The sequence below is a fragment of the Panthera uncia genome, chromosome C2 (genome assembly GCF_023721935.1).
Source record: "Panthera uncia isolate 11264 chromosome C2, Puncia_PCG_1.0, whole genome shotgun sequence".
In the NCBI taxonomy this organism is placed as follows: domain Eukaryota; kingdom Metazoa; phylum Chordata; class Mammalia; order Carnivora; family Felidae; genus Panthera; species Panthera uncia.
Window position 1 is genome coordinate 37,105,415 of NC_064810.1, and position 72,089 is coordinate 37,177,503.

A 72,089-nucleotide genomic window follows, 5' to 3' on the forward strand; every position below is an offset into this window, starting at 1 on the left:
TAGATATTTACAGAAATTTATTTCTTAAGGTACATTTTATAACAATTGAATTAACTTCCTCAAAAGCCGTATTAAAATTTTCACTGCAGTTTCATTACAATATATATTATTTTAGAGTATCATCTCATCCATGACAAAATCTGTCTAAATTTATCATTTTAAATATCATTTATAGATATTTTCTCCTCCCCTTTCTTTTTGCTGTTTTGCATGTGTAATGCTATCTCTGCTATCTCCAGTTATATTCTCTATTGTATTTTCTGGTAGGTCATTAATGGTGTAAAAGAGTAAAGCAAGTTTTTAAAAGTTGATCCTGTAGACATTCATGCTGAAAATTCTTATTTGTTCTCTACAGACTCTGTTGGACTGTACCTGTAGATGTTTTGGGCGTGTTGACCTGCCTCAGATGCTGTTGTCTTTCTAGCCACATTAGGTTTTATTGCTACCCTGTTGTCACCCACTTGAAACCTAGCTGGCAATGGAAGGTCTTTTGTTATGTTGCCTCATGATAATTCTGAGGCTGGATGATGTTATTCCCAGGGCATTATGGGTGAGAAAAAAATGAACAACTCAGACTTGCCCCAGCTAGTCATCCATCTCTAGTGCTAGCTTTCTACTGGCCTCGCTACTGCTTCTCCCCATAAAAGATCAAATACCTCTTTTACCTAAGTTTTTCTTACGTATGTTACTATAACTTATTAGGGTAATTAATCTTCCTCACTTCTGTAGCATCTCTTACATTGTAATTGGGACAGATATTAAGAGGTCCATTCTAGGCATAACTAACTATACAAAGTGAGCAGAATATGGGGTTCCTGGGTGGCTCACTCATTTAAGCGGCCAACTCTTGATTTCTACTCAGGTCATGATCTTGTAGTTCTTGAGATTAAGCCCACAACAGGCTATGCACTGACAACATGGAGTTTGCTTGGGATTCTCTGTCTTCCTGTCTGTTCCCCTCTTGTGCTCATGTGTTCTCTCTCAAAATAAGTAAAATAAACACAAACAAATAACGACAACAAAAAGTGAGCAGAATAATTGAATAAAAGTGTTGGTGAGTTTTCTTTTGTGGTATCAAAATTCTATTAAAATATTTCATTTGCATATTTTTCTAAGATTTAAAGAACATGTAGACTTGCAAAATCAATTCCAAAAGATGAAAATAGATGTTTCTAACATTTAAGTACACTTTTAAACTCCTTTTGAGTTGGAGGATGAGATTGTAGTTTAATTAATTTACAATAAAATCATTTCTATATGATTTATATAATTTGGGGACATGTGAATGGAACCCTTATATACCTAACAAGCTATGCTACAAATGGGTCCTCCCTACCAATCAGCTTTGCCTCTTTCTCTACACACATATTCATGTATTTCAAGGTGTTAGTAAATTCTGTGTAAGAGAATCATTGGTGAGGTTGATGTAAGTATAGAAAGAGACCTCAACTGACAGAGTCTTTAACAGGAAGCACTGTAGAAACAAAAGCAATAGAAGATAATCCCTTCTTTTAGGAGATGAGCTTCTGGCATGAGTGAACAACACAAAATGGGTTCTAGACTCTTAAGCAACTTCAGATATTTATATAGAACATACTATCTTAACTAGGCCCTTAAGCATTATTTGTTAAATGGATAGCTAATATTTATTAAGCAATATTTGATGAAGGCTGTTATGCCTGTTTTGAAGACTAGGCTAGTGGCTTATATTTTACTAAGTAACTGTTCCAGTTCACACAGCTACCACCAAGGCCACACAAATATCAATGATCAGAGATTAGTATTCAAACTCAGGCCAGCCAAACTCCAGAAAATCAAAGCTTTTAACTACTAGATGCCAGAATGAAGGGAATGAAGGATGTTGGAAGGCTGAAATGAACTCTTAGGAATAATTATAAATATCTATTAGGTTTGAATTTGCCTCTATGTATTAGAAATATGTATATAAATACTATATGATTTCAGTGATTTGTGGTTTAAAAGTATTTCTACAAAAAAAATATCCTTATGGAGCATATTCCCAGTTTCACAGGTGAGAATTTGGGATGTTTATCTGTGTTACCTCACAGTCATGGCAACCATATTCTATATATAATGAAAAAACTTGATTTTTCATTATATCAGGCTTGAGAAGTACCTTATAATTAATAACTTAAAAAATGGGCTGATTAAATTAATTCCACTGTATATACATTATAATGTATATACATGGTTTGCATAGAAATAGTACAAACTCTAACCCAGAATAATTACATATCAACTTAATTCTTCATCTCTCTTTTAAATTTGGTTTTTGCAATGTAACTATTTTTCTAAAAATAATATAAATTTTTATTGGAAGTAAAGTCATTTGCTATCATGTTTTGTTAGCTTCTAGAGGAGAGGGAAAAAAAACTCTGTAACTTTCCAGAATTCTCCTGAAGATTTTACCAATTTGCCAAAATTTACATACTAGACAGGAATAGAATCTCATTTTTAGTGAATATATATTAAACTACTAATTTCTGTAAGTTATTTTTCACTGCTTATGTCAAATTTTGTATTTTCAGCCCAAATCATTTCCATCATTTTAATGCTTATTTACAGCAGGAAAAAAGTGGTATAGAAAATATCCTAGAAAAAACAGTGTGGTCTCAGACCACTGAAGGATAGCAACTTCTAGTGGTTCAGTTATGGAGGTTGGAGAATTGAAATTACAGTTTCCCTTGGGATAACTTGTCTTTCCTCTGAGCTCTTTGAGTGTGAGAAAGGCCCAAAGGGAAAAGTCAACTAGCCAGATCAACAGCGTAGATGACAGTGAACAAATGCTTTACTAGAACATTTGTCTTAATGAAGTAATTTAATAAAATATTGTTTAAGGTAGTGTATTTGAAATAATAAGATGCTTTGTTCAAGTAACTAAATTGATTATTTCCTGACAGATTTATTTTTTTCAAGTTCGTTGTCATAGAAAGTAAAGACCTTCTTCAAATCATAACAGAGTAAAATTTTCAAATACAATTTACTTTGCAGAATTGTTGTGTGTGTGTGTGTGTGTGTGTGTGTGTGTGTGTATAAAGTATAAAGCAACAAAGAAAGGGCCTTTTATATCATGATGTTCCTTGAGTATATCATGAAACATTAAGCATTTTTAATACTAACCATTATCTTTCTTTCTTCTCTCTCTTTCTCTCTCTTTCATAGGTGAGTAACTGAAGGTTAAAAATCAGAATTCCTGGATATGAAGTATTATGTGCTTTTTTATTAGTGTCCTGTGGGTAAGTAAAGAAATAGACTTGGCTTAAGCACCAGATTGAATGCTGAATCATGCAAAGATATAAATTTGTGAGCTGTGGCACTCTATCACTGGGAGTCTTGATCAAATATTTAAAAGCTATTTGACGTTAGACACATGAGTATTAAGGGGAGAATATTTTCTTTTTCTTAAGGTTTGTAATTGTGCCATTCAGAACTAGCATGTAAGTTAGAGTGCTTTATACTTGAATGACAGTGACTTGCTTTGACATAGCTATTGTCAGTGGGTATTATCTCACATGGAAAATTGTTTAAAAACATAAATGGAGGCATGATTTTGACTATTTCAGCTACTGACACTGAAGAGTCTATAAAATTGTGGAAAATAAAATTTCATTAAAGTGTAGAAATAAAGACTGTTTTACTGACTTGAGAGAAAATTTTAGAGTTTAGATTTTTAATCTTAGAAACAAGATGGACCTCATTTTTAACCAATGTAATATTAAAATATAGATCAAATGAATTACATTTAATGGTGGCTTGATATTTTAGAACATAATTTAAGAGAAAATGAATGAATCATATTATATTCTTAAAATTCTGCTAGAAAAACTTTAACATTACTTTATTAAAAGAGCTTTTGTAGAATTAGGAAATTGTTTTCTTTTGCCAGTCATTTTTTTAACAAATACTGAGATGGTCTAAGATATTTAAAGTATTTTAGATAAATGACTCCTTAAAAGTCATTTCAAAAAAGAAAATAACTCATAGTAAAATCCAAATGTCACAAAAATCTTATTTATTAAACATTAATTGTATTCATGGAGGTTATTAGTATACATTGAAATTTAGGTGCTGGAAATCTACTTTATAAAATTTAAATATTAGCTCCCTAAGATTTGATTATAGTATTAATAATTCATTTTATTTAAAGAAAATATTCCAAACAAAAATCGTTATAGTATAGATGAATGAGATTTCTGATATAATTGCATAATGTCATTTTTAAGGTAGTTTTTCTTTCCTTTTTCTTCTTCTTCCTCTGGTTTATTAGCATTCATAAAATGTGATTTTGGCTTTGCTATCAACTTTAAGTAAAATGATGATTAATATTTTAGGTAAAACTTTAAATAACTCTTAATGTTGCTTTATTGAATATATTATTGTATGTGGAAGTGAATGGAGGAGAAATAGGTATGTTTTGCTAGTTTTACACTTATAACTTGATGTTTCTTGGCATGATAAATGGTTTTTATCACGAGAAAGGCTACTTCTTGAAATGATCTACTTGTGATAGGACTATGTTTTTACTTTAGTTTGTGAAAATTATTTGTGAAGGTCATAGGAATTACTTTAACAAAATGTGTGTGGTGCTATCATATCTCCACTTCTGATATAATGGTTATTGTCCATAAAATATTTAATTACAGAAACATCAGTAACATACCTAATCTCATCAGACTAGGTTAATGGATCCTATTTTGGAGGCAATTAACAAGACAAAATGAATGGTTTGGGGATACATTCTAATAGGAAACCCATCTCTGAATTTGGTATAGCATTCTCAATGGGGCAAAGTTACTAAGTTATTTCTTCTGACTTAAGCTGCTTGAAAATCTTGTTTATTTTCTCAGTCTGCTAGTACACCTGGTAAAGACAATAAAGGGTTTGTTTTCAGTGGTAGATACATCTGTTATTTTCAAAATTGTCATCATTTTAATCACAATTCTTATTCATAAACAGTTGTGGGTAAAGTATCAAAATTAGATGAAGTAGCATAAATTTGGCGTATATAGAAAAGCAAACTAAGTATTGGGATTCAATAACCCCTTGTATTATTTGAGAATGAGTTTCTGGGCAACCATGTGTTTAATTGTAAATGTACAGATTTAACTTACTCTTGAGATTGGCAAAAAGCAGCAATAAAATTTTATTAAGCACCATAAACCTAAGAGTATGACCTCTGTGTAACATCAACAATAGTCCAGTGCTTGATAATAAGAGAATATTGAAAAGCAGATTAGCCTAGATGATAATAGGACATTAATTATTAAAGAAATACATGAGAAAACTTTGATTTCAGAAAGCATTCTGGCTTTATGAAAAGAAATACTCTGGGGAAAAGAATTACACTAAGCGTGTGATTTTTAAAAGAAAGCTTGAAGTTGAGTGCAATAAACAGGGGAAGTTAAATTCCTAAAATACCTTTCATTCAATGCAAATCCAACTTTTATTCTAAAGGTACTTGGCTTAAGAAATAGATTCCTAGAATAATATCAACTAATTGAATGTTCTTTACTGTTTTAAGAATGAATAAATATCAGGGGCACCTGGGTGGCTCAGTTGGTTAAGGGTCCAACTTTGGCTCAGGTCATGATCTCATGGTTTGTGATTTGGGGCCCCACATGGAGTTCTGTACTGACAGCTCAGAGCCTGATGCCTGCTTCATATTCTGTGTCTCCCTCTCTCTCTGCTCCTCCCCTATTTGTTCTCTGTCTCTCTTGGTCTCTCAAAAATAAATAAATGTAAAAATTTTTTTAAAAAGAATGAATAAATAATCACAGTTTAAATGTTCAGAAGGTAAAAAAAAAAAACCAGTTGATAAAATAATTTGTTAATTTTACCACTAAGTATTATCATTAAATTTAGTAAAGATATTTATTTTTGGTATGTATATATCATTTAAAAACTATATTATTTATGTTATTTTCAAATTTGAAATAAACCAAATAATATCCTCATCTCTTTTAGGTATATATTTTAATTCAAAAAAATTCATATTTCTGTAGAATTTCATTCTCTGAAGAAGCTAGAGAAATGTTGTACAACCAGAACTAATGTACAAGAAACTTCTTTAAAAATATTCACAATCCAATCTCCCTCTCTAGATCTTTCTTTTGCGTATTTTGTGAAAGGTGATTCAGCTGATAATAATAGAACATCTGCATGACCAAGATAACTTCCCTTAGTGAAGCATCTTATTTCTTATACAGTTAAGAAAATAAGTTCAATTTGAATATTTCTTATATAAAATTTGGGAGTCAGAGAGCCTTTATATAAAGTTTTTCTAAGTATTCTCATGAATAGTATAAACATTACGGTATAAAACTTTTCTCCACAGGCTCCTTAAATTTCTAGATTAAAAAGAAAAAATGCCTTACAGAAAATCAAGTTAATATCATTTAAGTCCTCTTTTTTCTATTAAGTTTAATGTGTTTATTTTCATTGTAACTGTTGCTTAGTGTTTTTTGTTTGTTGATTTGTTTCTTGTCTTTAGTAGAGGGGCAACTTTTTTTTTTTTTGGAGGGGTGAAAAGAACAGTATGGCCATATAATCCCCACTTTGTAAATAAGCTTGATTTTATTCTAGAAATAGAAACCTCATTGTTTAAAAGAAATCACTTCTCAGCTTTTCACAAAAAAATACCTTTATTGTTGCAAGTCTAACGACCATGTATTAAGACTATCACATATATTTATACTTTAAAAAAATAATCTAATAAATAATCAAATTATGAAATACTAAACAAATTTTGAGAAGATTTAAACTCACTAGAAATCGTTTGCTGTTGACCTTTTAGTCCTCTGAAGGTTTAATTACTTCTTAATCTCAGATGTCTAACATTCTCTTGTCCTTGTAGATACACTTGTAATTTTTTTTAATCATAATGTCAGAGCCTAAGTGAAATGGTACAAGATCACAGTTCTGACAGTTCAAATATGTTTAGTTCCTTCATAAAAAAAAAAATATTTTTGTTAGTGATACTCAATATTATTCCAACTCCCATATGGTCATTTCATTCTTTCTGTTTAAGTGATGGAATTTCTTATTCATAACTCTTCAAAAGACCTAAAATTGCTGTATGTTAATGACTCTCTTTTATTTAGAACAGAGTCATAATACGTGTTCAAAAACTGTATTTTGAATGATTTAAAATAACTCATATATTGGTACATTGAGACATCAATAAATAAGTGGATTAAAATTAAAAAGGAAATCTACCCATTCAGAAAGAATAGGTTTGAACTGTTCTACCAATTCATAAATATATAATTAGAAAGAGACAATTTGAGTTACAAAAAAGTAATTTTGATTTAACAAAGTTTTTTTTTAAAATATGTATATTATTTCTATTATGTTTCAATAGCATTGCATATATTTATTTTACATAGTTATTACATATTTCTGAGTGATTTGTTTAATGAATGGCATTTTCTAGAGTTCTAAATATTGTTAAGTGAAAAATAGTAGGCAGTATATATACTTACAGCCTGATGTAACTTGTTCTTAAAAGATTTCTTGAATTGTCCTCAGCAAAGTAAGATAATGTAGCTTAAGTTATAGTACTTACCACATAGGTATGTGCCCAACTGATTAGAAGGTCATTTCCAAAGAACTATCATTCATATATTACTGTTAAGTGGTACTTTATTACTGAAAGCACTAATTACTTGTCTGAAAGTAATAATACTTTGCATTTGTAAAGTACTTTATGCTCTTCAAAAATGATTTTGCATGCATTATCTCATTTGGTCTTGAAAGAGAGAGTCTGCTCATTAAATTGTCCAGATGGAGTGAGGAATCAGAGTATTCAGCCATAACTAATGTCCCCTCAAACCAAGGTGAATATATATCTGGTTGAGACCTGTCTATAATAAAGGAAGGGGAAAAAAATCAACATCCGCAGTTGTATTAGAATCAAAACTTGTGGGAATAGACCTACTGCCTTTTTCATGTATTTTTCATCATCCTTTCTTCTCAGGTCAGTTATTGTCAGAACAAAATTCAGATTACTATTTGTTCTGATAGATCAGATACAATCTTTTGTGTTGTTGTTGCTTTCATACTTAATGGGCAAATATTTATATAAAAATCATTATATAATTGATTATTTAAATCCATATATATTGTGTATCCATTCCTCTGATATTATTTAAAAAAGGAATATAGCAATTGAATGTTGTTAGAGATCAGAAGCTAAATGTTAGAGTATTTTCTACAATGGAGATTAATAATCTGAGTCTTTTATGGTACTAGGAAAAACTTTCCTACCCTAAGTATAAATTTTATTTTAAATATGTATAAAAGTCATTTTATGTATGAAAAGGTTGGGAACATGACTAATCATGCTGATGACTTTTTCAGTGTCTAGTTTATTATAACGAATACTGTAGCAAAAATCTCAGCAATATCCAAGGGCTTGTGTACTTGACTGAAGGATAATATCTCTCTTGGGTCCTTTGAATAAAGAGAGGTAAAACCTCAGCCAAAACCCTCGCATAGTAAAATAGTTTAAAATAAGCATCGGTTGAACTTCTCTGGCTCAACTTATTTAAACTAAATATGCAAATATTTTTATTTATGCATCTTTGACAGCTTCAGATTAAGTAATATTAGATAAAATTGTGAAGTTTTATTTCTGCTTTTTTAATAACCTTGCAAAAAAGAAAAGTATCTTAAAAACATAGTTTTTGCAGCAATACTTTGGGTTATGTTTATAACAATTTCACTATTATTTTTCATTAGTCCTTATTTCTCATTTCCTAAGCTGTGATTTAGAGCAAAAGCCCAAGTATACATCTTAAAATATAATTTAGTTCCTTGCCACTGCAGGCTGCCATCCCTATGTAGCTCTCCTGGTATGTCGGAGGTTTCTGAGGTCATTGATTCTATTGTATACACTTATTGAATAAGTCCTTCACTCCCACACTCACCACCATCCTGCTATGAAACTGTAATTTGGTAAAATATGGAAAACTATAGATGAAATATTGGTATGCTTTGGTACTTCTTTAAGAAGTCTAGCCAAGTGTTAGAATTTTGAAGATGGCTAGGGATAATGAATAGTTTGATTTTTCTTTCCTCATAAAGAAAATACATTTGGCTACATTCCTATTATTTTATCTATTTTACAAAAGACCAAAATAATACCAAGAGAGCAGTATTAGTCTCAAACCATTCAATAGCTGTTTCCACATCATTCTTCACAAGCAGGAGTCTTGCCAGAAAATCCGGACAATCCTCTACATAACTAGAGAAATCCAGGCAACCATAATGAAGTTGCCATGTGAACCATCAAAGAAAAATGATCCCAGAGTGCTTTTCATAAGTCTCAATCTGTGCTTTGTGGATTCAAGAACATGCAATAAAACTGTAAAACGATTAGAGAATCAAGTACCAGTTAAATAAGAATTCAGCCTGAGGGTGTCCTCTCCATCCCCCAACTGTCTACACATGTGGTCTCCCCACATCCCTCTAGGTGGTCTCCCTTGGAATATATCATTTGATAAACACTTAATGGTAAAGGACTCTGATATTCTAGTCACTTCTTAAACTTCTACTTTTCTACTTCAGATTTAATGGTAAATAAATCACTTGCATACAAAAGTGACTATTTATATAAATGTATTAGCTATAATATATTAAATGACATGGGCCCAAAAATGTGCTGTTTGCTTTCATTGCATTATATTCAGCTTCCCAAGAACCAAATAAGAGAGATGTTAATAACTTGTCTTCAAATAATAGTAGCTCACAGTGGTTAATTAAAAGCCAGAAATTACCTGGCTAGTAAGTGGCAATGAGGGGGTTATAATACAGATTTGTCTCATTCCAAAGCTTATGCTTTCCTCCTGCACGTGTGTTATACAATCTAGAAGCTTAAAGATTTTGAACAAAATTAGACTTGTAAGGGGTGTGTGTGTGTGTGTGTGTATGTGTGAAGTATTACTTTTCAAATTGTTCTAAAAGTTGTCATTGGTACTGAGGTATACTGAAAATATCACTGAATAATATAAGTTAAAATTAAGGGTCAATTCACACTTATTTGGGGTGAAAAAGAATCTCTGGAAGAATTGAAAAATATAAACTTTTCTGATATGAGGAGAGCTACTTTAATCATTAATCGGTTTGTAAGAAGCTGAGCAAATTTCTAGTAAACATACTTCAAAAATATAGCAGTAGTGACCAAACAGACTATACATCTGATCATTTCGTCAGAACATATTGAGAAAGAAATGATGGAATTCAATTCTTTACTTTCAGTAGGGTAGGAGACTCAGGTAAAATAACTTCTGACAAAGTTACTTCCACTTTAAATTGACTTTAGAGTTCCGAAATTTGCTTACTATTTATATTTTTATCCATGTTTGTATGTATGACTGAAAGAAATTTAATTTTTCTTTGATTTTTATTGATTATTGTGTTTTGTAATGAATTGATTTGTTACAAAATAAATTTAATTTATATTTTAATCCATTCATGATATATTGATGTTTAATAGGATCTGACTTTTTTAATACCTGATATAAAGAAATTGAGTTCAAATGGTTAAGATGTACCAATTAATAATGAGGAGACTATTATTGCAATTGATGTTGCACATAATACTAAATATGATAAAATAAATGGCATGACTAAAAACATGATTAATTTAAATCATATTCTGAAAAGGGTATAGTGAAAAGATAGACAAGTTTTCAATGATATTAAATTCAGTGTACTTCACACACCAAAAAAACCTACAGTAGAACAAGTATGTTGTTATATTAGCTTTTCTTATGTATTGTTAAAGCATAACAAAAATATTCATTCTAAAATTAATGAATGAGGAATTTAATGGGTCAAAATATGAAACCAGATATATGACTGATAATTTTTTCTATTTACACTGAAAGTACCACATGTTTAGTTGGAACAGTTTTAACTACAATAAAAATTGCTCTAAAACTTACAGAGGATTTCAGGAGTCTTAGTATTTGTTTTTATATTGAACAAATATTTAGAATTATAAAATAATACCAAAGAATTTGTCTTTTTTGTTAAAAAACCACTTAAATATACAATCATATTTTGTACTCAATTTAATGATATTTCTATAAATTAATGTAAATAGGGTCAGTAACTAGAACCTTATAATACAATTTCCTAATTATTTAGAAATTGGCTCTTCATTTTGAATAGTGTGCATTATGTTTGTTTTTGTATTTTATTCTCCTTTTGAAAATGTCAGGTTTCTGGAAAGTTTGCTGCTGCTGCTGATTTAGCCACTTTATTTTCTTCCTTTATCATGATGAGTAATTGAAAATGAATGGAAATGTATTCTTAATTAATTTAAATCCAACAAATACTTGCCAAGTATGTTTTATAATATAAAACTATAGTGGGTACAAATGGAGATGCTGGTGCAGTGTTTTATGTAAAACAGATATGATTCTTGATATGCATGAATAATTTAACATTGGTTTTATTCATTAGAGTTATTAAATTCAAGCAAAAATGCATATCTGTGTAACATTATAAAAATCTATCCTCTTATTCCAACATTTGAAAAATACTCAGTTTATCATATTTTACAACTCTTACTTGTTTATGGGTGAGTCTATTTTTCCAGCAAATATCTAACCTATCATAAAATAATGTTTTTAATATTTTAACATTAATTAGACCTTAATGTTTAAACAAAATGAAAATAATCTTTTTCATTACAAACACTACAGTTGCTTTCTAAATTTTTTCTCATATATCCATATCAACTCCCACACCATCTGCATTATATTTATTCACTTAACAAATATTTGTTCATTACTTAAATGTTTATTAATTGCCTCAATGGGTATGCCAGGTTTGTACATTCACTGTCTTCAAATAATGGTGAGAGATAGGCAAACAAAAATTTAAATCAGAAGTGGGTCAAAGATATAATAGAAGTAATACCCAGAGTACAATTACCTACAGATAGTCTATAATTTGCTGGTAGATAAAATGTTTCATAGAAACATAGTCCATTGGCCTAAATGAAAATGTCTGATATTATTTTTTGTTGTGCTCAGTAAATTAATGTTCTCATCATGACTGTGTTCAATCATAGAGAGGGCTCAATTTACTTTAGATGCAAAAGCAATAACAATTATACAATCTGATTTTTGAGCAAGAAATATTGTAGAATTAATAATAAAATATAGGAAAAAGTCTTTAATTTGTAGGGAAGTTATTTAGCTTCAAGAAAAAATATCATACCTACTTGATCTTTGCTACTACACGATATAATTGAATGCTGCTTGCTATATCGTATTGTGAGACAAATAAACTGTTGTTACCAAATTATGTCTCACATTATACTATTGTAATTTAATATTTTCATTTTCAGTTGATTTAATTTAATAGATCAAATATTTGTATGGTAGTGTCTTCTGCTACAAAGCACAGCTATTGCTGTGGTTTATATTTGGAACAGGTTCTAAATTTTTAGCAATTTTTCAAACTTAGCTAATTCTAGCTAGCTATGATATATTTAAGATAAAGTGGATTAATAACAATATAAAAAATTTACTACCTAGCCCCATACAGAATATTCTTAATTTTTCTTTGTTCTTTTCTAAAGTAACTGTCTAGTTGAAATAATGTTTTTGTAATTTCAAACAACTGGAAAAAAACATATTAGAATTTAAAATACATAGGGCATTTAATGGCTTTAGTAGCTAGTTCAGTCATGGTTGAATCAGTATTTATCTTGTCCATATTAATTTAACTCGGCATTGTTTTAAATCAATATTCTTTCACATTGCCAGAATAGCTTCCCTTTGCCCACTGAGAGAAAAAAAAACTATCTGACTCATTTTAAACTAAAATAATATACTATAGGCTTATTTTCACATAGGATAAAATACAGAAAGATCACATCGGTTTTTAATTAATAATACACAATTTAAATTTATTATTTGGTGTAATATTTTCTAATCTCATTTGCTCAGTCCCTCTAGAAGTGTGCAAAGAGATCATTGAAATTTTTTAATGTATTAAATAGACATTCGTGATTAATATATTCAGAGTTATTAGCCTTAATTCTCATTCAGGTTACCTACCGATGAGACAGGAGAGTTAACTTGGAGAAAAAAAGAAAGTCTCCATAAAGAATCCTCATTAAATTTCTAATGAATTCTATAATGATTATATTGACAATCACATAAAACAGCATAAATGAAAGTTTTTTATATGTGAACATTTAAAATATACCAGTATTTGGTTAATGATATGTCTTTATTTTCAGTTTGCAAATCCTAAATATGTATTACATATTATAGTATATTTTATTTCACCATACTTGCCTCTTCTTTTATTCACTAAAACTAAAGAATGTTCTAGCCATCTTAAACAAGGTATTTAGTAAAATCATCCCACTAGCTTGATCTGAGCTGTTAATAGTAAAGTCAAACTACCTCCTGCCCTCAAGAATCAATAGAAATTTGGGGTGCCTGGGTGGCTCAGTCTGTTAAGCATCTGACTTGGGCTCAGGTCATGATCTCGAGAATTGTGAGTTCAAGCCCCACCTGGGGCTCTGTGCAGACAACTCAGAGCCTAGAGCCTGAAGCCTGCTTTGGATTCTGTGCACCACCCCCCACCCCCTGCCCCTCTCTCTCTGCCCCTCCCCCACTCATGCTCTGTCTTGCTCTGTCTCTCAAAAATAAATAAGTGGTAAAAAATAATTAAAAAAGGTTAATATAAAATGGACTTTATAGGGATTAGCAGATAAGAATACATCTTATTCAATGTATAAGTATTACATAAACTGTCATATGCTTAAGGTATACTATTTGGTTTATTTAAAAGAACACTTGATTAGCAGTCAGAAGAAATCCTAATATTTCGCTGAGGAAACTAGAAAATATTGTATTTTTCTCTGTATAAAAGGAAATAAAAGCATTGATATTTTTCAAAATACTTCAAATAAATGTAAGATTTTATTAATTACAATGTTATTATCTAGACAATGATACACAACTACATAATTTGAGAAAAATATGCTAGATGTGTTAGGTAGGGTCACATGACATTTCCAATATTATTTTTGAACTATAAGAACAATATTTTCCTATGGTTCAATATAGTATATTCAGTGAATGAAAATAATGGCCAAAAATAAACTAATTGACAAATATCATATTGAATGTTGTAGTAGATATATATTTGGGAATTTATGAATTGGATAAAAATACTAATTTAAACACACATAATAAAACTTGAATTACATTATTGATCAATGTGTAATATCTCTATTTTTATTGATGGATAATTATTTTGATTGTACAATACTAAATACATATGGAGTCTCTGACAATTCTTATTTATGGATATTTTCAATTTTGGTAAGTGAGAGAGAAGATGTTTATTATATTCAGCCCATCTGAATACAAATAGCATACTAACGGATGAATCCCCTAATGTACTAAAGAGGTGTGCATTTATGTAAGAGAAAAATTACTTATGTTGCCCATTTTATTCCATAGGGTTATTACACAGTTTCAGTGTTAGAGTACATGTAAAAGGTCTTTGTTCTAGTTTATTCTAATAGTTTATGATGAGTTTTTGTCATTTAACTCCTCTTACGAATTTATTTTGGTCCAAAATGTGCAATTAGATTCTGAATTGAGCTTTCTTTCATTTTTTCTATTTAGAAACAGCTATTCTTGAATAATTTTCTATTTATCAATTATTTGTGTCAGCTACATTGTCTTTGCTTGCCTTTCAGCAAATATGATACTTTAATCAATTTCATTTAATAAGTATTCTCAAAAGTTTATATTCTCTAAGCCTCTTTTTCTTTCAAGACATCATCTTTTCACTGGTAGACTCCCAAGTGTATTGTAACATATTCTCCAGATACAATATGAAAACTAAAGAGATAAAAATATATTTACATTAAAAAGCACACACACACACACAAACTTGATTTAAATGGGTCACATAGACAAAAGACCATGTAGACTGAGAGGAGACTTTGATCGACTATTTTACTAATATTGTGAACTTGTTTCTTCTTTCTGATAAGATTATTCTTAAACTCCTAAAATTAACTGTGGAAATATAACCCTAATGAAATTAAAGCAATTAATTAATTCCATAGATAAAACTCTGTGTTTTCATACATGTTATATCATCTCAACTTTCAATAGTCTTCCTTTGGTCAATGTTTATTGCAGAAATATGAAAACAAAACCAGTCGGAGAACAGTATCACTTATGGGCTTTAGATACATATCCTTAAAATTAGCATACTTATCTGCTCAAATGAAGACAGAAATCATATTTTTTTACCACCATGGAAATTTTAATTATCTGACATTTTAAAATAATTCTATTATTTTACAAAGAAGATACTCAAAGTCTAGAAGATATTTTGAGAGACATTAGGAGCCCTTAAAAAAAGGATTCTCTGACTACAGACTTGAAAGGACTATCTGATCAATGTGACTGCCATTCCTTTTTCTCTGTAATGTATGGATTTTTCTCATAACAGTCAAATCTTCCACTCTCACATCAGGAATTTGTCATGTTATCACTTTCAATCCCTTGTCACAAGGCCAGCATTTCCCATCAACTCTCATAAAATTTGGGGAATAGGGTAATCAAGGTTAGACTGTAATGAGAAAGTTGGCAAATATTGCTCCAATCATGGCTCTCAGTATCTCGAATTATTTTGTTGTTGTTTGCTTTTTCCTCTTGATCCATAAAGACTAGCATAGTTCCTATTATTTATCATAAATACTGTAAACCAATTTGAATTGCCTATGTCAACATATGTTTACATCAACAATTATTTGGGGATATATTCAGGGAAAAGTAGAACTTTGTAAGTCATCTTTAAAATCCTCAAGGCTCATAATGGTGGCATGACACTTTGGCCAAGTAACTTTGTAATAATGAAGAAGGAATGGATAAGTGATCATGAGTTAGCTGTGGTATTTTATTAGATGCCACACATTCTAGACTGTGTCATAGTTTGCTTCTAAGTGGATATTTAAACAATAACAGCTAATATCATTAAAAACATGATAGCTAATATATTAATGTCTTCATCATAATACATATTATTTGCATGGTCCTCACTATCTACCAAATCTTATTCTTAGTGCTTTATATGTATACTTTTGTCAGTCCTCATATACACTGAGGTAGGTGCTTTATTATTATTGTCTTTTTTTTTTTTTAATAGGGAAACAGACCCAGAGCATTAAACATTATTCTGTCTTAAGGTTCTGACTCCAGAACCCATACTCTCCATGTCTATCTTTGAAGCTAATTTTATCTCTTTTATAGAGAACTCATCTACTCTCGGCATTATCTGTTCTATTATCTGTCCCTTCTGCTGACTGCGGAGTAATTCTCAAAACCAGACTGCTAACATAGACAAAACATGGCACCTATTTTAATGATCCTGTCATTATGTAAAAATGCTATCAAGCTTAGAAAACGAAACTGTGCAAGTTCTGATATTTTATGCAAACCCATGTGTTAACATAGTTTTTCTTCTTTTCCTAATACAGTCACAAACTTTAACCTCCATTAAACATATATATATGTGTATATATATATATATATATATATATATATATATATATATATAATCTCTGTCTCTCTGTCTCTCTCTCTATACATACATACATACATACATACATACATACATATAATGTTACTCTTGTACTCCCCATTTAAACTTTGCCCACTAACATTCAAACTATTTGGGCTTTAGGCTTTACTTGCACAATATGTAGTTTTCATTTACCACAGAGATACATAGCTACTCTATGGCTATCAATATATATACAATAGATGTATGATTGCAGAGGAAATGTATGCAAATGTGTGCATACATATTACTGTCTTTAAAATCAAAGTTATTGTGTGATTATGATCAGGCTTTGGGAAATCAAGTTAAATTTTCTACTCACTCAGGCTTATGTTCCTGGTAAAATCCTATAGTTTTTGTTCCCTGATGACAACCCCTTTTTTTCACTTTTATTATCTCATCTCCTGGGTACGTTTAGAAGTTCACTTTTCGCCATTCCTGGTTCCCTGCAAGGCAGCAGCAAAGTTATATTTGTAGTTCCCTCAATATTCCTTTATCTTTTACTTTTTCCAGCTTTTGTTAGGATGCTCTTTGTATAAAATGTCTTTTTTGTTTGTTGAATTGATGAACTTTTTCTCATGTCTTCTTAGTTCAGTGCTGCCTAATCTTTGTTGCCTATCCTCCTGTACTTCTTAAACTGAACTGAATTTACTAGCTGTGAGACTTAGAGTTTCATTAGATGTACATTGGGAACAAGGATACTCCCTAAGTCAGAGTTCTGTGAAGAAACAGACTGGATAATTTAATCACATTGCATTTGAGGAGAATCTAATAAAGGGCGTGCTCATGAATGAAGGAAGGAAGTGGTGAGACCAGATAGTACTGGACAATATTAGTAGCACTGGAAAGCTCTGACTATCCCCCAACCTGAGAATCCTGGGGAGAAACTGTCTGTGGAACCCAAAGAAAGAGGGAGTTGTCTGGAAAGGGCTGTTTGGCAGGAGCTCTGACTTTTGCTTATGGGATGTGGCCCAGCTGAGGAAATAAATGCCCTGATATTCTCCTCTCTCCTTCCTATTGCTGACCAGGGCTTCCCATTTGATTTCACCCAGAAGCCAGAGCTAATGCTTGACATGATTGGTCCAGGATGGCCTATGGGACTTAAAGTAGGTCTATGAAGGGTGAAGCCATTTTTCCTAGCCTGCTGGGTTTTTTGTAAGTACTAATCAAATCACATTAAAACTCATGTTCTGGGGCTCCTGGGTGGCTCAGTTAGTTAAGCGTCTGACTTCAGCCTAGGTCATGATCTTGCAGTTCCTGAGTTGGAGGCCCACATGGGCTCTGTGCTGACAGCTCAGAGCCTGGAGCCTGTTTCAGATTCTGTGTCGCCCTCTCTCTCTCTCTGCTCCTCTCCCACTCATGCTCTGTCTCTCTGTCTCTCTCTCAAAAATAAATAAACATTAAAAATTTTAAGGGGCGCCTAGGTGGCTCTGTCGGTTCAGTGTCCGACTTCAGCTCAGGTCATGATCTCGCGGTTTGTGGGTTTGAGCCCCGTGTCAGACTTTATGGTGACAGCTTGAAGCCTGGAGCCTGCTTCGGATTCTGTGTCTCCCTCTCTCTCTGCCCCTCCCCTTCTCTCTCTCTCTCTCTCTCTCTCTCTCTCTCTCTCTCTCTCTCAAGAATAAATAAATATATTTTTTTTTTAATTTTAAAACTCATTCTAAGTATATATTTTAGTCTATGTGAACATAACTTATGTAACAGTGAACAGCAAACCCAACTGTTTAAAAGAGAAACTTGGGAATCATCTTTGATTCTTCACTCTCCTTCATTCTCTATGTATATTTAGTGTTTTACGCTTAAAACAGATCTTGTGTCAGACTGCCTGGGTTCTAACTCTGCAGGGCTATCATTAGCCCAACTGATAACCAATGAGAAGAAGTTCAGTTTGCCTAAGTCACAGATACACTGTGATTCGATTAGTGGAGCATGAACTGGATTTCAGTCCCAGTGAAACCACTGCCAGCTGTGGAATGAATAATGGAAACAGCCATACATGGAGGCCCAGAAATCCTGGCTCCACCATAGCAGGATGACTTAACCCCTCTAAAAATACATCCTCTTAGAAACGAGGATAATAGTAGTACCTAATTTATCGGATTCTTGTGAGAAGTAAATGAAGGAATACATATCAAACTTAGGAAAAAGCTCCAGCATGCATTAAGCCCTATATGGGTCATTACATATTTAAAATATATCTCAATTTTTTGCTAAATCTGCAGTACAGGCTTTGTTCCTTGTGAAACTGTCCAACAAATCCTTAACTAATCCCTTTGTTGACTCTTCCCCTACTTCTAATCCTAATTCCCCACATACAGAAATAGTATACATCCTGTTTCTGTTTCACTATCTATATAATAAACATTTGCTAGAGTTTATTATAATATGTATATTTCTGGGAAAATCTTCTCTTAAATGTAATAGATATTTTTTTTAAAATACTCACCAGCTTTTAAAACAGCCCATTCTGAATTGCACTCACCTGATATGTGAAAGTACCAAGACTGGCCTGAGAATAAATATGCGTATCCTAAGGAAGTGTAAATATGGAGTACAAATCTCTAGCTCCTTCCCTTTCTACTTGCTGCTATTCCATTTCCTGAGTCCTGCTTTCTCAAGCAGCAGTCCTCACTCCTTCTCTGGACCCTTGCTGTGAAGCTCTCTTGCCCTGTAGCTCCCAGTTAGCAGTTCTCACCCTCCCTGTGGACTTCATTTCACAGCTCCTCTTCCAGACCTTTCTTTCCCCAGGATCACTCTCTTCGGTTTTTATACCATTGCTCTGTCATTCATAGTAGCATCTCCCAACAAGGATGTGTCATTTTCATCAGCCTGAAAGATAAAATAAAACTTCCAGACCAGCAGTACCTGTAGGATTGAAAGTCTGCCTTTATGAGCTATATAAAGCTTTTATGAGGCATATAAATCTGCTGGGGGAAATGCACCTGTGGAAACTAAGCAAGTGCTCCTATTCAAAAAGCTGTAACTCTGAGGCCAAAGGCCTAAGCTAAACCAATAGAAAATGAATTTTTGGATATTGACTTTCCACAAATGCTATAAAATATTTCTACCCCCAAAACTAAATTGTTGAGCTCCAGAGATTACTCAATTATTGTTATCATCACTCTTTCAGAAATCTCATTATTTACAAGTCTTTTCAATGCTCACAAAGTCTAATTTTGATTAACACCAAGGTTTGAAGATTATAAAGGCTCATTACAAACATATTAAAAGCTTAACTGCATATTTAGCATGCGCCTTCCATTTTGCAACTGGTTACTCTATTGCTTTTCTGATACTGAACTGATATAAACAGCATTTACTATCTTGTAAAAACAGTTACTTTTACTTTCTGTGGTTTGATTTTCTTCTGCCACTTCTTGGGAAAAAAAATAGATACATTTGTGTCAGGATTTATTAAAAAACTGTCTTCCAAAAATATATTTTATTTTACCGACATTTATGGAGGGTTCACCCATATGCCAGGCAGTATTCTGGCGGGTTTACAGTTATTAACCCTCTTTGTGTTTCTAACATATCTAAGTGGTAGGCACAATTACTTAGTCTTAGTTTACAAATAAGGAAATTGAGGAAAAGGAAGGTTAAGTAACTTTTCAAAGGCCATGAAGACAATAGGTGACAGAGGCAGGTTTTGAACCCAGACACTATTCAGATCCCTGTTCCTAATGACCCTGGTATTTTGTAGTGTTAAGCTATATTTTTATATCTGACCCCAAATCATGTGCAAAGCACTAATGAATGGAATGCTTTTACTGATACAAGGTAAAAACAAAACAAAACAAAACAAAACAAAACAACTCAAAATACCACAGTCTGAATTTCTTATCCATAAGAAAATTTATTCTTTTATATGCATTGATAACTGTTCCTTTATGGTGTATTCCATTCTTTCTTAAAAACTACCTGCTTTGGATGGAACCCCATGTAGGGCCCCTTGCTGAGCACCGAGACTGCTTGGGATTCTTTCTCTCCCTCTCTCACACCCCCTCACCCCTACTCACTCGCTCACACACATTCATGTGCTTACTCTGTCTCTCAAAATAAATAAACATTAAAAAAAAACTACCTGTTTTAATGTTCTTAAGACAGCAAAAGTATACATAATTGAGTCAGTAATATAGCTAAGGAGAGAGAAAAATGGCAAAAATCAAACACAATTCACTCCATCTAGTAGGATCTATCTATCCTTCTGCCTATTTAGTAAGTTTTGAAGGTCATTTTATCTTCAGTGTCTAAAAATATAATTTTGCATTTGTTTTCTTTATTGACAGAGGAAAAAAACCTAATATTTAGAATGTCCCATTGGATGGTTGTGTCCTATCCCCGGATTAGGGTCCAGAAGATCCTGGTCATTGCCTGGTGATATGGTACTCTTAGCTGTTTCTACTTTACCAGTGTTATACAGAAGTTGAAAGTTTAAAAAGCTGTTGCTTTTGCTCATTTTTATAACTCTTCTTCTCAAGAGGTTTTTAAAAATTCTTATAGGCATGTCTATCTTTGTGGTGGCATAAACCAAAATAAAATGAGATGGTGGACAACTGATACTATATAAACATGCAATCAATGAAATATTTCAGATTATAACTCAGAAAGTGTAGGGAAAGAAAAATTCTTATTTCTTGCAGCATGAACTCAACTTCCCCAAAGGTCACTGCTCATGTGTGAGGCAACACAGCCAAACTGAGTGGCCAAGCTCATGTTCAGGGCTGATTATCTGGGATATTTAGAGGCTGAACCTTACTCCTGCAAAGAATGTGCTCTATACACACAAGAAGACTGTCTTTGCAGCATTAAGAAAAGTTCTGGCAGAGAACAAAATGTAAATGGCTGTTTCTGGTAATTAATGCCCAAGCAATTTCCATGGTTTTCCCCATTTTTTGTTCTAAAAAGTTTCTTTCTGACATCTTGTGCTGTTACCTTGGACACTTTTCTTCTTGAAAGCCTACTGACTGGCTGCCAAAGAGGGTCTGGTTCACACCTTGCCTTTTTTCAGTGTGCTCTTCTGCTCCATAGAGATAGACAATGCTCACAAAAGGAGGTAAAAAAAGACTTTGCACAGTCCCAATATGTGCATATTGGGTAACTTTCTAAGCTGCCAGATTGCCAGAACAAAGCCGCAGGAGGAAGCCAAGATGCTATCCAAATCCTTGAAAAGTGAACAAAAGTACCATATCCATTCGAATCAAAAAAGGTACGGAAGATAATGTTGTTGTTTTTTTTTTTTCTCTCCAACAAGGAAAACTGATTTATTTTACCTAATACATTAGATAGTAGGCTCTATTATCTATGCACCTTTATTCTGACACTTTATTTTAAATGATTGTGTTCTAGGCAAAACTGAACAACAATTAAAGATGAAAGGTGGCATTTATAGGTGCACAAACAAGAAGTTTTCTCCAGACTTTATTATTTTTCATTTTTCTTTCATATTAGAAACAGATAAGTGGAATACTGTTCCAAAGTGAAAGCAGTGAAGTGTGGCACTGCCTGCCCCTGTCAAATTGATAGAGTGAAGATGTTGAACGAGATAATGGAAACTTTCTATTCAGTGAGGACTGGGATAAAGAAACCATTTCTAGTCATTCATCAGCATTGATTGCTTTACTGCTTGTGGCACAGATCAGAACTTAGGCTTTACAAAGGGAAACTAAAACAAGTACAATGATCCACTTTGGGAAGTGTAGTTTGCTTCTGCTTATCATTTAGTATGTAGCAATCATAATACATGTCAACAAAAACACCGTGAAGCCATGAACATGGAGCACTGCAAAAATGTAGATACATAATTCTTCATGTATTCCAGTTCTGCAACTTATGAATATTTAATTCTGGTAACTGGGGACACTATATGAATTTTTATATATTTTTAAAATTAGGTTTAATGTAGATGTTTTTATTGTTTTTTTCCTTCATCGTTTGTGATAATCAAATTTTAAGAATTGTTTAATTTTCAGAAATAGTTTAGTGATAAATCGCTATACTAAAATGCAATTTACTGAACATGTGTGAGCCTGAAAACTGTAATTTATTTTCTGTAAAGGAAGTATTGAAAATATGAAATGATATCTTCCATAGTTTTCAGTTTATTTTCCTTTAAACATTTGCAAACTTTATATGCCACAAAATGTGTACATATTTTCACTGCACTGAATGAATATGGTAGCTCATACATTTGCTTTTGGGCAATTTATACTAGCGAGATGAAGTGGAGAACTGAAATAATTATCCAAATCATTCAAACCAAAGGAGCACTCTGGCCTCAATCATTTAGACACAGAATTTCAAATCAAAGTGTTTCTTTAGCTTGAGTGATATGGACAATTGTCTCAGTGCTCCATTATCGCTGACTATAGATTTCCAATCTGATTATGGGTCTAACATAAGATGGAAAAAATAATAACATATAATTGTGTTTTGAGAACTTAGCTCATTCCAGAATCATTGTGTGAGGGTTTCCTAGTGCAGACACAATCTAAAAGGTTAGTCATCTTCTGAAGATGAGTGAACTCTTAAAGCCACTTGAATACTATTTAGAGCAGAGAAGTAGAAACTCCTTCCTCTGTTACTTGCCTCTTCAGAAACCTGTTTTGCTTCAACAAATTTTAAATATTTTCTTTCTGAAATGAATAATGTTGCTTAATTCAATGGAACACAACAATCCATGTAATCACAACAATGAATATGAAAAAAAATGATTTAAATTAGTTTGGCATAAATATGTGTGATTATATTAGATAAGTCATTTTAATTTGATTTATCAATTTGAAAATAATGATAAACAAAAGCCAAAGTAGTCAGTCAATGATTATTATTATATTGATTATTGACACAAATGGAAGAAACGCTTTCCAAACCACATCCTCTTTAATTGCTTTTTTTTACACCATCTTTGTCTTTTGAAAGTTTCAGAAAAGGTCTGGATTCAACTGAAAAAAAAAGTTGAAGTGCTGATGGCTTTCTCTGTGTTTAAGACTTTTTTCCCTTTTGGAAAATAAATGGACAAATCTTCAATATAGCTAAACAAATTTTTGAACTGCTAATGATGGCTGTCTTTGCATTTATAAATCATTGTAGTATCAGTTCTGAAATGCCTCAATCACTTGAGTTCTCATGAGAGGTAATACTGTTTGAAGAGTTACTCCATCTGTTTCCCACACTTGCCAGACATCATACATGTTTGCACCATACTACTGTGGACTGCACCCAGGAAGGAAGATCACAGGTTATGTGCAATTCCTAGTGTACTAGATTCACATTACCTTTTCTTCTCCCAGGAAAACAACCCAGTGAATATAGTGTTACATATAATCTGAAATATATTCTAATAATCAAGAGCATAATTTACAAATTATAGCTTTCAGCTGTTATTAGTAGCAAATTATTTGCTAAACCTGGTGAAACCATGTGGATCACTGTGGATCACAAGTTTCAAGATGAATCCAAAAGGATATCTATAGGGGCGCCTGGGTGGCTTAGTCGGTTAAACATCTGAGTTCAGCTCAGGTCATGATCTCATGGTTCCTGCGTTCCAGCCCCCGTTGGGGTCTGTGCTGACAGCTCAAAGCCTGGAGCCTACTTTGGATTCTGTGTCTCCCTCCCTGTCTCTCTCTCTCTGCCCTTCCCTCACTCACACTCTGTCTGTCTCTCTCAAAAATTAATAAACATTAAAAAAATTAGAAAAAAGATATCTCTGATGGAGTTTGCAACAGGTTCACAGAAATCGGACAGTTGAATGATGGATAGCCCATGGACTCCAGTTTGAATAACACTGGAAACAATAATTTTGACTTTTTTAAAAAATCTCTGATGAAGAAAAATGTCTTACTTCTTTGTTTTCCTTTTCTATAGTCCTTTTCTTTTATCCCTAAAATTTTTGCTTTTCTCTCTCATTTTTGATCAGTATTTTTACAATTTTTTAAATGTGTATTTATTTTTGAGATATGGCGGGGGGGGGGGGGGGGGGGGGGGGGGGGGGGGGGGGGGGGGGGGAGGGGCAGAGAGAGAGAGGGAGACACAGAATCTGAAACAGGCTCCAGGCTCTGAACTGTCAGCACAGAGCCCGACATGGGGCTCGAACCCAACAGCTGTGAGATCATGACCTAAGCCGAAGTCAGACCCTTAACCAACTGAGCCACCCAGGCACCCTGACATTTTTTATCAGTATTAATCATAATTGCACCCATTTTCCTCTCCAAAAAAATCTCCTTTGTGAATCACTCTCCTAATAGTTTTCTATCCTTTTTCCATTCTGCATTAATAACTCATAAATACTTTTCTCTGACTTTCAGTGAATATTACAATTTTTTATAAGATAATTGGTTACACTTGTTTTGTATTGACTAATCATTTCAAAAATCTTCAGATGGCACATCCCCATTTTAAAGATGGAATTTTTAAAAGGTTAAATTATTTAACACACAAAGAAGCATACAGGTATTTTTGGCAATTTGAATATATCTAAATTAAAAACAAAAACCAAAAAACATTTTAATTAAAACGTTGTCAGGGGCGCCTGGGTGGCGCAGTCGGTTAAGCGTCCGACTTCAGCCAGGTCACGATCTCACGGTCCGTGAGTTCGAGCCCCGCGTCGGGCTCTGGGCTGATGGCTCGGAGCCTGGAGCCTGTTTCTGATTCTGTGTCTCCCTCTCTCTCTGCCCCTCCCCCGTTCATGCTCTGTCTCTCTCTGTCCCAAAAATAAATTAAAAAAAACATTGAAAAGAAAAAAAAAAACGTTGTCAAATCTCTATTTCTGCTCATTAGTTCTAACTCTGGTCTTTGACTCTTCAAGACATCATTTGAGATTTTGAATATAGTAATCAAGTTACTCGTGGGATTCTTTTCTTCTGGTCAGACACTTCCAAATCCTTAAAAAATAATATGACAGATTTCATTTACTTTACCTTGTATCTGTTTTCTTTCTTTTTTTTTTTTTTTAACGTTTATTTATTTTTGAGACAGAGACAGAGCATGAACGGGGGAGGGTCAGAGAGAGAGGGAGACACAGAACCCGAAGCAGGCTCTAGGCTCTGAGCCATCAGCCCAGAGCCCGACGCGGGGCTCGAACTCACGGACTGAGAGATCATGACCTGAGCCGAAGTCGGTGGCTCAACCGACTGAGCCACCCAGGCACCCCCCTTGTATCTGTTTTCATCATCATATGCAACCCAATGACTTTCTGAAAGTGGTATGTCTAAAATGTCCATAATTATATCAATAAAGCATGTATTTGCTTTTAGAGCTACAGTGTTAAATCATATTTGATTTGGGTGAAATCAAACTGCATAGATTCAAACTAAACCAAATCTTTCTTGACTGAAATGACACATTAGACCTCTTAACCCAATTTCACAATTCTAAATTTATTCACATTATATATTACCAATACTTGAGATAATTTTGATTAATTCTGTCCTCCATATGTCTAGACTCTTTTTTAAAAAATTTTTTAATGTTTATTTTTTAGAGAGAGAGCGAGCGAGCATGAGCAGGGGAGGGGCAGGTACAGAATCTGAGGCAGGCTGCAGTCTCTGAGCTGTCAGCACAGAGCCCAACGTGGGACTTGAACTCATGAACTATGAGATCACGACCTGAGCTGAAATCAGACGCTTAACTGACTGATCCACCCAGGCGCCCCTTCAACCTGCCCCCCCCCCCCCCCACCCAGGAGTCTAGACTCTTAATAATGATTGTGTCTTTCCTTGCTTTGGTCAAATCTTTGATTAAATTTGCTAAAGAGAAGAGTCAAAGGCTGATAAGACCATATTGATATGGATTGTTTTTTCAATGATATTAAAGTTTGTTTATTACATGAATAGATTTGAATTTCTGACAATTTCTTGGAAAAATTTTTGGAAAAAAATTGTAATAAAACCAAGATTAATTGTATATTTTATTCTAATAGTTCCACAGTATCCAAAGTGCTTTTGCGTAAAGGCTCTAAATTTATCTTCACACAAACCCTATGAATTAGGCCATTTTATTTCCCTTCACTAGTGTGAAAATTGAAACTCAAAGAGCTAAATAATTTATCAAAAATCCTAGTTTACAAATGAACTGGGAATGACACATCCTGATGTCTAGGGAATTCTCCAGTGTACAATTCTGCTTCCTACTTTGTTCCTCAAAGACTTGCCACATCTATTTAAATAGAAAAAATAAAACCTACACAGACATTTTCACAAAGTGAAGGGCAAAATAAAAAACACATATAGGTGTTAAAACCCTTTTTAAAGTATAATATATTATTTAAGATTATTTTATTTAATTCATCTTTAGTTATTTGATACCATGATCTATGCAGATGAGGATATATTTATATAATACACAAATGCATATATATGTGTGTATATATATGTGTGTGTATATATATATGACATATATATATACATATATATGTAGATACATACATATATATATATATATATATATATATATATCCTGAATCAATAATGAAATCTAATCCTTTAACTGTTTAGTATATTTACATACCAGGTGTTTCACATACAATATTTTATTTAATATTCTCATTCATGTTATTTAACTTTCTCATAACCATAATTTTTATATTAGAATTGAAGAAAGTAAGATTTAAAGACGTAATTCTATTTTGAAATCACATAGCTAATAAGTAGCAGTATAGGATTTAAGTATAGATCAATGCTCTTAGATATTAACACATTATTAAAATGAATTCTTGTTTAAAAAAAGTTATATTTAAAAAATCCAGGCAGAACTATTGCAATGACATCAAGATAATCTTTTTCTAATTTATAACAGTATTTTTTTTTCATTTTGAGAATTGAAACTTTAATTCTCCAGTTTTTTTTAAATTTTGCATTCTTCTGGGATTTCAAGGATTTGAAAATAGTGCTTTTTCTTCATATATGCAACTATCATTTAAAAAAATAGTCTGTAATATAACTTTCTGGATGCTTAAATTCATTCAAAACACCTATTTTTTTTTTTTTTTAATTAGCAGCTCCTATCTCTTTTACAATGACCTTGACTTTTTAAGTTTTTCTCTCACTTACAATTTCAAGTTTATTCCAGGGGTAAATATAGAAAGAAAATGAGAGTTAAGGAATTCTATAGGTTCTCTGTGCTCTGTCATTATCAAAGTATCTGCCTATGGGCCTGACTTTTCTTGCACCCTTCTTTTAACCATGGCTGAGAGAACATGATAGTAAGTGCTGTTTTGTTTTGTTTTGTTTTGTTTTGTTTTGTTTTGTTTTGTTTTGTTTTAAAAACCTAACACAGACTTTCATATTCAATCTCTATCTTCCGAGCTCCAGGCCTGTGTTCTGAGTCCTGAACACCAAACCTGAAGCTAACATTTAAGCTACATTCATCATTTTATTTTATATGGGAAAATGACTGTTGATGGAACTTGTCTTCATCTTAACTCCATTTCTTCCATATACTACTGCCTTCTAAATATATTAGGCTACATGATGGATAAACAGTCCTTTTTCTTAGAGTCAAATTCAACTATGTGAGTAAAATCCTTGTTACAACATCAGTTGTAAAGTCCTTTCTTCTCTTTCTTTGTTGGGACATATTTAACTCACCTAGTTTTTGGCAGTGGTTTTGTTTGACTTCAGTCTCCTCCGATTCTTCTTTGGGATTCCTTCCCAGACTGTATTTGCTCTTTTCTTTGTTGTACCAGTCCATCTAGGAACAATTTTTTTCTCTCCGATTAATTTTTAAAAACTTAATGCTTACTAGCATATCTATGTAGCTAACTATCAGTGTATGTACGTGCTAATCTAAACATATCACAATCTCTACAGTGTCTGGACAGACTGTAGCTGGGCAGGCTGTAGTTAGCCCAGATTATGACAAACATTAGATTTCTCTGCATCTAACCTCACAACTTCACAACCACTTTTGTTATGCTGATGCCAAATATGAATATTTGTTTTTTTGTTTAGCAGGCCAACTTAAAATTCTCACCTGTGTTCCTCAATACCATTCATTTTGGGTGGCCCTAGCTATAATTATTTTGAGGCAGAGAACTATAGTTCTCTGTGAAACACCGTCTTTGAGGGGGAAAAAGTGATATTTTAAATACTGGCTCTCTGGAAAAAAAATATATCTGTATATATACATACATAAGACTTATACATTTGAGAAGGATGAGTAGCATACAATTTTCAAATAATAATACAATATATACTATTCATTGCAAATTGCATATAGCCAGTTTGTTCTCACAAGAGTGCTTTTGTTAATATTTGCCCAATTCTTGTGCCCACAACCACACCATAGTGGCACTTCATAAACAATCATGTATCTCATAAGAATATTGGCTGATATTTTCTTTTTTAAACACTTTTTTTTTTTGGAGAGAGAGAAAGAGAGAGGGGGAGAGAGTTGGGGAGAGGCAGAGAGAGGGAGAGAGAGAGAATCCCAGTGCTACTAGCATGGAGCCCTAGGCAGGGCTCATACTCAGGTACCATAAGATATTGACCCGGGCTGAAATCAAGCATGAGACGCTTAACCTACTGAGCCACGCAGGTGCCCCGGCTGATATTTTCATTTACTTAATAGATAAGACATTACTGAAACAAGACATATGTTGGAATTATCGTCATTGGTCAATGACATGAGTGACTTTTTGCTGAGTTGGGTAATGTGTTCTGTGTATTGTAAGAACATAGTCTCAGTGTTTTTGTGTTGTTCACTATGGAACAGCAACAGAGACTTTCAAAATTTGATCTGCATTGTTAAATTTTATCCATCATTTTCTTAGATTTACAATCAATGAAATATAAATACAGCCCTGATCTGTAGTATTTACCAATTTTCTGTGGTGGCAAATACTGCGAAGACTGCAGATTTCAAACTTGTAAGATGCTGCCACTGAATCCTAAGTTGCAAAAAGGATACACATCAACACACCAACATATAGTATTTCTTCCATACATATATGATAGTCATAATAAACCTCGAGTAAAATAATTAGAAAGTGTGAGCCTTGAGTATATATTATCTTAAAACATACAACTTAAATGTTATTCTAATGTAATGTAATTTTTAATAGTACTTGAGTTTGACAAAAAGTTAACCAAATTCCAGAAATTTTAATTATTGACTCTCACAAGCCAATATAAGCTGTTTCCAACATCCCAGTAAAATGGGATGAAACCTGATTTTACTAAGTATTTTTCTGGCATGCTATTTAATATTTCTGAGCCAGAAGTTTCTTTATCAGTAAGAATTAGAAAAAAAATTATAAAAGCCTTAGAACAACATTCAAAACATTTTTAGTACTCACTAGTAGATATTACTCGGCTCATATTTAAAGAATCATCTATACTTAGGTTACAACAAGGAAGAACAGAATGCATATTCACTTAAATATGGCATATTATGATTATGATGACAAAATTTAATGTGTTACATTATTTCAAGATACTACATAAAAGTATTTTTAATACATTTTAACTTATCTGAGTTATTTACACATCTTTAGTTATAAATGTACTATCAAGGAATAATTTTCCTTATGAATAACATTTATGGATTTTTTTTCCTAAAGACACATTTCAAATTATAATGCCTGAGAAGAAGATTCCAAATTACAATGTATTATGTAGAGCACTTTGAAACTTTAAATGGGGAGAATAATTCCTATTCATAGCTTTCAGTTTTGCCAAACTACTTTCTTTGTATCATATAATAAATATATGTTTTGCAAACCTCCTTTCTCTACCCTCCAGTATTAAGTCTGAAGAGACTTTATTATTCATTCACGTGTTCGAAGGTAGCTGTTTCTACCTTAATAGAGCCAAAATTGTCAACTTTTCAAACAGTAACTTGTTTTCTATGCCCTAAGGTTTGAAAGAAAATAGTCTCATAATGGAAAATAGTAAGTTGACTTTCTGAATGCATAAATGGCTCAATTTTTTATCATACTATGCTGTGCTACCTGTTTGGAGGTGGTGAAATGGGCTCTAACAATAGGGAATGGAGTTTGTGGATAAATATGCCATAAATAACAATACTTGCTTTTTCCCATTGGGTTTTTGCAGTCTCAGCATTGAACTCTATAAACTCAAAGACATTACCCTAAACTAGAATTGTTTTCAATTGTAAGTAGAAGGAAATGAATTTAAATATGATTCAAGGAAGATACAGTGATGTCATGAGTATTCATTCAACTTAAAATATTTTGAGCCATTTCAACTAAATATATGATTTATAGTAAAGATAATAAATAGATTGACACTGTGACAGAAGACTGACAGGTACAGAGGCTTGTTTTTGATAATAAGTCTCCATAATATTAATTATAGATACTATTAATTGAGAACAATACTAGGGCAATATTAGATAAAAGTGATATCGTTTCTCAGTGATTCACCCATGTAAGCTAAAGAGGAGGAGAAATTAAGAATAATTTATATAAAGTATCTAGCTAAGCAAAGTCAATTTTATAAAGTTTTAATTGCCTCTGCATATGTCTTAAAAATACCAGATATGATTTTATTAAGGTAGAAATGTAGGAACAGATACTGGATATTTTGTATTGAATTGTGTTTAATGATCTATTTTCATGACATTCCTTTGGGTAATCAGCAATTTTATTGCTTTAATATTATAGAAGTGCTAGATTATTTTTGAAGGGGAAATAGAGGGGAAACCAACATTGGATCAATGACTTGACTTTGCTAGTCAACTTAAAGCATGAAAACATCCATTTAAAAATCTAACTACCAGCTCTTCATCTGTAATCAACAGCAGTATTCTAATTATGTAGAGAAATCTTCCAATGTATTAGAGAATTTCTCTTCATCAAGTAATGTGCGTGGGGATTTTACGTTATAACTGAGACAAAGACCAAACTAGAATAATATATTTAAAGAAATGTGTAAGCAGTTATCTTTTCAAAGTCTTTTGAATAAATTACAAATGTATCCCTTCATACTAGTTTCGATCTAAGGTAAATTTGAGAAATGAGCAATTGATAAATAATTTTAAACAAAGGCAACTTTCTCTACATAGTAGGATCTTAATTGCCTTGTTATCTTTCAGTACAACTCACAGGAGAAATGTTGAGTGAAATATGGGAGCATTTTTTGGGTTGCATATGAAATATGGTCAGGTTTGGTTACAGCTGGAGCGAAGGACTCTGTTCACTGCCATTCTCTTTGCTATTTTGCAAATATGTACGGCACACTCTTGCTTATTTTTTAACACTTGCTCTTCTCTTGTCTTAAAACTCCCCCTCTGATCTCTCCATGTTTTACTTCCTTATATCCTTCAGGTCATTATTCAACTATAACCTACCCACAGAAGCCTTCTCTATCCTCCATGTTTAAAATCGCCAGCTTTATTTATTTATTTTTGTTCATTTATCATCCATTATGCAACGTATTTTACTTTTTGGTTTCATTTATTGTATGCCCCACAAGTAGAAAGTAAGTTCCGTGATGGCAGGGAGTTTTACTGTCTCCCTAGTGTCTAGAGTGGTTTCTGGCATATAATGCATTTTAAAAAGTTAGTTGCATAAACTAAGACTATGCATGGTACAAGCTGAGGAGCACATTATTGGACATAGGCAAATACCAGTTCTGAGCAGAGTTGTTAGCCATGGAAAGAACCAATCTGAAAATTTTAGATACGTAGTATCAGAGGTTTAAAATCATTTTTTGGAAATTGGCAGGATATATGTATTTTACCATTTAAATGCCCTAATTTGTATTAGCAGTACACTTTATTCCTTCATTTGTAAAGTCATCTATTTAAAATACATTGATAAAAATCCTCCAGGGTATTAGGCACTGTGGAAATGCCACAGATACACTGAAGGATATAACCAGTAGGGGAGACAGATTTCAGATAATTTTACAAAAAACAAAACAAAACAAAACAAAAAACAGGAAGAAAAAAGAACTTACAGATGTTGTCAGAAAATGTTATTAAAATCTCTAAAAAGATGATTTGCCTTTATGACTTAGTCTGAAATATCAGGGAAAGGGTCCCTGACGAACTGTTGATTAAATTGACATCTAAGAATGAATTGGCTACAATTGGTTCCTAGCTAAGTAAGGGAGAGAGGACTGTGAAGGTGGTGTCAGAGGGGAAAAAAATATTCAAAAACCTGTGGCAGATTAGAACAACTCGATATACTGCATTTACCCCATGAATACAAATAATTTTAATTTGAAACTCTTTTTGGATTCAAATGATTTTCAATTGGATTTACCTTAGGTGTCACATTTATAATATTTATTAATATTTATTAAGCCAAACTGAGCACAGTGTGAAATCTTCCTTCAAAAATGAAGCATTGAAATCCTGAAAGTTTTAGTAAGTTAATAATTTCCGTTAATCAAGAGGGAAATACTTGCTCCACAAATTGATATTGATAGTCAACTTCTTCAATGCTGTAGATTCCTGTCTACTTTAATAGACATTTCCTTGAATGTATACAATGTAAACATCCCATCTAAGCAAAGAACACTACAAATCTATAAAGCATCTAAAAAATTATAATGCACAGGTACATAATATGCCCTGATTTGTTATTCAAATATAAGAACTGATTGAATCCCATGTTAGTAATTAGGACCCAGAAGCCTCCTAGAATCATACATTCAGATTTTATGACCCCAAGCCTGGTGACATCTCTGCCATGCTGCCAGAATGTCTTGTCATTATCAAGAAAATTAAATTTAAGGAAAAGCAATAAAGATATGCTTTATGTGGGGAAAATTTCTTTCAAGAAATCAAAGGGAATATAAAGAGATGAAGTATTTTTAATTGTTTATAATGCTCTGAGTTTTGATTATATTAAAATTTTAATTGCTCTGTAATATAATTATTAGTTTGTAAGAAATAATTTTCCATACCATGAAATAAATCAAATTTTATTTTATGCCATCAAATTTGACATTTAAAAAAATAAACATCAACAAAAACTGAATGGAGGAACTCAACCTTAATAAAATAATAAACTAGTAACTTTGAGTAGAAAATAAGGAATATTTAGGAATATTATCATGCTATTGAATAAATGCAAATGTTGAGAAAAAAATTTTAATAGTTTTATTATTTATATTTGATAGAGAGACAGTGAGATTGGGGTGGGGGCAGAGAGAAAGAGAGAGAGACAGAGGATCTGAAGCAGACTCTGTGCTGACAGCAGAAAGCCCGAAGCAGAGCTCAAACCCAGGAACCTTGAGAGCATGACAGGAGCAGAAGTCACATGCTCAACCAACAGAGCCACTGAGGGGCCTCCTGAGGAAAAATTGTAAAATACTGTAAATAACAATGACACTAGAAATGTAATAATAATAAGTAATTTGAATACTTATCTCTAAAACCTGTTAATGATAGTCTGACAGATACTGAGTCCTACAAAATATCTATAATTATTCATTTACACTGTAACTTTTATATGAAATAAATGCTATTTTGAGATATAGCTATTTACATTTTTCACTTAAAATTAAAAACAATTTTAGTTTTCAAAAATAAATATGGAAGAATTATACTAAAATACAAAATAAGCATCTAACTCTTGATCTCAGCTAAAGGTCATGAGTTCAAGCCCTAGTTGGGTTCTGCACTGGGTTCCACACTGGGTGTGGAGTCTATTTAAAAACAATTATAATAATAAATTTTTTTCAAGCACCATATGGCTTGAGTTAATCTATTGTGCCTAATATCTTACAGAATTGTACATGCTTTTTATAATTACCTCAAAAATTTTGGTTTAGTGTTGGCCAGTGTTGGGACATTCTTTGGTTTAGAGATATGACAAAAATAAGTATGTGTGATAGGAAGTAGTACTTTTTAAATAAAATTAAACATATATAAAGGGATTTTCTTTATATGAAATTTATATGAAATTTATCATTTTTAAAATAATTCATCTTAATTTATATACCATGGCTTTTTTCTAGTAATTTCCAGGATATTTAGAGTTATATTAAGAATTAAGGAGGGGCGTCTGGGTGGCTCAGTCGGTTAAGCGCCTGACTTCAGCTCAAGGCATGATCTCATGATCTCATGGTTCATGAGTTTGGGCCCCACATCCTGCTCTGTGCTGATAGCTCAGAGCCTGGAGCCTGCATCGGATTTTGTGTCTTCATCTCTCTCTCTGCTCCTCCCCCACTCACGTTCTGTGTCTCTTTCTCAAAAATAAATAAACGTTAAAAAAAAAGAATTAAGGAAAATCTTGATTTTATTTAAATTTTCTAAATTCTCTAAGGTCTGGTATCAATCTGAGAAAGAAAATAAACTTTGTGTGTGTATGTGTGTGTGTGTGAGAGAGAGAGAAAGAGAGAGAGAGAGACAGAGATACATTCTAGATATTTTGTGTTTGGGATAAAGATAAATAATTAATATTTTGTACAAAGTCAGAGCTGTCTTCTCCAAAATTCTGCTTAGAAAACTGGTTTTATTTTATTTGTGTTCTTTGAAGCTTCCTGGCTAATATGCATGTGATCATGCTATTTTGCCCTACTTACCATTTAATTGTTGGTGTCAACAACTCAAATCTATGAAGCTGGACATAGTGTAGTAAGAAAACGCTAAGTCATTTTCTGGTCTTCCACCAACGCTCGTGAAAACCCAGAAACAGAAATCAAATGACAGGTCCCCACTGCTTGTCTAAGGATATAAAACTCACTATTGATCAAAACAAATTAATCTGTTGCAGCTCATTCCACACATATTTACAAGCATAGCTAAAGCAGAAGAAAAATAAAGTTTCCCATCTAAGCACGGGCCATTTCTAAATGCTCCTGCCCTTAATACAAATTTTGTGAAAACATTTCAATTAAGTGTAAGTTCCATCAACGAGTGCGAACATGAAAAAAAATTAACAAAAATGATCATTGCCATGTCTGACCTATGGATTCCAACTTTCTAGCTTGTTTGCAATTTTCCATTTTAAACTGGGGAAGGTTAATTGCTGTTACTCTTTCATGTTTTTTGTTACACAATCACTCTGATTGGAACACCATATGAAGCTTTAGAACCTTGCAGTGTCTGGTTAAAAGTCAATGTCATCTAAAGAGATGAATGATTAGCAGTCGGTTTTGAGAGAAATAGCTTACTGAATTGAAAATAGTTGAGAATGACTTCATTGCCTGATTTGAATACTGTTCTACAGTAAAGCAATGTATAAGTTTGTGTTTGTTTTGTTATGGTCTTGTGATTGCTTTTATTTATTTGAAACCTTTATTTCCAGACATCACTATGAGTTTTACTATACTAATAAATTCCATAGCAAAATTTTATGAAATGATTTATTATCAAAATGCCTTACTGTCTTTAGGACACAGAAGTATGAATCAAAAATCTGTTGGAATTAGGAAACATTAACATAGAAAGTGACATAACATGATTTAGTTGTAAGTTTTGATTTAGAAGTGATCTCTCAAATCCTCTAGTGTATTTCCTAAATTTCATTGAAACTGAACAAGAGGCACAGAAGGCAGAAATGAGTTGTCCCAGGTCATAATGCTTTGTAATGGTAGAAGTAGAAAACTAATCATCTTTTCTGCCTCTACATAAAAGTTATCAGGCCCTTTATTAAAATTTGAGTAAACTGCATTAACTTATTCCTAAACTTTGGAGCATCATATCTTTTAAATTAAAAATAAATCAATAAAATCAGGATTTTGACAGGATTTTCACAGTTCTATTTCACAAAAAAACAAAATAAAATAATAAAATAATCATAAAAAATAGAAAGAAGACTGCCTACTGTTGATCATGTTATAGTGGATGTTATATTACATATATATAATACTAATAGCAAATTAAAGAAAATTCCTTTATATATGTTTGACTTTATTTAAAAAAATACTTCCTATCATGCATCTTTATTTTTGTCATATCTCTAAACCAAAGAATGTCCCAACACTGGCCAACACTAATCCAAATTTGATTGAGGACTGTTTTTCTAAGTTATCTGGCCTCATAAACACCTGTTGAGGAAGGCTGTGCAGGTGTCCAAATTTTAGATTAAATTAAAAAAAAAAAGTTTCTTGTGAGTGATCCAATGTCACAGAACTAGAAAATGGCAGAGCCAGGCATAGAAATGACAGAATCCAAGCCAAAATCTCTGTTCTTTTCCCTTTACAGGAAGCCTCAGAAAAGAGAAAATAGTTTAGTCACTTGAAGAATATTTTTTTAAGTACAGTAAAACTATAACATGAAAAACAAGCATATGTAAAATAATATTGCTAGTATAGAGCATATACAACTTGTGCTACATTTTTCTTGATGAAAAATGAAGTATGTTATTATATACCATTTTAAATCACATTTACTTCTTTTATGGTGAAAAATTTAAAAAAACTAAAATTATTGTTAATAAAAAAGGCAGGTGTTTATATATTTCCATCTGAACAACGTTCCATAGAAATGCCTCTTTCTCAGATGAGAGAAAAAATAAAAGAATAGTAAATACAGAATCTTAAATTTACTTAATATTCATAATTAGGTAGTTACACAAATGGTGTTATATCTCTTCAGTGTCTTAGCAGTTGAATGAAACAATTGAAAGATAGTACCAATTGCCATATGGCTTACTTTCCACATTTCCGTTTGCAATTTCTTAATTATATCCCTTTAATAGTTGTGAAGAGTTTCATTATGATTAAGACAAAAGTTCCCATGTGCTTATATATCTATTCAGTCAGTAAATATCTATCAATCTCATACCTTCCAGGTACTGGAGATACAGCCGTGAACAATCCTGACAAAAATACCTGCCCTAATGGAGAGTCTGGATACTAAACAAGGAAACCGAGTGAAAGCTATTTTATAGAACATAGTGAGTGGTATGAAGTAGAACACCTACAACAAAAAATTAAGAATTAGGAAAGAGGTCAAAGGAAATGCCAAAAAGATAGGGGAAGGGAGGGTGGGTTGGAGTTCAGAAAAGGTCTCACTGAGGTGGTGATTTTGAATGAAATCTTGAAGAAAATGAGGGAGTGAGTCACATGTAGATACTTGGAGCAAAAGGATGCAGTCAGAGGGAACAGACATGGAAAAGTCCCCATGGCAAGATTGTGCATGCCATGCTGAGGAAATAAGTAGGCCAGTGTGGTTGGACCTGAATGAACAAGAGAGATATTAGCAAGATATAATAATGTAAAGGGTAATGGTGGTCTAATCTGATAAAGTCCCATAGGCCGTTAACCAGTTACTTTGAATGAGATGGGAAAACATTAAAGGATTTTGAGTAGAAGAGGAGCATGATCTGACTTACATTTTAATAAAATCACTCTGGCAGTTGTGTTGAGAATAAATTGAAAAGAATTGTTATCACAATTAAGAGGCTATTGCGATAATCTCACAGAAAGATGATAGTGGTTTACATCAGCCATGGTTGCATCGGAAGTGGTGAAAAGTGGTTGGATTCTGGGTGGATTTTGAAAATGTTGCCAATAGGATTTGCGGATTTATTGAATAAAGAAGATGAGAAAAATAGGAAAACTAATGATGACTTAATTGATCTGAGCATATATTACAACAGAGGATACTGTGAGTGGGATTATTCAGGGGAGAAGATCATAATTTTGGTTTTAGATATGCTAAGTTTGAAATAGCTACTAGAGATTTAAGTGGAAATGTTGAATAAACCCATGGATGTGTGAGCTCAGAACAGATGCCCATATGGAAGATAAAATTTATGAGTCATTATCATATAAATAGTAATTAAAGCCTTGGTATTGGATGATATCACCAAGGGAGGAATGTCCATCAGAGGAGGTTATGTCCAAAGTCTGTGCTCTGGGATATTCTAATATTTATAGGAGAGAAAGATGAGGAGGCATCATAGGAAAATGAGATAGAGCCACTGGTGAGGCAGAAAAAGAACCAAGAAAGTGAGATGTCATGGAAGCCAAGTATAGAAAGAATTTCAAGGTGGAACAAGAGATCAACTGGGTCAAATACTATTAATAAATGAAGTAGAATGAACACTGAAAATTAAAAAAATAGGAGTTAGCAATATGAAGACTAAAGGTAAGTGTGAGAAGAGCAATTTCAGTGATATTGTGAGTTAAAAAACAAAAACAAAAGCAAGAAAAGAAGAATTAAAGGTAGTGATTACAACTCTTTTTTAAGAGTTTCGCTGAGATGATAACAGAGAAAATTGAACAATATTTAAAGAGTGAAGTGAGTTTCATTGAGGCAGATAGGAGAAATAACAGCATGTGTAGAGCTGCTGGAATTATACAATAAAGAACAAAATTGTCAGCATAGGAAAGAGAAAGGACCAGATTGATGAAATGATGATGTCTCCCAGTACATGGAAAGAGAGGATTGCTGGCGTGATGTTTCAAAACACATGAGAAGGGATGAATTCTGGAGCACAAGTGGCAAGCAGTACAAACATGGAGTTTAAGGTACACACCATTTGTTCACTAGGAGGAAGATATCTAAACGCAGATAGATTCAGGATGGTGGGGATGTGGTGGTAGTGACTTATAGAAGTTCCTTCTGATTCATTTTATAGTCTAAGATTGTTTGAATCAAAGTTATAAGGTACAAGTGAGGACGGAGAGAAGGCTTAGGAGTTATGAAGTGACATGGAAAGTTAAAAATAGTTCACTTGGAGAATGGGAGAGAATGTAGACTGGAAATGTAATATTTTTATTTGAAGCATGAAGGTACGCTTCAGGTGTATGATTATGAACTTATTAAGAAAAGTATATCCATATATATGCTTTTTTCTAGCCACATTTCACTGTGTCGCTGCAGGCATGGAATGGATTTAAAATTTCATTTAACTGTGGTTGGGATTTGGCTGATTAAGTACGACAGAAATAAGGATGGGCAAGGAAGTTGAAGGTATATGCAGAATAGTGATTAAAATAGTGGTCAAGTAATTGAAGTGAATCATGAGGATATATGAGGGTAGGTAACAGTGAAAAGATGGTAGGAGTTTTGGTTTGTAGGCATACATATTTGTTGAAGTCAAGTTGGAGAAATCAAGCTGGGCGGGGGGATGGGGTGGCATAGGATAAAGAGTAGAATGCTTGACATTGAGATGGTGAAGAGTTGGCTGTTATAGGAAAGGCAAGATCTATGACATGACCATGATACTGAGTGTCCAAGACAGGAAACAGATAAGATCAGAGAGGAAGTGGTCAAGGGACTGATAATCTTTATGAAAATTTAAATACACAAGGGGCCTGGAGTTGAAGGAAGTAACAGTGTGCTAGGTGCTAAAAATCTTCACAAAATGAAGATAAATAAAGAAGATAATGAGATAAGTGGGCATTGTGTGTGTGGTTTGATCTTCGGAAATGAGATTTAAAGATTGGGGGTTTAAAGTGGTGAGGTGGAATAGTTGACCACCTCCAGGCCCAGTGATGCAAGGATTTTAAAGGGAAATTGCCATATGTTAATTCCAGGGGACACATTGTCCTCAGGGGAGAGCCAGGACTCAGTAAAGAGAAAAAGGCAAGGAGCTATAAACATATTTCTTTATTGAATGTTTCAAATAAAGAAGTCAAGATTTTCTTCCCTAACTCATATTTTGCTTGAAGATATATGAGTATGTATATCTTTATATAGTGTTTTATTAACTTCATTGCATCTCGGCTGTTTATAATTTTCTCCATTTCCTAGGTAAGAAAATAGTCTGAGTGAGATTACATTATTTGCCCAGATTACACAGCTTGTAAATAGCAGAAGTGGTATTAGACCCAGCTCATGTACACAAAGACATCCTTAATATTTTCCCCCATGGACTTAATCCATCTTCTTAAATGAGGTACTGACAAAGTAATCCAGAGGTCTTCTACTCAATGCCAGTATTATAGGGTAAGGCACATTTCTACCTCTTGCTCATTACTCTCATATTTTCTTTCAATTAGTAATTACTGCAGTAGCCACAGGGAAACTGCAGTGAACACAATAGACAAATTTCTTGCCTTCATGGAGTTTCATTCAGTATCTCAAAAAGGAATTAAATATGTAATTACACAAATAAACTACTGAAAAGCCTACAGTTGTAAAAAATTTAGACTGCTGGTATCTTAGAGATTGAGAGCTTTCCCTAAAGAAAGTAGCAATTCTTCCCTAAAGAAGTAGCAATTAAGAGGGACACTAAAAGTGTATGGGAACTGGGCTATGAGTCTGCAGAGACCCCAGGGAATGGGAATGGGTGGAAACTTTGAGAAGGAAAGGACCATGGAGTCAAGGAGAAAGAGAAAGAAACCTAGCCATAGAATCTAATGAGCAAGGGCAAAGAGACAGGAGACTTAGTAGAAGGGAAAGAGAGGGGGCATATTAAGGCCATATCCAATATTCTATTCTTTTTTTTTTAAGTTTATTTATTTATTGAGAGAAAGGGAAAGAAGGGCATACAGAAAGGGGGAGAGAGAGAATCCCAAGCAGGCTCCACACTGTCAGCATGGAGCCTGATGCTCTGTGAACTCATGAACCATATGATCATGTCCTGAATCGAAATCAAGAGTTGGATGCTTAACTGACTGAGCCACCCAGACACGCCTATTCTATTCTTTATCTAAAAGTTCTAGTGAAGTTTTTAAAATAGAAGAGTAACTTGGGCATTCTCTTTTATGCAACTACCTTGTTGAATTCCTTCTTCACAATTATGAAAATATTCAACTTGGTATCCAGTGATAATATTAAATGAATTTTTTCTTCCTCATTTTGCACACTTAAAGATTGCAAAGAGTGCTTAATAATTTGCTAAGATAACTTCTAAAATACTTTTACAGAATACATAAATTGAAGAAAAGTAATTTAATAGTAAATATATATATACTGGGTTTTGCTTTTTTATGATTTATTTTATTTTAATTTTGAAGTAAGTATCCCTGTTTTCCACACACACAAAAAATGTCTTGTATATGTAAGATTTGCAAATTATTTTGTATTGCACCTTTTCTTTTTTAATGAAAATATCTATAAATGCACATAAACTTTGCATGGTTTTGAACATCTTAAGCATTCAGTTTCATGCATTCTCTCATTGATCTAGCTTCTGCTCTCAAATTGTTACCATTGCATATTTTGCCAAATGTTCTCTTTTAACATATGTATTTGCTATGTAATTTTTCCATGCTGAACTAATGATCATAGTATCTTTTTGTTTCCTTTACTGAAGCCAAAGATACATCAAAAATAATAAATTAATATTAAATTGACCTTGATTTCATAGTTTCAAAGCTATTTTTCTTTTTTGAATTTTAGATATAGAGCGTACTCATTTCTTTTTGACAAATAACATAAAGAACCCTAGGGTCGTTATGTGTGAGCTATAGTATTATATAAAAATGAGGACTATTATTGGTACTTTTCAATAATTTAAAATTTCTTTGTCAAGCAGTGACCCATGTACTAACATTTTTGTCAGTTAGTCAAAGCAGATCACAATTTTCAAGAAAAAAAATCAAGATATTTGTTATACAATATCTCAGAAAACTCTTAACATTATATAATGAACTATTAAGCTATATAATCACTTGATCCAGTTTTTCCTACAAAGTAAAAAAAAAAAACACAAGCAAGCACACAGGAGCATGTGAATGCACCCCCCACACACACACAATTTCTTTGACCTTGATGTTCAGTTAAACTCGAATTCTTTCTCTTGACTACATTCAAAGCGTCCATTTCCATATGACTACATAGCCCTTAATCGTATTATCTGGCTTCAGCAGTCTGCTACTGAAACTATACACTTCAATGTAATTGAAATCAAAATTAGAATTTTTTAAATACTTTAAATCAATACAAATTATGGGTTTAATAATTTCTATTATATCTCCAGCAATTGGTCATCCAATTGCCGTTTCAGAATTCTTAATCTCTCAAAACATTATATTCTCTTTGAATCCTGATAACTTCTCAATTATGTAGAGCAAAAACTTGTTTTCTATACCTTCTCTTTGTTCTAGTTTTTCCATTTGGTCAACATAATTGTTTTATAGACCTCATCCATTTTGAGCTACATTTAAAAATAACAATATTGTGAAGCTAATTGTGTTATATGATATACAAGTAAATTCTAAGAGGTTATACAATATTCTAATTCAAGATGTTTTATGGAAAAAAATCTTGGACAAATATCAGTGGAAATGAATGGAGAATAATATACATAGAGAAACGTAGGTGGAAAAGCTATTGTTATGCCAGGTATTGTGAACATTCCAGTCTGACTCAAATGCTGAGAGCAGGAAAAGGAGTGTTGGGATTTAACTGAAAAGACAAGTTAAGGAATATTCTAGATGATTGTAAATCTGACTAAAATTTTTAAATTTCATTTAGTAAAAGGTATATAATTCTTAAGAGCTCAAATGTCCATCAACTTATGAATGGATGAGGAAGATGTGGTTTACATATACAATGGTATACCACTTGGCAATGAGAAGGAATGAAACCTTGCCATTTGCAACAACATGGATGGAACTGGAGGGTATTATGCTCCATAAAACAAGTGAAATAAGTTAGTCAGAGGCAGACAGATGTCATATGTTTTCACTCGTAGGTGGAATTTGAAAAAATAACAGACGACCATGGGGAAAGGGAAACTATTTGAAAAATAGTTTCAAACAGAGAGGGAGGCAAACCATAAGAGACTCTTAAATAGAGAACAAACTGAGGATTGATGAGGGGGTGAGGAGGTGGGTAAATTGGGTGATGAGCATTGAAGAGGGCACTTGTTGTGATGAGCACTGTGTTATATGTAAGCGATGAATCAAGGGAACTTACTCCTGAAGCCAAGAACACACTGTATACACTATATGTTAGCTAATTTGACAATAAATTATATTCAAAAAATTTTTAAAAAGGTAAACATTCCTTGAAAATTTATAACAAATTATGTATATGTTCAAATTAATCTTTATGAATTAATACTAAGCCAATAGAAGGAAGAAATGAATATGAAAAAAAACTAACAAAGCATTACAGTCAGTGATAAAATAATAATATTTGCACTGGGATGGTGACAAGAGGAATGAGCAGGTAATGATTATAATTAATAAATAAACACTAAGTGCCTAGCATTCGAAGCTCCTTACCTGCACATCTCAATCTTTCTCATGATAGAGGAACTGTAAGTATCCCCATTGTATATGAGAAAGATAAAGTTTTGAAAGCTAAAATAACAAGCTTAAGGTTATGCAAATAGTCAACACATAGTGAAGAAGGGCTATCATCCCTCCCCCCACAAAAAGGAAGATACATTCTTTAGTTCTTTAATTTTCTACTTTTAAGTTCTTTAGAAAGTTAATTTATTTAATGGCTTCACCCACTACTTCTATAATATACTGCCAAGTCAACATTCTAACCATCACTTCTCACTCAAACGCAAATCTTGCATGAGTCAGCTGTCTCCTGTAACTTCTTCCTGAATTTTACATCATCTTGAAATTTTAAGTGAAAAAAAAAATTCTCTCACTGAAAATTGGTATGCTACGTTTTATCAGATGAGAATCATTATACCGCTTGTATTTCCTTACGGTGGTAGGTACAAATCAGCTAATTTATTGTGCAATCAGGAAATTGTGCTGGCTTCTGTTGACCCTTCTTGCTGTGGCTAGAGTTGACTATTTTAGATATTAAATTTACAGTATTTTTGCTTGGTTGATTCTTTCTTAAATGATTGTTTATAAAAAAAAAATTGCAGGGATTGGATGAGTTTATAAATGCCTTCCAGAAGCACCCTTTCCTGGTCCTTCACAAAGAACTCTTTATCTAAACTTTATTCTCTTTGTCTGGAACCCTATTATTTTTTTTACTCTCTTTAGGCTAAAATATTTATAACCATACATGATTCTGCCTTCTGCCCACATGCAGATGGCAGTCCTGGTGATTTTTTTTCATCCCATGAGTCTTTCTTTCTATTTCCATGAATGCCACCTCATTTACTTTATGCTCAACAAATTCCTTTTTAATTCACTAATGCTCCTCTCTTTTCTACAACCCTATGTTATGCATTTGTCTCAACATTTTTACTTAATAAACTTATTAAGTATTATTATATTACTTAATATATTAAATATTAAGATTAGGGGTACCTGGGTGGCTCAGTCAGTTAAGCCAACTAAGTTGGTCCATTTCTTGATTTTGGCTCAGGTCATGATCTTACGGTTTCTGAGTTCAAGTCTCATGTTGGGCTCTGTGAGGACAGTGCAGAGCCTGTTTGGGACTCTCTCTCTCTCTCTGTCTCTCTGTCTCTCTGTCTCTCTCCTCTCTCTGTGTCTCTCTTTCCCTCTATCTCTACCCCTCCCCCACTGTCTCTTGAAAAGGAAATTATTTTAAAAATAAATAAATGTTAAGATTAGGTTAAAATTAATAAGTAACTAATGCCTGAAGATTAATTCCATTTTTTAAGATTCATCTTTTCAACTTGTCATTCACAAATTCTCTTCCCACAGTAAACATAATCTGGGCGTTATTTCCTAAATATTCTTTCATACTCATTTTCACTCTACAGTTTTCTTTAATCATTATGTATAGTGCTATCTCATTTATCTCTACCCCCAGCTGAACTTGTCTTTCATCCTAAGTATAATTTAGATCATTTCCAAGTCCTTGGAAGTGTCTTCTTTAAAATTTGTAGGCATTATAGACACTTATTTATCATGTCTTATTTCATTAATTGTATTGACGGTTTTTAATTTTATACATACATGCTCCTTTCTTCCAAAATGTGTCTTTAATCTTCGAGGTAATTACACTGTTTCATTCTTCTTTATCTTTCTTGTGCCTAACCTTGTGCCTTGCAGAACATGTGAAGTCATTTTTTGTTTATATGAGGCTTCAGACTCTCTTTAAAAGCAGATGTGTTTCCAGGGATCTATGAATAGAATGTTGCTGATGTTGTTCTTGTTGAGTGTGTTTTGGTGATTTTAGGTAAAATAGCAATGCATTAAGCACCATTTCAAAATGTTTTATATATCTCTTATATATTAGGAATGTTTCTGGCTTAATGAGGTTTACAATCCAGTTGTGGAATATTATATGACAGTATTGACCTATGATTTTGACTTTTCTACCCTTAAAATTTTTTTCTGCAGATTTGCAGAGTTAAAATTTTGGACTTGATAAACAAAGTGTGCATATACTGCTCATATGGGGATATCAGGAATAAGAAATATGTTTTTATTTAAATTAATAAGAAGCATTGGTGATTTTTAAGTGTGGACTAAATGTGACATGTACTTCTTGGTAGTATGTCTCAGTCATAGAAAAACCAATTGCTAATCACTTCAATAAATGTTTAGGAGAGTTTAGAAGTCAGGATCATCTTATACTGTAGGTAACTTTCCATAACCATAGATGAATTGCTCTTGAGTACATTGTAATAGTGAATCAGTGACTCTCTGTGTGAACAAGCTTGATCATTTGTACTAACTTTGAGTCTTTAACACTTGAAAATATGATAACTGATATTTGTATTCATCATCAAAATATTAGATAAAGAACAGAATCATCCTCTCTTTAAAGGAGATTTGATGTGTAATAGTGATCTTTAAATTAATGGGAATGCTTAAGCATTTCTTTTTGAGGAAATAAAATTTAAATTTTTGTAGGATTGAATTTCATATACTTTCCTGAAGAAATATTTTTAATTTTAATTTTTATTTATTTATTTATTTTTAACGTTTATTTATTTTTGAGACAGAGAGAGACAAAGCATAAACGGGGGAGGGTCAGAGAGAGAGGGGAGACACAGAATCGGAAACAGGCTCCAGGCTCTGAGCTGTCAGCACAGAGCCCAACGCGGAGCTTGAACTCACGAACCACAAGATCATGACCTGAGCCAAAGTCGGACGCTTAACCCACTGAGCCACCCAGGCACCCCAAGAAATAGATTTTTTTAATTTCTCCAGTTAATGAGCTTTTTAGAGCATTTTACCCAGAAGGTTTTTTAATATGATTGTTAAGGCAGTGATACTTTAACATAATTGACTACCATTTTTTTATTACTTATCTAAAGTTTTTATTCATTAAGATTTTCAGTATAGAAGATAAATTTCAGGGGTAATGAGACAAATATCTGAATATTTTTAAAGATTTCCTTGTAAGTGAAAAGGGTTGCGATACACTAACAGAAAAAAAAAAAAAAATTAACATCTGTATATGGGTAGTGCACCAAAGGAAAAATACAAATTGACAAAAAAAAAGAGATACCAAAAATTCTACATCATTAAAGTTAAAAAAAATGCAATTCTATTTGAAATACTTGGTAATTCAAACTACTTCTACCTAAGATATTGTTGCAACTATGTTAGAAAAGATTATTTCTAACAAAGATAAAAATCATAACTTTATTGGACTTTATGTCAATTTAATCATGTGCTTGAGAAAATTATTGACGATGGAAAGCTCATAAAGTAGTATGTTTCAAGGGAACCCTAAAGACATACCAAACACAAGAGCCAGAAATTCAAAGCTCCCCCTAAGCCATCATATTACTCACATCTCCCAAACAACACTAAGTATTTTTTTATTGGGAGAATTTTGAAAATTTGCTTCCTATGCACTCTACATGAAATTGAGTAGATAAGGATTCAGTATATTAAAAGTAAAACAAATTATAAGGAAGAAAATTATGTGAGATACCAAAATAAAACAAAACAAAACAAACCCAACTGTATTGTATGTGCAGAGAAAAAAAATAATCAAAAGGGAATCTGCAACATTCCATGATTTGGGATTTGAGATGTTAGTAAAACCATTCATAAATATGTTTGCCAGTATATGTAAAGAATATATAAAGTATTTGTATCTTTGACACAGTAACTTAAGATAACTGAAAAATCAAAGATGTAGACAAATATTATAACACTTTCAAATGATAAAAATAAATTATAAGTTAATATAAAAAATAGGTAACTAGTTATCTGAATCATTGTTTATATATACAATATTATGTATGTGTGTGTATATATTTATATAAATCTATACATATGTATACTATATGAACTCTATATATGACAAATAAATAGATGATAGATATATCAGAATTATCAATCAGGATTAACAAGAAAATTGAGAATGTAGAAAATCTTGCTGATAAAACTATTCTGAAAATAAAAAGATACAAACATATAAATGGTAGTTCATTTAATTACTATTTAAAATTGTGAGCATGTTACCATCAAGTATTTTCAAGATCCGTTAATCAAATTCACCTCTGGTGCTTATATACCTCAAAGTCCAATTTACAATTGATTTTTATGATTAGAATATTATTTCAATTTTTGTGTTTTTAAATAATGGATAAAGGTAAGAAATCTGAGGGAATAAAATACTTTGTGTTTTAGAGAACTTTTTAAAGAGTGACAAAATGCTAATTGCTCATTTAAACGTATTTAAGCAAGTATGAGAATAGTTTTGTGCATACAGTGTGGTGAAATACTCTAAAATGTTTTGTGTTCTCAAAGAACTCACTAAATAGGTTCAACATTTTAATCATGTTGTATCAAATTATTCTTTGACTGCTAAATCTACCTAAAAAAATCAACAGGACTTCTCAGAATAGTTGAATAGCTGCAGATTTTGTATGTCATACCTAACATGTCTAAAAGCTTTCTCTCATTATGCAAAAAGTCATGAATAATCAGGTCAAGGCAGTATGCAAAGAAAATTATCAGACTGTGAAACTAAGGGAAGGCCTGTTAGGCACAAGCTGTACACCTGTTTGCTCATTCCTCACTTTAAATGGTTTGTCATTCTGTTTATAAAAATCTCGTTATACTGAGAGTTCTGTGAGTGAAGAAAAAAAATCTTAAATCCTACTCAACAATAAGTCAAATTATGTTTACCTAAACAATTCTTCAAAAATATACCTGATATATACTTGAAATGTTATGTATACAATATACATGATATATATATATATATCTATATATCTATATATATATATATATACACATATTTTAAAATCTGTATTTTAACAGAGTAAAACTTTTCACTATAAAATTTGACCAATTCTAACAAGAAAGTCTCTTATTTAAAAAAAATCCATACAGTATTGTATAAACCAGAGTTTATGATTGTCAGAATATCTACTTTAAATATAAATATAGTTTTACCTTAAGCTGAATCTTATATAAATTTCAACAGAGTTAAAAGTGAGGTGTTATTTTATTTAGTCCATTCACACATTGCTATTATAAAGATATTTTTGCTAAGACTATATCTCAAATAAAAATATTTCTGTTTTTATTTCACTCTGCATCTTTCCAGCTTATTAAAACAATAGAAATTAAATACTTAAAAAATACAAGATTCTTCTATAAGCCCTCACAAAATAAGGTCATATTTTAATATTTACATAGAACATACATATATGAGATTCATATTTACTCATCTAGCAAGTTAAATTTTATATTCATAGAATAATTATCTTTGATATGCTTGGCAAGATGTTATATTTCATATTTTAAAATAAGGTTAAGTCCAATTTTTCAATTGAAAAAATTATAATGTGCTATGTAAAAAAGCAGAGAAACACAAATAGCATATGATTTCACTCATATGTGGAATTAAAGAAACAAGACAGATGATCATATGGAGAAAAAGAGGCAAACCAGAAAACTGACTCTTAAGTATGGAGAACAAACTCAGGATTACTGGAGGGAGGGGGGCAGGGGAATGGGTTAAGTGGGTGATGGGTTAAGGAGGGCACTTGCAGTGATAAACACCAGGTAATTGTATACGACAGAGAGATCACTAAATTCTACACCTGAAATTAAAATTACACTGTTAACCAATGAGAATTTAAATAAGAACTTGAAGAAAAAATAATTATACTACAGTTTTCCTTCTGTTTCTAATTATTATATTATATAGAATTAGTGCATTTTTAAATATTGGTAGCACTATTTTAGAAGTTAAAAAGAAATTATTATTTACCTGGAAATTTCACATTCTCCTGAATATGCTTTTCTAATGCTAAAATCTATAAATTTATAATACTTATCCAAGGTACTCTCATTTCATTCCATAAATATAATGATTATGTTAATTTTATCCATATGCACTGAAAAACAGTTATTTTTAAGAAATTGTGATAGATTCATTCAATAAAACAAGCAGAAAAGGTTCATAATATATTAAAGACTGACATTATATTTGGCATTCATATTGTATAATGTTTATTACTTGCATATGCAAACAAATGCATTGGATGAATATTATACTTTAGTTCCTTTTTTTTTTACTAATTCTGTGATTCTATATTTAAGTGATAATATATTTAATATTATACTTTAGTTGTTTTTTTTTTTACCAATGCTGTGATTCTATATTTAAGTGTGAGATAGTTTATAAAAAAAGCATATAACAAATGATCACTATCATTTGCCTCAAAGCTGTTTAGAATATATCTGCAATGTACATTATGCTTTTAAGAGTGTGAAATTGAACCAATTTAAGATGAAGAAGAACAAGGGTTAGTGAGAGATTTGAGGACAACAAATTTGGAAGCAAATGATAGCCTAGATTTTGTAGAGTGGCATATCAAAGCCTCTGTAGGTTTCTAGAAATGCTAGTGAAAGTACCACAGTAATTTTTTTTTTTTGAAATACAGTTGATATACAACATAACATTAGTTTCAGGTATACAACTTAGTGATTCCTCAAATCTATATTTATGGTATACTCACCACAAGTATAGCTACCATCAGTCACCATACAATGCTATTACAATACCATTAACTATATTCCCTTATGCTGTATCTTTAATCCCATGACTTATTCAGTCCATAACTGGAAGCCTGTATCCCCCACTCCCATTCATCTATTTTGCCCATCCTCCAACCATTGCCCCTCTGGCAACTGTCAGAGTTTGTTCTCTGTATTTATAGAGCTATTTCTACTTTTTGTTCATTTACCCATTTGTTTTGTTTTTTAGATTCCGTATATAAGTAACATCATATGGTATTTGTCTTTCTCTGCCTGAATTATTTCATTTAGCATAATAATTTCTAGATCCATTCATGTTTCAAATGGCAAGATCTCATCTTTTCGTGGATGAGTAATATTTTGTCGTATGTATGCCACATTTTCTTTATCCATTCATCTATTGAGGAACACTTGGTTGCTTCTATGTCTCGGCTATTGTAAATAATGCTGCAATAAACATAGGGGTGCATATATCTTTTCAAATTAATGCTTTTGTTTTGAGTAAATACTAGTGGAATCACTTATTGTTTGGTATTTCAATTTTGAAATTTTCAAGAAACCTTAATGCTGTTTTTCACAGTGGCTACACCAATTTACATTTCCACAGACTTTTAAAACTATGGCAATAACTAGTGTTGAGTCTACGAACAAGGAAAAGTGGATAATGTAAAAGATAACTACATGATTAATAATATTGAACTCTAAAGCCTCAGAAAGGTTGTGTCCAACAAATACTTTTTACATTTTAAAATAAGATGTTTAAACTATATAGAATGCAATATGTAACTAAAAAAAATAGCAATATGCTCCAAATTTTCTTCCTTGAAAATTTGGTCCAGTTGTGTTGTCCCACTGATTGATGGAGCAAGTTATGTGGATTACTGAGGGAGGAGCAGCTCAGTTAGAGGAGCAGCAAGAGATAATATCTTGAGACAGGTATCTACTTGCCTTATTCAAGATTAAGTAAAAGATTCCAATTTTTTACTATTTAAGATAATCAGAGCTACTGAGTAGGTAAATGGAAGATTGATATGATTAAGTGAGTGACATAATGAGGGACGGAGGTAGAAGTGAGGGAACAGTGGAGAGCAGATCATCATAGATTTTGTAGGACCTTGTAAGCTATTTAAATGAAGTGGGTTTTTTTGTTAACTTTAGTGAGATAGGTAGTGATATGACAGGTTTGACTTTGTACTGTAAAAACAATCTAACTGCTTTGTCATATATAGACTGTGGGTGTAGGGGCAGAGAGAGAGCAATGGCAAGCTCTTGTAGCCTTCCGAAGTAATTCAAGAGAAAATCATAGTGCCTTGGACCAAAAGGTAGCCTTGAGATGGCATAGCAGTGAGATGTTTGGTATATTTTGAAGGTAGTACAGATTAGATGTGCTGATGCCCTAAATGTGAATATGAGAAAGAGTGAAGGAATGGTCAGGGTTATCGGAGAAAGCAATTATCAACACAAAATTGCTACTAACTGACAAATAGGGAATCAGGATTTGAGTTTGGACAAACAGGTTAAGGAGCTTATTCAACAGCCAAATGGAGATCTTGGATATGGCTTTGGGTTTAAGGACAAGTTGTATCTGGAGATACTGATTTTGCAGTTTTCCGCTAATATAGGAATAAAAATCATACAACTGAAATATATGAGACAGATCAAAAAGTAAGAATAGATGGAGACATGGTCCAAGGACCAAGACCTAGGCATGTATAGACAGATAGGTTGTAACAAGTGGAGAAAACACAGAAAAATTGTCCAAATGATGAAGGGAGTTGTGTGGATCATATTCAGGAGTGAGTTAGAAAGTAGAGATGACAAATTTATAATTAAAACTTAATGACAACAGTAATTTAACTTTGGATAGAGAAGTAAGTGAAATTACTGAAATGTGGGCAGCAATTGAGATAAAGTACAAAAATAAAATTATGGTTGCAAAATCAATATAAATAAGGTCTTTCCTGCTACCATTACAGAACAAATGGAACAGGATATTATTGATAGCAAATAGCACATGGACCACAGGACTGATATTTGACTAATCTCATCTCAGTAATAGATTAAGCCTTGTTATTGTTGCTATCCAGAGTGAAGGGCAGTGGAATATTATATATATTGTTAATTTAATCAACTATCTTTCTTAAAATACTAAAGATATTGAGATTGGAGAATTTTAGAGAAATATATGAAATGACTTGTACGAATAAAAATGAAAGGTTGAATTTGAACTTCTAGTTTATATTGATTTGTCATGGAATAGAAATCAAAAGCAGAAAATAGAAATACCTTTTCTCAAAGTTAGATATTGTCAAATGAAAGACTTAAGTGAATTTTTGGACTTCCTGGTGAAGAAAGATTTTGAGACAAAACAAACTGTAAAAAATCTTAGCCCCAAATAAACTGGCAGACATGAGCATTATTAGATAATCTTGAATTACTAAATCCCTACACAGTTAAATCTTTACAAATATTAGAACTCTAAGATCCCTCAGTCAACAGGTTGACCTAACACTATAGCCCATCTAGTTGAAAGAGATTATAAACTTGTATAAGCGTTTCTTAACCTGTCTCAGGTCCTATCCAAACTTTAATTCTTACTTTATTTCAAACCTAAGGAACAAATTAAGACATAACATTTGTAAGAGGAGAATACTCCTAACAAAGCTATATTTTGTTTTGTCCAAGTCAGAGAAATATTCACACTGATGTGTTAGTATATATCTGGGACAGCACAGCAGATAGGAGTGACAAGAAAAAAAAATAGGGAGGTAAATGGCTTGATTCAAATTTGGCAAGTGACATTTGTAACTTGAGTAAATTAATCCGAAATATCCTAAATAAGATAATAAGATAAGTAGTTTAAAGAACTGCATGACGAATAATGTCTAATTCAAATAAAGCCACGCATAAACCTCCTTAAATAAAATTTCAGATATAATCGGTCCAAAGATTGTTGTTATCTGGCCTGTAGGTTTGAAGCTGGAAAGCACTTTGGCTATAATTTCCAGTGGATCATTTAATGACTAAAACCCAAATAAGTTAATTGATTGCTATTAAGTGGACTGATCTTAAATCTTATTTTTCTGAGTACAAGGTACATTTTTTTTTCTATTTCGTGACGTGTTCTAGGCTAGAGTCATGAGATATTGTCTAAGTTAATTTATAATAAAAGATAAAAAAACAAATTTTATACTTTCAGAATGTATATTTTTAATTAGTTATTTTTTTAGTTATTTTTTTAATATTAGTAATGTGAAGTCCTGGAAACTCACAATGAGTAGCTAAACTACAAAAATTCAAACAAATTCTTAGAGTCTCTCACAAAATTCTCTCATTATTTATATTTTGGAGTAGAACAAGTATAGCATTTAACTGGACAAATAACTTCAGATTCACTGCAATCTGCGCTCAATTCAATTGGTGGCAACATCTTGAATAAGATATTAAGAGAAAATGTAATCAAACCAGCAAGGAGTTAATTAAATCTGCTGTTAATATCATAATTGCATAATTTTCCATCTAATCCTGTTACAAATTTCAAAATATAAACTGGGGCAATATTCTCTTATGTTCGGACTCTTTCCTTTTTAAGTTAGGCAGTAGTGACTGTTTCACAAAGTGGTACCTTTTTCTTTGAAAAGGATATGCTGACTTATTTTTAATAACAAAAGAAATTTTCTGAATAATCTGATCAAGCAGAGTTTCATATTCTGTGTGTTACCCAACTTAGATCTTAATGGAGAAATAGGGTTGTTTGGCTTGCTAATTATAATAATAATAATTGAAAACTCATAAGATTTCTTTTTGTTTCCTTGTCAGAATCAATTTCCTAAAAAACATAGATTATTCATTCATATTTATCAGCCCTGGTGAATCAAAACAAGAGCAAAGTCATTCTTCTGATTGTTTATTACAAATATGCATGGACTATATTCTTCTAGATATTTGTCATTAATTATTAGGAAGTTGAGAACTAGGTATTTCACCTTGATAATTCCAAAATATGATTGTATTAAGTGTTTAAGTTATTATTTCCTGTACATTTCCTAAAGAAAATTAGATTCATACAATATGAAGAAACAATCACTGGCATAGATTTCATCAGTCCTAGGTTTTAAATCTCAGATCAGACTCTTGCTAGTTATGGGAAATTGAAAAATCACATGAAACTTCTGAGCTTCTGTTTCCTCACCTCTAGACTGGTATACCATTCCAACTTACAAAGTTGATGTGAAAATTAAGTAGTGCTAGGTGAGCAGTTACCTAAAGACAGGCATACACTGATATGCAAGTAAAGTAAAAATGCCTTCTGTGTAGAACAATCTGCAACTATTACCATTTTTCAGCTTTTAGTAATTTTTTTTTATATATATATATATATATATATATGCACATATATACACACATATAATATATGTATGTATATGTATATTATATGTATGTACGTATATATGTATATTCTGCAAAGAAATGTGTATACAAAGAATGAAAACACTTTTAAATGTATTGAAATATATAATATTGTGAAATTAATTTATATTATAAAATTAGGAGAAATGTAGTTTTCATGCTAGCATAAAAATTGCATCTGCAGAATTTGTAATATATTCAATTACATGTGTATTTCAAGTAGTTGCAAGGTGAAATGGAAAATTAGCTGGGCTATACCTGATCTGCATGCATACATGCAAAATTTGAAGATTATATTTAGATGCAAATTTGACTGCTGTAGTATAGGTGTAGATTCCTTTGAAGATACCTCCATTACAGTCAGTTTTGTTTCCCGCCCTCCTCCCCCCACCCCCCGCCCTGTATTCTGCTTTACCAATATGTTCTTTTACTGCCATGGCTAATTTCCTAGAGATAGATTAAATTGACAACCTTGACTATTATTATTTTCTTGATTTTTTCTTGGTTTCTTCATAGACAGTGCATTCACTATTTAAGTAGCCTTGTGGATATACTGACATTTCAGGGAATGGAAACAAACCATGCATTTTTATGGCTGCAAGAATTAGGCTTGGTTCTGTAAATCTTTATTGCTTCCTACTATGTGTCATGCACTTGCTAAGCACCAAGGATAGTAAAACAGAGTGCTTGCCCCTGAATTTTTCCTCACCAAGTACTTCTTTCTCATCATCTTTTCAAGTTCCATTTTACAAATAAAAAAAAAATAAGATGCACTTAAGTGACTTAAATTTACACATCTAGTTAGTTACAGAGCAAGGAAGACAGTGTATCCTGACTTCCATTCAAATTATAACATGCTGTCTCCACATTACTAATTATAGAAGGGTGAAGTATATAGACAGCATTTTCTTTTAATTCTACCAAATCTCTATGGAATTTCTTTTTTAAATGAGGTTGGTGACAAGAATGTCAATGGGTTAATGAAAATGAAAGCGACTGAACATTTTGTTACAAATTCACTTTAGGCTTGAAATACTGCATGGCATTTCGTCTAACTTGCCTATATGCTTGCAATATACCATTAAGAGAAGAAATGTCAGTTATCTGGTTAATTTGTCAATGTAGACAGCCAGTCAAGCCCCAACATGAACCTCCTTTAGTGTATATGATCTGAGTTAACTGTAGCCATAGTCTAAATTGATTTGTTAATTGCTAACTTTTCATCAGTTTGGTTCCTACAGACTTCAGTTGAAAACAAAAGCAATAATGTCACTATAATGTATGGCTTGTCTTCCCCATTCTCAAAATCAATCTTGGAAATTTTAAGACTCATATACAGAATAAAATTGACCTCTTACAGGAAAAAGTGTCTACTTTATAATAACAAATACTATTTTGAAACAACCATTGTGTGCTAAAACTGTTTAAATAATTTTACTTTTATTAACCCATTCAATCCTATTAGTTAGGTACTAACATCATTCCATTTGAAAGATCAGGAAATTAGAGAGGTTAAATAAACTAACCAATGTTATATACCTAGTAATTAGTAAACTCAGAATTAAATAAACTAACCAATGTTATATACCTAGTAATTAGTAAACTCAGAATTAAATTCTCTTATAAAGCATATCAGTTGTCTCTATTTAAAGTGCATTACTAAGGGTACCTGGGTGGCTCAGTCGTTTAAATCTCTGACTCTTGATTTCGGCTCAAGTCATGATCACATGGTCGTGGGATGGAGCCCTGCATCAGGCTCCCTGGAACCTCCTTGAGATTCTCTCCCTCTCCCTGGATCCCTCCCCCCACTCATTCTCTCTCTCTCTCTCTCTCTCTCAAAGAAAAAGTGCATTACTAAAACTCAGTATGAAATCTTACTAAATAGATGAGACTATATAGTTTTATTTATCGTAATTAATATCTACAATAGACTAAAAATGGTCAATATTGTTAGAAATCATGAGAAATATGGAATATTGCATCAAATTAGCCAAACCTCATATGCAGTTTTACATAAATAGAGCATTAGCCCAGAAAGGCAAATGATGACTTTCAGAAAGTAAATCTATAGTTTGAATTTATGAAATGCTAAACTAAAAACTCAGTAATAATATTCTGAAGAGAAGTAGTACTGGAATTGGTAGGTGCTACATATTGTCTTTGGACAATGATGCACATCTTAAATAGAATATTTTTGAAAGTTCTAGATAGAGACCGTGAGTATCATCTGATTGTGTTAATATTAGTATAATAATCATAATAAACACTTTTGGTTTGTCTGTTTTAAGGAATGTTGCCCTTGCTATCCTTAGATGGATATTTTGTACTTGTTCATTAATGTTTTGGAGTCAGGTGATACTACCAGATCTCCAGGGCTTCAGCCTTTCCCCACTGCTAATTCTCCTACGTGCAGAAACGCAAATATATTCGTAAAGACACTGTAGCATATCATCTCTTACACCCTAAAAGAAGCAGGCATTCCTATTCCTATAAAATAAAATTCAGTCTCCCAAACTGCATTTCCAGACTGATTCTCACTATTCTTCGTCATTTATTTTTTTAATGTTTATTTATTTTGAGAGACAGAGAGAGAGAAGAGAGAGAGAGGGAGAGAGAGAGAGAATGAGCAAGGGAGGAGCAGAGACTGAGAGAGAATCCCAAGCAGGCTCAGCACTGTCAGTGCAGAGCCTGATGTGTGGCTCAAACTCACCAAACATGAGATAATGACCTGAGCCAAAGTCGGAGGCTTAACAGAATGAGCCACCCAGGTGCCCCTGTTCCTTTTTCATTTCTAAGATCTCATCAAACTGGATAGAGAAAATATTCTATGAACAAACCCCATGATTTTCCACTTCCATACGTTTAGATTCCACATTATTTCTTTCTACACAGATGTATGTGTACCCGCTTATCTGTTGAATGTAAATTTAAAATACCCTGTCACTCAAAGTCCAACTTTTAAAGACAGTCTCTCCCCTTTCTAGTCCTCCAGCTAGAAAATAATGTATTTTTACACTCTACATTTTACCAATTTCTTTTTCATGATGCAGTTACTTTCCAGTGGATCTCTTGTAATTTTTATATGTGTTTTATCACCCTTACAAGTTGCTACAAAGATTTTAGGACAGAGGCAATGTTCTATCAATCTTTGTAGATTCCATACCACCTTACTTCTATTTTTTCTAATATAAGATGTATTTTATAAACTAATATAGACAAACACAGACTTGTACTGATACAGTTGGGAGTCAGAGAAGTTAAGTGATTTCTTAACTTGTTAATGGTGGTGGTGATGATCAGACTCCTTCAAATGGTTTCTTGGTTTTGGATAGCATATCCAATTTTGAACAAGATGTCTGTAATAAAATAGGAAGCATCCGGGAAGGAATAGACAACCTCATGAGGTCCCAACCAAACAACTGAGCCTTGGGGAATGCTCATACTCCTAATAACATGCCAGGCTTGTTTCTTTCCTGGGTGTTTTACTCCAGCCTCTTCCCCAGCCAATTCCACAGATCCTTGCACGGTTACCTCCCTCTCACCATGATTCCACTCATTTTTGAACTCTGCATAGAAATCTCTATAATTACCTGTGAGATCTTCATAACACCCATCCTTCCCTGAAACAAACTATTGATTTGTTACAGCATTGTAAACTAGTTTGGTTTTCAAATAAAATATAAATCTCTCAAGGGCAAGGACTCTCTCCTGGACACCACTATATTCCCCAAAGCCTAACAAACTATCTAACCATAGAAGACACTCATAAATTTTTGTTGACTGACTTGAAAGGGAGTGATCACAAAATGAAGATATCATTAACTGACTCATACAAGATAAAAGTGATAAACTGTTATCCTACTGAGACACTGTTATTCAAATTTGTGATTCAGTCTATTGCCATATTATTTAGGCTTATGGCCAGAAAAACAAAATGGATTCCCACATTTCTGTGTGCTGTGGTTACATCTATTTGTATTTCAGGCTTAGGTTAAATTAGCTAAGTGACTCAAAGTAACAAGTTGACCAGGCTGAGTGTCTCAAACAATGTGATGTTGCTGATACTTACAGTCAAGTAGCTTAGTGGGCATTGCTTTGAATCCACAGAGAAAACTCTCAGATCTTGTCAGAGGAACAAAGGATCAAAACAGAAACACCCTTGAAGGAAGGTGAGACTTCCCTTGACTGCCCCAGTCCTCAGGGAACCCTTCTTCCTCTGAAATCAAGACTTTACTGTCTGTACCCTGTGTGTGTGGTACTGATCCAGTTAGTACTATTTCTATATGGGTATGTGCTATCCATTCATTGAAAAAAATATATATATACATATATATACACATATACATATACACATATATACATACATACATATATATATATATATATATTTTTTTTTTTTTCTTTGTAAAAGCAGATTGGTTGATCTCATTGTCATGGACCAGAGAGAGAGAGAGGGTGGAGAGGGTGATACAGAATCTGAAGCAGGCTCGAGGCTCTGAACTGTCAGTACAGAGTCTGACTTGGGGCTTGAACTCATGAGCTGTGAGATCATGACCTCAGCCAAAGTCGGTCATGTTAACCAACTGAGCCACCCAGGCACCCAAAGAAAGGGCACTTCTTAAGGCAATGACCAGTAGTCATCTTTCAGTCTTAAGGTTCAGCTGAAAATGTACACCAAAGAAAATGGCTGTTGAATAGCTGAATTTACAGTCTTAGAATCACAGAAATAGGAGGCACACCCACACACAAAAAATTATTTGATTGATAAAATGAGGGCATATTTCATTGCTGGTTAATTTGTTGAATCAGCTCTTGTGAAGCAAAAACTCTATAAGGACAACAAGCAGTCATTAACTAAAAATACCAAAGAAAAGTCACCTTTAAGGCAAACTATTTCCAATCTAGAACCAGAACAATGAGTTTAATGTGAGCACATCCACTGCAGTTTTTAAAATTTCCCTCAAGTAACAACCTCACATCCCTCCCCAAACTGAGTAGATTATTGCAATTTTATACAACAGAAGACTTAGTGTATTATAGCAATATTTCTTTGCAGCACTCTTACAATTTTCAAATATTTTCTTTCTTTAATTCTGCATTTATATTTCCTGCTTGTTTCTAAAGAAACAAATAAAACGTCATTAAAAAAGCTTGGAACACTTTTATTAATGCAACAGAACTTTTGTATTGATTTTCAGAGCGAGTAAGTACTGTTTGTTAAATATGACTGTCACTTTATAGACCCGACTTCTTGGAGAAGATTTAAAAATGTGTGTGAATTAAGGAGTGGGGATATATATGGCTAAAACAGATACATTCAACTTACTCCTCCAAGCATTTTTGGGTCGTCTTGTAATTCTGTAGTATCAGATGGCATCATGCAGATATGCTATAAATCCATTTCTAAAATAGAAGGGAAATCTTAAGCTGCTTCCTTTTCTGTAGGGTTAATATATGCAAATATTCACAAAAATTTGGGGGATAGTCATAAGAATGTAGATCTAAGGGAGACATACAAAATGTGGAATGGATCAGATGTCAATATTCAATCTAAAATGTGCTAGTTCAGGGGCACCTGGGTGGCTCAGTCAGTTGAGTGCCCAACCCGTGATTTCAGCTCAGGTCATGATCCCAGGATCATGGGATTGAGCCCCACTTTGGGCTCTGCACTGTGTGGAGCCTGCTGAAGACTCACTCTCTCTCTCTCTCTCTCTCTCTCTCTCCCTCTCCCTCCCTCTCTCTCTCCCTCTCTCCCTCTCTCTCTCTCTCTCCCCCCTCTCCCCGCCCCCGCCACACTTCCTCCACTCATGCTTGCTCTTTCTCAAATAAAAAAATAAGTGATAAACAAAATTCACTAGTTCAAAAACAAACAAATAAACAAACAAATAAATGAAATGTGCTAGTTCAGGTAGGACCACAAGGCAGTAGAGTTACTGCAGAGCTGGACTACCAGGCCGACTTGCAGCCTATATCACTTTAGGGTTGGAGATGGACACGTAGGTAGTGGAGAGACTTCAAATCCAAAACAACTAATCCACTACATCTCTTTTGATTTATATTACTGGCTTATGATTGTTTCATAAGCATCTGAGCTATAGTACATGGAACTTAGGTTATTTAAAAGATTCAGCAGCAGATCATTGTAGTATAGTTCCTTTTCCTTTTCCTACTCTGAATTAAGACTGAGGTAGACCCTGAAGTAATTTTTTCTTCCCCTTCATAGATGCTCTATCAAAAAGACACAAAATACAACAGAGATTTCCAAGAATATGATCAACACCCTCAACACTAATAGCTAAGTAGTTTGGTTTAGTTTACTTTAACAAAGTGTTCTATTATTCATAGGAATATTTTATATGCATTTTTCTCATTTATCATGGAAGGCATGAAATGTAGATGTTTTAACCCTATTCTCAACTGAAGATACTGAGGCTCATTGCTCCCTAGTGCTCTGATTTCCTGTCCAGTCACTTTTCATCATGTGACAGCTGTAACCCAAGAGTGCTAAGCACTGTGCCAGTGATTCCCAACAACTGGTCTCTAGACCAGAACAGTTCTCAGGAGAATGTTCCATAGATGTGCAAGAAAATGAGAAAAATTAATATATTTGTAAATTTCATTCAATGCTTCTTTCACAAGGATTATTTCCATTATTCTGAGATTGTCTTTCCTAATTTTTACCATTTAAAATACACTTTTTTTTATAAAATTAGGTTATATAAATTATATTTATTTAATAATTTTACTTGGCATCTTTCATACATATGGAGATTTCCTATCAGTTACCACTTCTTTTTCATTTATTGGTTATAGAAATACAAACTACTAAATCCACTGTAACGAAGAAATGTGTTGATAGTAAAATTGGCACCCTATTCTTCCCAGACCCCTTTTAGACACCAGGCTTATTGTTGAGAGAAGATTATTACCCTTTTTCTGTTTCTGAGCAGCTCTAATCGAATAAGTTTCTGGAAAAGATCCAGGATCTAGAAACCAGAGGTTGAGATGCCACATGAGAAAGAAAGCAGATATGAGAGACAGGTTACTGGGATAAGACACAGGAAATTAAGATCTGATAGGTGGGAAGTCATAATTGAAGAATCACAGGAAGAAATTCTAGGTTCTTCCCTTATTTAGTACCACTATGATGGCATCCGTAATAAGACAAGAGCTGTATCATAGGCTCAGTGGATAAGGACAATAAGACATAGTCCAGACTATGCTCCAGGAATTCTTCATTCTGTGAAGTATCACATAACTCCATCCTCCTCAAACTGACTGTCAATGCAGACACAGCACCTGCTGTTTTCCCAGTCAAAAGAGACCCCTCCACGTGGCTCTCCCCAGACTTCTCAGTCTATCATTACAAAGAACATAGGCTGGATCAAGACATGCAGCTGCTAAAATGGAATAACATTAGTCTTTCCCACTGTTTGGTGGTATAGAGAGGCAGGGGAATGGAGGGAGGAAGAGGATGAGAATATGAATTTAATTTTGTCAAGATTAACATTTTCCCTTCAGTATTTTAATGTCTGCTACCATTTGTCTACTAGCATATGTGCTAGCAGCCGCCAACAATGCTTGAAAAAGAAATAATTCTTTCTCAAAATAAGCTATAGAAGATGATTCCTAAATCTTCAGCTTATGGTAGGAGGGTCCTCTATTTGCATATGACTTAATATTATTTACATATAGTCTGCTTTCCATAATAAAACTGTTCTGTGTAGGAGTTTAAGGTGTCCTATAGAGAACGTGATGACTATAGAATACTGTAGAATACTGCACTTCACAGATGCTCTCTACAAAGTAGCCAAGAGGGCTAGTGTGGTTGTCCTATTGGGATGTATTTATCTCCTCTTGTGAGTGGGGTTAAGTCTCTTAATATTCTTGTTAAAAAGGACTCTCCAAATAGTACAATTTGAATAACATTCCTGGACCTTAGACGTAGGAAAAAAAAAAAAAAAGAGGGAGTCATTCTTTAATAACTGAATTTTTATATGCATATATTTTCTGGAATGACTATTTTTTTTAAGAATTTTTTTTAAATGTTTATTTATTTTTGGGACATGAGAGACACAGCATGAGCAGGGAAGGGGCAGAGAGAGAGGGAGACACAGAATGTGAAACAGGCTCCAGGCTCTGAGCTGTCAGCACAGAGCCCGACGCAGGGCTCGAACCCACGAACTGTGAGATCATGACCTGAGCTAAAGTCGGATGCTTAACTGACTGAGCCACCCAGGCGCCCCTGGAATGACTATTTTTTAAGAATGTTTTCTTTCTTTCAATTTAAGTGATGGTTCCTTAGAGTGTCGTGCTAGAAAATCAGGTGTAATGATATCAGACTAAATAGCATATCCTGATATGTGTCATTGTTATGCAAACAAATAAATTACTTTGTGTTGAAATGTTCACCGCAAAAATGAATGGAACTCTTTGCCTCTGTGAGCCAATCTATTTATATCTTTGGACATTCATATGTCATTACGTGATGGATGTTTAAACATGAATGGTATGCTTTCTTTTTTATAATTTTCATTGCAGTTATATCTGAAATTTCTTTACTGATTTTTTTTAAATTAATACTTGAGTGTAGTACCAGGCTATTTCCCAGATTTTAGATTAGTGCCCAAAACCCAATAACTTTTTCTCCTTCTGCTTCAACACAATGTAGAAACCCTAAGTATGTCCATTAAAAAAGTAATAATTTTGCATAGCTAGACATTTTATTATCTTGTCCAAGCAAATTAACAGTATAAGCATTAAGAATCAAAATAAGCAATTCCTAATATGACCATACCTACTCTCTACATCTTGAATACTTTTGATTGTTGAAATGTTAATATATATAAATTTTAGTGTATACACTTTCTCATTAATCATCTCTAGTGCTTTTCATATGTGTAACCCAACGTTTAGACTAGTTAAATTTGTATACTGTATGAACTATAATTATGGCATTTTATTAGTAGGTAAATGGATAGAATGTCATACATTTATGGTAATGTTTTCTTTAATATTACTCTAGTGTGTCTGTTTAAGTGAGTTTGACAAAGCTTGTTGTAATTGCTAAGGAAATAATTTGCATTTCCCCCCCTCTCATCTGTGTAACGTAACAACTGTATGTGCTTGTTGGTATACTCATTAAATATAAGTATTGAGAATCAAAGTTTAGATTTTATTAAATGTTTTCACTTAAAAACCAGAAAACATCTTGGTAGAAATGTTAATCGCTGAAATCTGAGAAATTAATATTAATATTTAGTATCTATGATAATATGGAACTTAGATTTTCAAAATGCTGTAGCAAAGGTTCACTTAAAATATGCTCTTTTGTAGCTATTTACATCTCTATAGTCAAGTCTAACCACCATCTCTTCATTTATGTTTAAACAAAATTTAGTGCCTCTGTGTGTGTGTGTGTGTGTGTGTGTGTGTGTGTGTTACTTTTCCCACTGTATCAATCATGAATTGCTGAAAAGCTCCCATACCATGGCATTGTTGGAACTCAAATTTGGAAGTGCACAAAAGAACTGTATTTGTTGCCAATCAGAGGAATGTGTTTTCAAAACAAGGGTAACATTTTATTTCTCTTTCTCCCCAGTTCTGCAGTAGTGTAAGTGTTAAAGCCTGAGAGGTTTAGAAAGCTGCAGTGAATGTGTTAAGACTGTTAATGAAGCTTCTGAATCTAAGGACAAAATTAGCTCTCACACCCACACTGCGCAAAGTACAGCAACTGTCTGATAGAATTGCATCATGACTTTTACCTGGGGACACGGGTATTATATTCAGCTGAATTGATGAAATTGGGAAGACAGATGTGCCCAAAGGACATTTTAAGAAGCTTGTACCTACATAAATTGCTTGTGAAAAATCTCTAAAATTTGAATAAGAAACCAATGTAAAATGCCTTCTGCCTGTAAACTTCAGGTCATATGATATACATTATCTAGCATATCCTTTAAGGAGAGAGAACATTTGACTTTCTCTTGGTATCAGATGGTCTATATAATGTCAAGCCCAATGAATGTTTGTTTTTTTTTCCTTCTTATAAAGATAAGTACTTAGGACTAGGAGTTTAATGAGGGATGCTAATCTTCTATGTTGTTTGCTTAAAAACATTAAATTCAGGCTTTCATTGCAATGTGACTGCCATACAAAGTAATGAATAGAATTCGATAATTTGGATATTGTAGCTATTTAGCAAACATAATTACAAAGTAAAAACAGCAATGGTATTGAACATCCGCAAACAAATTACTAAAACTTTATTTTAGGTTCTTAGATATTGAGACCAGAGGATTCAATCCTAGTACCCTCCACATGTAAAGATAGATTTTTAAAAATGGACTACTTCATTCCATTGTTAAGATACATATCTTAAGAAATATTTTTACTTGCAACTCCATGCAATCAGTTCTTGACCATTTTTGATTTAGAAAGGCGGCAGATATTTAGGTTTGTTTTTGGTTTGCTGTTCTAAGAAATGTGGAAAGCCGATGTCTAAAGTCTAGAGGTTTGTGTTTGCTAACAGTGAAATGAGCAGGTGGAAAGGTTAGTTGTCTTATTCTTTCTTACCTTACACCTTCATGTAATCACAGAATATTATATACTTATATAATAGATTTTAGAAATTTCAAGCAGGAAATCACAATTATACAGAAAAATAATTTCATTATCTTAGAAAATTCTAGAAGCTGGGATTAAGTTTATATAACTGTGCAAAAAATTAAAGTATTTTTAAAATGTTAATTAATTGACATTTAAGATACTAAAAATCATCTGGTACTGACAGTCCTGACTCCACTTCTAACATATGCTTATTGATAATAGAGAAAAAAAAAAAATGATGAGGTCACCTTTGATATTCATAAAACTAATAGTCCTGTCCACAAGAGGGCATGGGTTTTCCATAGGAAAATGACAGCATAAGAAGGGGAAATAAATGGTTATAATAACTGACCTTTCTTTTGACTGACTATACTCTTAATTTTGTTTTTTAAGATATAACAACTTAGAATGGATTTGCATAAGGACACTAATAATTTAATTTCTTCATGACCCCCAGCTCTGATTTCCTACAGAATTTATTGCCTCTTCCACTCCTTTGTCAGTTCACATATAATTCTTTATTATCATGTACTTCTTTTTATATGTTCTTTCTTTCTAATTATATTGTAAGTCCTTGAAGGAGATAGACTTTTACTTATAACTCTCCCTTCCCATAGTAAAATACAAAACCTTTGTCCAAGGTAGGTGATAAATAATTATTTGCTAATTAAGATAATAATGATTTTGAAGTAATAAGATATTATTGTAACTACTGAAAGGTATGTTACTGTTGGAATTGACAGTTTACAAAACCTTTCCACATGTATCATTTATTTGTCTTCTAATAACTATGTTCTCTACTTTTAGTGTCGGTTTTAAACATTTTTTTTTTATTATTCTCCAGTTTTGTGGTAGTAAATAAACTACTTAAACGAAGATAATTTTTAAAATGATTTTTGTAATAGTGAATAGTTTTCTCTTAGTGCTAAAAGTAAGACATTCTATGAAATTTCCTGTTAAATAACCCATAATGAGTTTATTTAGTTTTCTTCTTACCTCAGTAGCATAGCTATATTTGGAATTTAAAATTTAAAATGATTTGTTTTTATCTGAAAGAGAAATAACTCCCACATTATCTCTTTATGTGTATGCAAAAAAATAAAAATAATCTTTATATGTGTGAATTACCTAACCAGAGATTCTGTAATATATTTTTGTACGTATAGTCAGCCATTAATAGAGAATTAATAAAAGCAATTTCTTGCCAGATTTCAGAGTTAGTAAATAGAGCTTACAGAAAAAATGAATCCTGAAGGATTACACAACGAAATTATAATAGAAATAATAAATTGGTAGTCAATTCAGTGATTAAAACCACCAGCTACCAACAATTACATTTATTAAGTCTACACTTTATTAAATCTAAATTGCAAAATGGAATAACATTAAAAAATAAAACTTTCCAAAGTCAGAATATGTATGTCAATGTATTTCACAATTTCATTGGCATCATGTAAAATGAATGTTAATGTCTAGTGTTTTTATCTTCTATATATTTTTCAGGGACATCACTGAAACTTCATACACTGAAGTTTTAATTTATTCCAGTTTAAGCGATTTAATTACTTAAGGCCATTATTTAGAACACATTTTAAGAAATAAATCTAATAAATAGAAACATATACATAGCTTTGTTCTTTGTTTTCTGAAATGGAGGTACCATATTTGAGGAAAAAAACCAAAAAACAGAACAACAACAAGAACAAAAACCTTACCAAACAGGATCCAGCAATGAATGAACTATTGCTTAACACTGCAAAATATGCTTGTCAATCTTGACCAACACATATAAAAACTTCATGCCCAAGATCTCCAGAAAAGTTGGCCAAAATCTCATAAATTATTGCTAGAATGAAAATCTTAGATTTCCTCTTCTCATAATTTCTTAGGTGAATATATGCCTTGATGAATTGTCCAAAGGTAGTTAAAAATGTTTTTGTTCTGTCAAGGGATTGTTCCAACCACAAACTGCCACAGCAATTCACCAATTGTATAATCTGAACTCTTAAATTTCAACCAAAAAATCTAATTAATTCATATTTGGTTGTGCCCTGGTTTGCCCTGCTTTAAGTGCATCTTATTTAAATGCAAGCTTCATTGTTAAAGAATTGATTTGTGAGTAGTATAGACAAAGATAATTTCTTTATGGTCACTTATAAAACAGATTATTGATTATGTCCATTTCATGGAGGAAATTGTATTCTGTTTCTGAACAAATATTGAGTTAACAGTTAAGTATATATAGGTCAAAGTTCACATAGTAAAATGTATTACCTTAGAAAATTAGAAATGTTTAAAATTTACTAATTATGAAACATTTTGACACAGAATAGTTTTCATCAAACTTTAACATGTGATGAAACTCATGCAAACCAATGTTTTTATGTTTCTTCCTAATACTTATTTTTATGCAACACTGCAGATATACTGTCATATAGACTCTTCTAAGGGAATAGGAATTGAGATTCTGCCCTCTTCTCTTGGCCAAACTTTGTGCCCCAGAAGCTGAATCTGGCCAGAAGTGCTTTTGTCTAATTCCACAAAAATACTGCATGGATCATAGGGAACACAGTACTATACCTCTACTTCACATACACAAAATGTTTATTTTTTCTTTATCTTAATTATAGTACATATGCAATAAAATGCCCAGACCTTAAATATGCAGCTTAATTCCTTTACCAAATGAGTACACCAAAAATATGTGTAGGTTAATTTGCAATACTTCAGAACTCTTATGCTCTTTCTCAATCAGTAACCCCTTTCCCAGATGTAATCATTATGCCACTTTTCATCCCCATAGAAACTTTGGCTTGTTCTTGAACTTCATATAAATAGATGTGCATTTTTAATTATCACAGTTTTAGGAGAGGGGTTCAATATATCAATTTGGAATTATAATTATGTAACAACAAATGCTTTAAATTTATATAATAACTTACCTATGTATATTTATATTTTTAACCAGCATAAACTTCAGGATTTTGTTTGATGCTTCGTCATTTTTTTTTTAAATAAATTCAAGAAACATAGAGATCCTGGGGCACCTGGGTAGCCAGTTGATTAAGCGTCCGACTTCAGCTCAGGTCATGATCTCACAGTTTGTGGGTTTGAGCCCCGCATCAGGCTAGGTGCTGACAGCTCAGAGCCTGGAGCCTGCTTCAGATTCTGTGCCTCCCTCTCTCTCTGCCCCTCCCCTGCTCACACTCTACCTCTGTCTCAAAAATAAATAAACAATAAAAAAAAATTTGAAGCATAGAGATCCAGAAATTTGGGACAACCTTTTTTTTTTTTTTTTCAGTAAATATCAGAGATGTTATAGTTGGCCAATATGGAGGAGTAATTCCTAAAATCATCACTGGATTTCTCTGTTCCTTGCTTCCTAGACCAAATGGCTTAACTATTAGAATATACTCCCAAAGCTCTTCTTTTAAACATTTTACCCTCATCCACAGAAATATATAATTGGAATGACAATTAAACTAAAAGAAAAAAATCAATGTTTACTACAATTAAATATTTTTAGTGCTGCAATTTTATTTCACTGTTTGGGATGTCAAAGTATCAAACATGCTTCTTTGTTCTTTGTTAAGATAGTGCTTTGCAAAGTGAAAGAAACAGTCCCCAGCCTACCAGATCACATGATTTCTTCACCCTTCCGTTAAATCAGAAGAAAAAAATAGGTCAGTTTTAATATCATTAATCATGTAAAAATATTTACAGCTTGGAGAAATCAAATGTTCAAAGAAAAATACTATTTAGGTTTACTTAGTTAAAAGGATCTGTGTATTTTAAAAATCAATTATATTGAGAATTTTCTTTTAGTGTCGAATTTAATTAAATTTGATTAATTTATTTTTAAAATGCTGATATTAACAATGCTTGCACACTTGTTTTCTAAAAGTGCTCTCCCAGATCAAAAAAGCAAAAATACTCCCTATAATTGCCCAAAGTTTAAATGTGTGATTTGTCCAACCTCACCCTGTGCAAATATGTAACATTTATAAATTTCTTACTATCACATATCTGGAATATACTACTGTTCAACCAAGATTCAATAATTTTGTTTTTGTGTCTGTTTATTTGCTTTATATTGCATAAGCATTTGGGGAAAGTTCTCTCGTCAGGCAATTTGCCTCATATTTCTTGTTTGCTTCGTTTTGTTGAAAAGGAAATCAGGCTCTGGAGCAATCTTATCAAAATATCATTACTTTCCAAGTATTGTTTCACAGATTCAAGTTTTTTCATCTATGTTTTCCCATGAGTTACAAATCTACAAGTCCTATTTTTGCCCCTTTAGTTCGCTGATATTCTGTTCACCTCAATTAAATACCAAATAACATGTATCAATTTAAATTTTGAAGGACCTCAGGAACTCCTGTTAAAGTACAACTATCCTATTATTGAGCTTAGCTACCCAATGTACACTCCTCAGAAGATCTATAGGATCTACTGCTTAATTATTAAACTCTATAGAGTCATTAATCAATATACATGGCAAGATTTTAATTATCTGTCAGAGCCTTTCTCCCAATACCTCGTATAGAATTAGTAAGGGTAGGAAATGGCTTTCCAAAATACAAAACACAACTGTGTCCTAGCCAGCCTCACCAACATGCACATCTTTTATAGTGTATTTACTCAGCAATTTGAAGTCTTAGATTACTTGTACACATATCCATTTACCATACCAAATAAGACCAGCAACTCTATCTCTGAGGATTTATTTTTAACTACAGTAATACAAGAATATTTTCAATAAGCACAAGAGGATAAGACAAAAATTATTTTTATAATTTAACAAACATTTATTGATAAACTTCAACAGATATTGATAAAGTCCATTCTCTCATAGACCTCGGATTAGTTCTCAAAATGAACTGGTCCAAAGAGCCAAACTAAGGTTTTAACTAGGGTAGATCCAAGCTCAGTTTTGAAAATTATGACTGGGTCCAAAGGCAATTCTGAGGCTTACTTCTGTGAAGAGATGAGATAAATCTTTAGCTACACAAGAACACAAGGTACATGATTTTATTTGGTAACAAAGGGACAACTTTTCCACCTATAATTTCACTGTCTAAAGTATAACATGTTTATGTAGAGTAGTGCCACTGGGATCTGGGGGAGGGTTGCTTGGATTCAAATTCCAACTTTTGAACTCATTATCAGGTAAGCATGTGCAATTATTACTTAGCCCCTCTATAAGCTGCAATTTTTTTTGTTGTTGTTCAGTGGACATAACTTTAAAAGTACTTACTACATGAGATTGTTGTGAGCCTTACATAGATTATGTAAATTACTTAGTACAGAGCCTGGAACATGGCAAACTCTCATTAGATGGTAGCTATTATTATTTTTATTGTTGTGCCATTGCTATTATTATATGGGTTTCTAGTAATATAAAACACAGAAAAAACATGTTAATACCTAGTAGAAATCTCAATTTATAAAGTTCTGATAACCGACCGAATTGAAATTCTAGAGGATTCAGACATGCCTCTGGACATGTCACCCATTCATCTCTCTAGAATCTCTAGGCTTTATTCTGTATCAAGTCAGATTATCAGAATGGTACAGACCAGGACTGTATTACTTTGGCCCCCTTCAGAAATGCCTTCACAGAACTCTGATTTGGCATCATGCCCATGGTCATGGGCATCATGCCCACTGAACTTCTTATCAAAGGTCAGTGCAAGAAATGGCCATATGAAGAATGCCTGTGCTCTTTTTGTAAAGCTGCTATTGAAGATTCTCCCCATTTTATGGTTTAATGTCCCTTAGACAAAGACTCTTATTATAAATTCTTCTTAGAGCTAAGTTTAATGATTTTAGTATGTCTGTTATTTTGCTTTAAAGTACCTCATCCTTTGGGGAAGCAGAAAGGGTTTTAATAATAAATAGAAGATTCCTTTCAACATGTACAGTTCTAAAAAATATTACCAGCAGTAGCTGATGACCCATCATCAGGAACGAATGAAAACCGATAAATTCGTTCTCCTTTTCCTGTTTCAAATTTAAAATGTACTCTAGTAGGAGATATTTGCATGTAAACAGATTACCTCTGAGAGAGGAAAGGGATGCATTGCTGATGATAAAATTTCAGGGCACAGACTCTAGTCTGTGCAGAGGGCAGAGAGTTTTACAGTTTTCTTTCAAGTCACATCATATAAACTGCAAGTTGCAAATTAGCAGACCTTTGTTGTTTGGACTGCACAATGTTTTAAAAGATATTGTGAAGGGCATGTGTAACACTTAGCTATAATACAAGCATTTGGGCATCTGTTGTCATACTCAAGACCTTTTCCCTGTTAAATTCATCTGTATAATCAAGGTCATTTTCATACATGGTAGAATTGACATTGATAGTTGCTTCTGCATTACTATAGGCAAAGGAGTCCCTTGAACATTAATATAAAAGCTTGTAAAACTTGGAGCAAATAATTTCTGAAAAGCTAAAGAGAATATAGGAAAAACAGGTTTACATAACCTGTTAAGTCCTTTATGCTTACTTGCTAAAATAATACTGCCTACTTCTGTTCCCTTTAGTGGTCCTGTGGGACCTGATGATGGTCCTCTTAAAGCATGGAGGAATGCTCAGAAGTATTAATATCACTACTTCTTTCTGAGATTCTGTTCTCTTCACCATGGAAATGGGGGAGCCAAGAGAACCAGTTTATAAACTATCAGTTTATAAAAAATATATGTTCTTGATGGTAGAGTTTGAAATATTGTTCTCATAATGAGGAGAGTATAGTGAGTCTATGATAA